Genomic DNA, 55,655 nt, shown 5'->3' with positions numbered 1-55,655 from the left:
TTTTCTAAAAATTTAATAAAGTAACAGTAGTTTTATCTTTTTAATTATATCCAGTTATTATTAATAATAAATAATAGTAAGTGTCATACTAAAAAAATTAAAAATTATATAAATAAATATTATAATAATATTTTTAATCTATTTGCCATATTTAAAAAATGTCAAATGAAAAAATTCAGGTAATATAATTTGATTTGTTTGAAAGACAAAAAAGATGGAAAATGAGGAGGGGGGGGGGGGGAGATAAGATAATTAAAAATGATTATTTTTAAATAAATGTTATAATGTATATTTTTTATGACATTATTTATCATCAATTAGAATTTATCAAAATTCACGAGGTGTAACATTCAATTAAAAGGAAACGTGAGCACCTTTTTATGAATGACTTAGATCTACTTAATTTTACTCCCTATAATTTTATGTTAACATACATTTAATTCTCTATATTTTTTTTAAATATAACAACTTTGATATGCCATTAGTTGATTGCCAATTTTTTTAACAAATAATGGTGATGTGTCATCTAGGAATAATCTGATATTGACATGCTAACATGACAAATAACTAATAGTTCAACACATATGCTAACATGCCATTGAGAATGTAAATTTTGATTCTTCCTACTACATCAAGTCATTGTTAATACAACAACACCGACATATGAGTTCGTCTATCACGTGATTTATCACATCAGTTAGTTAGTATTAATGTACCATATTATCACTTATATGAATCATGCACATAAATAAATTTCATTAAGAAAAATTAATGACAAATTAACGGTGAATCAAAATTATTAAATTTTAAAAATATGATAATTAAATGTGCAATAAAAAAAATTTAAGAAACAAAATTGTATAGTTATAAAATTATAGAGATAAAAATAAATTTAATTCTTTATCAATTCTAATAAGTTTTAGTCCTTAATAAATACTAATATGTTAGAAGAAAATGGTATTGGTGCCATTCTTCTCCAAAAACGAAAGCAGAGAAGTTAAGAGTGTAGGAAATATTCGAAGAGAAATGTGAAAGCGAAGAATCATATTCGTTTCTTACTCGGAGAGTCAATGAAGGGCTTCCATCATCGGTGCTGTGCAAAGCATGGCCCACGTTGATAATGATATGATCTTATTAATTATTAGTGCAATAGCCAAATTAAACCACTCGGAGGAAAATACACCTTCACATGCATTACAATTTTCATGGTGAATCCAAGAGTGTAAGTCAGCCAGATATTATTATCATAGAATGAATTGAAATAAAATATAACTAGGGTTTACTTAATATAGTGAGATTAATGTAAATGCACAAAAACTTAAGTTCGATCTTTATTGTATACAAACAAAAAGAAGAATGAAATAAACTGTGAGATGGAATTAAATATTCAGCTGAAAGAAGTAAAGTATTCAGAAAACTAAAAATGAAAAGAAGCGTAAGTCATAATAAGTAAAATGAAAAGAAACGTAAGTCGTAAAATGAAAAGAATAAGTAATTAAAAGAGATAAAATTTGACAATAGAGTGAGAAACTAAAGACACTAAGCTCAAGTATATTAAAAATGGGGAAGAAAAATACAAAATTTCTAAATATATATTTGTAATTAATGAGAAGATACATTTATACATTCTCCCTTTAACATAAGTCCCACACAACTTCACACACTCAGAATAATCTCTTCCTTCCAAGACTTGACGGAATATAACATATCACCAATAATTTTCTTGTTCCATACCTATCGTATGTACGGTATCTCAGATAATGTTTGGTGACGGGTTTATAAATTTTAGCTTCATTAGGGGGCAGAAAATGACTATATATATATATATATATATATATATATATATATATATATATATATATATATATATATATATATATATATATATATATATATATATATATATATATATATATATATATATAAAAGAAAGAAAATATGATTGATAAAAATAAAAGAAAAATGTTCAGTTTAAATGTCTGAATTGAATTTGGTCTTTTTGCAGTAATCACTATAACTCGCATTTAATTTGGGTTAAATGTAACATTTGACCACCTTTATTCTATCACCTATTTATCTATCTATCATGTCACTTATCATTAGATTGTTCTGAATCAAACTCAAGGTGACTTAAACTTTATAAGAAAGGAAAACCAACTAAGTAATTAAACTAGTTCCCCGGTAGCTTAATTATATTATATGGAATGTGAAATACTTTTATAGATTTAGTGTATGTGTGTGTTTATTGTTTAATCTTTTTCCTATTTAAGACACATCAAAGTTTGCCAGTACTTTAATTCTTCTCGAACAGATATATAAACCAAACAAAACTTTTAAAAGATCATACTATTAATGAGCAACCTTCATATATAACGAGGACTGAGATTTCACAGCAGAAAATTCCCAGAGATTTTAGAAACTTCTAGTTTTAATTAGCTGTTATATATGCATGACTTGCGATGGGTTTGCTCTCATAAACATGCCATGCATATTTCTTTTGGTATTGAAAGTTCTAAGTGAGTTGGATCTCATAGCACGCTCATGAGAGCATTATTCAAGATTAAAAAACACTAAAAGTATTTACAAATTACTCACACTAAGATCCTCATAGCCGAATTATATTATTCTCATGTAATATGCATTTATCTTTATCAACTGAAGAATCAATAATATATTATTTATTGACTTCATGCTCATGCATATTAGAATTAGATGGCAAATTATATACATAGTGCGGTGGGTGCAAGTGGGAATTATATAGGAATCTCAGTAGCAGCATGTGATCTTGAAGGCTCAGCAAACGGACAAACTCATTCAAACTCACATGTAATGTATGCATAAGAATCCGCGTGCGCATTCCACCGAGGACCAAATGCACGTGCACGTGTTTTTTTTCCACATATCAACATGAAACCTAGCTAGGCACGTTAATTTTTCTTTTTCCAAACTTAGATTGTCCATCATCACTCTTCATTTTTATATAAATACCCATAAACAATAAACTTTTTAAAAAATAGTGTTAATTAACTAACTAACTAGTGTATCTTATGATACCATAAGCTCGTACCAAGTAGAGTCATTGTGCCCAACTTATAATATGTTTTTGAATTTGAACTTATGATTAAGCTGTCACCGAAACTGTTAACTATTCTAAAACAAATTAATAACTAATATTGATTGATAGAAAAAATGATGATTGAGATCTCACATTTAATAAAGATACAACCAATAAGATTCTTAAGGTTTTAACAGTCATATCACCTAACAAATGGATTTTTAGAGTTGAATTAAATCTTAAGTTCTATTCTAAGTCTATTATTGAATTATTATATGTTTATGTTATAGTCATCTAAGCAGTTATAAGATTGATTTTTGGTTAAAGAAAAAAGGAAGAAAAATGAGATTGCTGGTTGAAAATTAAAATCTCTTTCACTAACATTCTAAATAAACCGACAGTATTTATAGATATAAAAAAAAAAGTTATAGACGTCTATTTTTAGACATGAGGTTATTGAGTCACTTGTATTGATATACTTTTCAGATGTTAATTCTGAATGGAAGAGAGATTTGTTAAGATTTTATATTATTTAAAAATATAATCAATAAAGTATCGACATATAGTCGTTGCCCCAGAGAAATAATATAGTTGATTCATGGATCGATTTAATATATATTAACTAGTTTGTCTGTTAAGGGTAGATATATAATATGAGTTTAGAAGAGACTTCATTCCATATTAACAAAGTAAGTGACTTTCTCGAGGATGTTGGAGGCCACTCCTCTGTCAGAATTCAGAAACAGATGTCTAGGTAACTTAAGCGGCTGGCGGCAGATACTAGAGATTCTTATTCTTATTTATTTTATCATATTAATGATATAAAATATTTTTCTTTTAAAATAATTATTAATTTTTATCAAAAACCATAAATATATGAATATTCTTTTTTAATATAATTTATTTTATATTTAAGTTCAGAATTTAACACCTAAACCATTTTATTAAAAGGCATAAATTACTACTTGTGCTCAGCAAATTAAACCTTAATTTCTATTCCTACCAGTAAAACTTTACTTTATGCTCGACTTGTACAAATTTAATTTTAAATACTCAGTATTATAATATGTTATTGTATTATTTTTTTAACGGCCAATCAAATTTATTAAAAAAATCCTTAAAAATTTAAAGCACAAGGTGTATGTTTATAGAATCCAAAAGTATAGATAGAATATAATACAATCAAAATATGGTTAAACAAAAATAAAAAGCATATGAGATGATCATGCATCTTGCTATCTAACACTTCGTTTGCACACAAAGAAGCCACATTACCCCACCAACCTACTTGTCCAAAACACATGAAACAAAAATATAAAACAAGCTCCCACAGTAAAAATTATATGAAGGAAATTCCCCTGCACTTCAACACCCGACATTGTTATTGTATTATTTGATTAACATAAAATCATATAAATATCTAAATTACTATATAATATAACAACACATTAAAATGATAGTGTAAAATTCTTTCAAATATTAGTATATTAAAATTATATCACATGGTAATATATTAAATTACTAAATAATATAGCAACGTATTAAAGAGTGACATTATATTAAGACATTTACTATAATGTGTTTGACCTATGGAATGCTGATTAGATTGGAATGAATTCTGCCCATTCTTGTTCTTTGAGCCAATGCTACGATCTCTTACAAAAATTAAAGAGTGACATTATGAATTAATCTGTTTTTCAGTTCCATAACTCCCTTTTAATTTAGCCTTTCATGTGGTATTTAAACAAATATCTTAAAATAAAATTTGGTAAGTGGCATAAAGAAGGAATGTTATGCTAGGCAATTTGCATTTCATCATATCCTTTTCTTAGGTTTACTTCCATTACACAATGTTTTCTAAATTAGGAAAATAATTAAGAAAGCTCGGCATATTCTTGTCTGGGATTTCTAGATTAGAAGATGCATTAAGTTTTCTTTGGTAGCTTTCAGCCTCTGTGCTTACCACTCTTAATGTGTGATTTAATTAGTCTAAGCATCTAAGGTATATGATATGGTTTTTCACTTTTTCTGTGTTGTAGCGGCAGCATTGATGATGATTCTCTTTCCATTGATAATGCTTTAAGTGTCAGCTTCCCTTATTATATTAATCAATTTCCCTATTTATTGAAAATGATTATTTTGAGTTGGTTAAATGTCTACTTCTAGTTTATGAGAACTTTTCAATCGTTAAATCATATTATAAAAGTTAACTTGCTAATGTAAAGGTCAAACATCTGGAAAAGTTAACTTGTTAAGTTAATCTTAACTTAATTATGTGAGAAGTTTGATTTAATTTACTTCCTTGATTTATTTTATTTTCTTCTCTTATCAGGACGTGTTATTTTTTTATATCCAAAATGATTTTTACTTATGATTATTTGTTTCGTTTCATGTAATTGTTGTTTAAGGGGTGACATTAATATATGATTTCATGCATGGAAGAATTTAACTTGAAAATCTTGATCTAGTTTCATATTTCATGTATTATTGTGATTTGTCTGGATACTATTTGAAGTGGAATAGCTACCTTTAAATGTTTCATATGTACAACTGTACAACATTTCTTCTGTAGTATTTATCCACATTGCTGCTTATGTTGGAGATCACTAATCAATAAAAAGGCCGGATATGGAAAAAAAGAGTTTAGGATAGAAATAATTCCAAAACAGGGATAAATAAATTTACACAGGTACACTAATTTTCGATGATGATAACCTGATCAAGCAAATGAAATAAGTTCAAAGGCTGATAGGGGAAAAGTGTTTAAGGCAACAAAAAATATTTTTTGAATCAAACACATGGTATGTAATATGAGTATCTACTTTAGTCAAATCACATATCTTCTCTGAATAAACAAATTATTTATAGTTTATTTCGACTTAACTTATGAAAAAGCATTTGTGCAAATGTTTTTGAGTTTATGAAAATACTTCATACTATGTCCATAAGTAATAAGTTGGTTTTCGTTTATTTGAGCAAGTACACAACATATGAAAACAATTTAACTCATTTCCCTCTCCAATTGTAGAAACAATTTATGCACAAGTACTTACATGATAAACACTTCTTTAATAAGCTCTTAATTAAGCTGTTTATTTAAATGAGCTCTTAATTTTCTTTCTTCACAGGTTAAAACTAATTTATGTTTTCAACTTTTGTACAAGTTATCTCATCTATTTTTTCTTTTACCAAAAGCTAAAATATGTACAGGTTAATTTTAACTAATAAAAAATTTAATTCATTTTATCTTTTTTTTTTTTCGTCTTATAACTACTTATAGATAAGTTTATCTAAGCAGGCTATATCATCACCATAGCAAATGCATTACCTAGTTTAATGTTTATTTGCAATTGAAAATTTGGAGCTCTTTGCATCGCCATACCTGCGCAGGTAGCTTTGTTTCTTTCATGGTGACTGGAAACATTGCAGCACTAAGGTTTGGGATAGTGTTTGGTGGTGTCCTTTTGGCTCTAAGAGTTTCAAGTCTCAAGTCATATAAAAGAGGACAACCTTCTCCTGTAATGCTGAAAGGCCAAACCCGGCCGTAAGCGATTATTGGTTTAACTTTTAAATTTATTCAATCTATTTTGTGAATGTGACAGTTTCTATGTTTTTGCGGGAGATAAGACAAGACTTTTAGCTGAAGATTTTGGACAATTTTATTTATTTTAGTTTAATGGACATGCATTGTCACCGTAAAAGTTGTTATTATGTCAAACAATCAAAAAAATTATCTTCGGTTTGATTTTTAATATAATTATTTTAAAAGACGACAAACTTATGGTATAATTGATGATAAGATGAAAGTGTAAATAACTTTTACACTATTATATTGTTCAATCTTTTTATTTTCGGGTTTGTAAATTTATATTCAACTTCATTATCAAGTTTCACCTTTTTAATGGTTTCTGCTACCACTTGTAACTTATGTCACTGCCTTGATCAGGTTCTTGAATTTTTTTTGTTGTTTACATGAATTGTTTTGCATAACGTAACATTTTTTGGGAAAGGCTTGATTATGAGGTGAAACCTGCTGTGATGTTCTACAGGTGCAGAGCAGCAGAATGCAGAACATACATTTCTGTGTGAAGCTTAAAAATTGAGATGGTTCTCTCAAAAACCTCAAATTGAAACTCAGTCAAATCTTATGTTTGTGTTTGACCTATGAAATTTTTATTATGTTGGAATAGCATTCAGTCCATTCTTGTTCCCAGTGCCAATGCTATGATCTTTTACAAAATTTCAAGAGTGAAATTATGAGTCTTGTTTCCAGTTTCATAGCTCACTATTAATTTAGCCTTTCATGTTCTCTTTAAAATAAATATATTCTAAAATAAGAATTTGATATGTTGTGTGAAGAAGGAAATGCTATGCATGGCAATTTGCATTTCATATCCTTAGCTTTACTTCCATTACACAATGATTTTTTTTATTAGGAATAGAAGAAAGCTTCTCCTTTGTGGGTGGAAAATTGGCAAAGCAAATAGCAACTTTAGACTATGTAGATTAGAAGATGAAGTAAGTTTTCTTTGGTTGCTTTGAGCCTCTCTCTGCTGAATGTGTGATTTTGATTGGTCTGTGATAGTTTTTTATGTGTTGCGGCAGCAGCATATGCAATTGTTGATGATTCTGTTTCCATTGATAATGACTAAAATTTGAATCACTTTTAAGTGTCAGCTTTCCTTTGTCAATTTCCCTATGCTCTTCTTGAAGCTAGATTACTTCTTTCATAGTGATTCAGATTTTGTGAATTAACTACCTCGTTTACATTTAGGTGGTGCAGTAGTGGAATTTTTTGTCTACAGATTGGTGCAGAAACATAAACAGCAAATACCTCAAACATGGAAAATGGTGCAGAAAATCAGTTAAGTCATAAACAAAGAAAATACCACAATTTTTTTTTTTTATGTTCATATGGCATATATAGATTTTTTAGCTACATGAGCTGCATGTAGGTTGCAACTTGCAACTGGCTGAAGGAGGAACGAAGGATCCTATAACATGCATGTTTATGCAGAATACCTTTGCTCCCACGGAAATTGGCGCGCATGAGGTGAATTAGTACCTTGCCACTCTGAATGAGATGGGATGTTATTAGAAGGTTTTTCACAACCAGCTTATGAGTGTTAACATAATTAGCAGTGGCAGGGACACATGGCAGAAGAGCTTTTCAAAGTCACTAATCTGTTAAGGAGATCGTCAAATTTGATGGCAATAAGAAATGGACTCAATTATTAACTTGCAAATAAATTATATGAGCAGAAGAGCATTTCAAAGTCAACAATTTTTTTAAGAGCCAAAACAGATTTTAATACCACAAACTTGTTAAGACCACAAGGTGTGTCCGTAACAAGCCAAAGATTACAACAAGAGATGCTGTCCTAAATGCAGTCAAACACTACAAGTGAGTACATTTTTTTAGTGGAGATTCAAATCTTTAATTCATCACGTTATGAGAGACAAGTCTCTTCTGCTTGATTTAACTCTTGCTCATAAGCAACGGTAGTGATTTTGCTGTCATGGGAGAGATGGCTTTTCTTTGTTCCGACCATCAAGAATTGTGTGCATATCTTTGCAGCTTCTCGGCAACTTGACCCATGCTTGGTCTCGCGTTTTTGTCTTCCTCTACGCATTCCAAAGCCACCGTTGCCAATATCTCCATTTCATTTCTCTCATAGTTTGACCCCAAAGCAGGGTCAACGATTTGATCCACCCAGCATGATCCCACTTCTGATCCTTTCTTCCTTTTCTCCCTCACCCATGTTACCAACCTCTCGTGATGATACGACTCTGCTTCTAATTCTGTGATTTGGGTACCTGCTGTTGCGCTCCTTCCAGTTATCATCTCCAAGACAACAATTCCATAGCTGTAAACATCCACCTTGGAAGTGATTGGCAAGTTGAAAACCCATTCTGGTGCCATGTAGCCTCTTGTTCCTCTTATCCTTGAGAAACTTGAATTGTCGAGGTTGCTGTTCCGGTTAAGTAGCTTACACAAGCCAAAATCTGCTACCTTGGGTTTATAATCAGAGTCGAGAAGTATATTTTGTGGCTTAATATCACAATGCAGAATCCACTCCAAGCATTCTTCATGCAAGTAGGCCAGACCCTTTGCTGTTCCAAGAGCAATGTTATATCTTTTACTCCAATCAAGTGCATTTAAACTTGATGAGAGGTTTTGAGCTAAAGAACCATTGTCCATGTACTCATAAACCAACAATCTATACTTTCCCTCTGCACAATACCCCAACATGTCGATTAGGTTCATGTGGTTAAGCCTTCCAATGATGCTTACTTCAGCCAGGAACTCACTTTCTCCTTGGTTTGCTACTTGATGCAGTCTCTTTATTGCCACAACTCGACTATCAGACAAGACACCCTTATACACAGTACCTCCACCACCCCTTCCAATGGCTTCACTGAAACCTTTGGTTGCCTTTTTCAGTTCAGAGTAACTGAATTTCCTAAATACTGTTGCAGCTGCAAGAACATAGCCGGGTTCGTCAACACCCGAGTGTAATTTCCTATTTTTGTTCCTAAACGAGAAACACCACACCAGAAAGATGCACGCAACCTCAATTCCTCCCAAGGCAGTCACAAAACAAAGCAAGAGCTTCACTGAGTCATTTTCCTCTTCTTCCACATATGGTCTATCCAGTAGTTTCGGTCCTCCATTACTTCCCCCACAAACAAAGCCGTTGTTATAATTGATGGGGTTCTCACTGTCACTGAGCGACAGAGGACTATTTCTTGGCAGTCTTAAGAAGATTGATCCTGTGAAACCTGGTGTATGATGCCCATTTAGCAACTGCGTCTTCGGGAAACAGATAAACACACCATCTGGCTGCCAAAATTTGTGCTGAAACCCTTTGCATTGGGACAATCCCAAGCACAGATTCTCACATTCTTTATAAGTTCGATTCCTAAAGATGCTGTAGTCGTATCCATAAAAATCGACTCCGGGTAAGTGCAGGAAGCGAGACTCCTTCTCAGTGTTGTTGTTGTATCTTAGTTGGAAATTTGGTACGCAACCTTGAGACCAGTCTTCGCTATCAACCCAGCTATACCCTTTAATACAAGAACACTTTCTTCCACTTTTAGGATCATAGCTGCAAATACTATTGGGTCCACAAATCCCATGAATAAAACATGGTTGTGACTTGAATTGCCCTGACATTGACCATTTTTCTTCTAGGTCTTTCTTGCTATAGACACGAACATTACCATCGTGATCGAGGGTCAATCTCCGTTGGAGCACCGTCCCGTAATCACTTGTTCTGAAAGTGAAATTATCGGAAGAAACCATGTAGCCTAAATGATCGAGTACAGCCACCCTGGTATCGTTGTAAGATAATCTACCATTACCACTTCCGAAATCGTTGCTCTGAAGCCAAGGATCGGGCCAGTAGAGGCTTGAAACTCGAGGGCCTTGGTACATGAGGCGTAGAACATTCTCAGAGTCAAAGAAGAGCTTGTAGAAACCGGAGGAATAGTTGGTCTGGCTTCTGGACGAAACAAGGTTGGTGTTCTTGCTGAGTGTTTGACCAGGAAGAAGCGTGTCCGTTGGGAAATCGAAGCTTTGCCACAGAACAACAGCATTGGAGTTGTCTAGGAGAACGAGGTTGCCGGTGTCGTAGAAATGTAACTGGACTTGTTTCGATGAGGTGATGGTGTTGGTGGACCACACTATTGACTGGCCAGCATCGGTTAATACGAGGTTACCGGTTTTGAGAAGGGATAGCATGGAGCGCTTTCCGTTTACCGGTCGGTCCCGGTTGGCCATCCACACAAGGGTGTGAGGTGTTGTTGTGTACCATATGGCGAAGCCGTATGCGTTATCCCCTACGGGGTAAAACCCTGCGCTGAATGTAGCTTTGGGTGATGACACTATTACTTCTTCTTTGAAGTTCTCCACAGAGAGGGAGAATGAATATGAATTCTCAAAATTATTGAAAATTAGAGGAAGGAGAAGATGTAGTATTAAGAATATCGAAGAAGCCATTCCTAATGCTATTATGCCCTATGACTAGCTGCTTGTGTAACTTGTTGCTCAATGCCATGGTCATAGTTAAGATGAATAAAAAATAAAAATTTAAAAGAAAGAGTGATTCATAAGGCATAGTATAGTTTTGAGCTTGCAATTATAGACCTTGAATCATTCTTTCTTTTAAATTTTATTTTTTATTCATCTTAAATATGACCATGACGCCACTGGAGATATTTTGCTGTACAATATTGATTTGTTGCCATTATGGTCATCCTTCTCAGCACCTAATAAGTCATTGTTCCCATTAAGAGGCTCCAATGTTGGTCAGCCTAGCCAGTAGATTCATAAGGCGTAGTATATTTTTGAGCATGTATATTATAACATACATGCATGTTTATGCAGTACCACCTTTTCAGTCAGAATGAGATGATGTATTGATTATGAGAGGGATTTTAACAACCAGCTTATATGAGTGTTGGTTGGGAGATAAATTAATTAGCAGTGGCTGGGAAACATGAGCATTTCAAAGTCAACTATTTGGTTAAAGAAAAGAGATTTGATCGTCAATTTTGATGGCAATAAAAAATGGGCTCGATTATTTATTATATTAACTTATCTGTTGCTGTACCAAAAAAATAACTTAACTTGTAAATGATTGGTGGACATTTTAGACATTTGGTTTGGTTGACAAAGTATACATATGGAGAGGAACATGTTGAGTTTTCCAACAACAATAATTGTTGCTGATTTGGGATCGGTTTTTAACACGTTGCTTCATCAGATCATGCAGTAGTCTTCTACTCTGTTCACGAAGATGACTAGTTAAGCTATGGGCATCTATCCTCTGTCGCTACAAAACTAACTTTTAAGGACGTTGCTAATTATATCTTTTAAGGGATGAAACACTGAATCTTCTTTTGCAAAGGTAATTTAGACCATAAGGACACAAGTACGTACTTTTAACTCAAACTAAACGACTACTCCTTCTAGACTCTATCTGTAAACGTCTCAGTAGTGCTGTGCTAATTGCTAAATTATATATTACAAAATTTGCTAAGCTGTAAAGTGTAAGGTCATCGCCACACTCACATTTATTTCAATAAAAATTTGATGTTTCAGATATACAATGTATACACAAATCATGATTTAATGGAAAAAAAGTGTGGGAAATTTAATGAGTTCTTCTATACGACTAAGTGTCAACTCCTTTGTATCATGTATAAATTAATCAATCCCATGGAAACGAAACATTCACTGCAAAAAAAAAAAATGTGTTTTTAGTGGCGATTAATTTGTGGTGATAATCATAAACCGCCAAAAAATGTTGTTTTTAGGGCTCATTCTTTATTTTTGTTTTTTCAATCAACGTTGTAAACTCCATCACGTAGCATTTGAGACTTCGCACTTGCCTAAACTTCAAAGCTTTTGGAGCATTTCTCTTGCTCTGTACGTAGGACATCTTTTGAAAACAAAAATTGTCTCAACTTTCAAAAGCAAATTAAATTAGAAACCTTCAACATGTCATTGAAATCAATATTCTTCTTCTCTCTGCGTTGTGTTGATTCCAGCTACCATTGGTCTCGTTTTCTCAATCTAAATCTATAGAATCCCTCATCTCCTTGGTACGCATCAAAGCCCCAAGAAAATTTCTTGCAATCGAAGCTTTGATCGAACCCTAGCTATGACCATCAAAACCATTTCTAGCTACCACTGTAAGCTTCTAAGAAATCTACTCCGAGTAAAGCTTTCTTCTTGTCAACCGCAACAAGACTTTACCAGGTAAACCCAATTCGAACCGTCGAGCTTTAGCTTTTGTGCCTAAGAAGCTACCCCGTCACTTGCGGTTCTTCTTCTTCAATTTGATTCTAGTTACACTGCATTATGTTTATTTATTTTTTAATTTTTCTCTGTTTTATCTTTTTCTTTCCTATTAGTTTTAACTCACTTCTTGAAACCATTGTATTTTCCTTTTTATTAAGAATGATAGTTATGGCCAGTAAAAGCTAAATCAATTATGTGGAAATGCATTTTCTGATTGAGAATACAATATCGGAGTTTAAAATCACCAAGATATGCTAACATAATAGAAGATGACGACATGGATGGATTAGATCTGACTTTGAGGTTGATGTAGATAGCAGTGGGGAGATAGTGTTATGCCAAACCAATAGCCTTTTGGTGTTTTTTCCTTCTTTTTTTTTGAGTTTTCTCCTTCTATTATTAATTTTATCAAGATTTTAAAAATTGTTATACTGAGAGTCTAGATTCTTGATTTAAGCTCAACCTAACTTGTGCATTTCTAAAGTGTCTGCTTGAGTCTCCTCCATTGTAAACTGATGTTTCCTTTGCAGGCAAGGCTTGACTTCTCTGGGAGGATGGTAGTTGACACTACAATATTGAGGAAGTTTTGCAATTATGCTTCAAGGCATAGTAAATAAGATCCACTTGGTGTTCTTCAGATGTAATATGACTTTGTTGGTACATTAATAATTTTTATTTTGTATTTTTATTTATATGTGAGTATATTTGTAATTTTTGGATATATATTTGATTTCTATGACTAACTGGCCTTTTACTCCATACCACAACATTAAATATATGAGGCAATGACGTTTGGTTTATATATACGTTATATGATACAATATTTGATTTTATATGAAAAGGATAACATTTTTCATTTGCTTCAATTTTATTAATTTTTTCAATTTGTATATAATATTAAATGGATTCAAACTAAACTACTATCCAAAATTTGGGTATAGGTTATAGTGATACATAACTCGTATTGTGATATGTTAGTAAATTTATTCCCACACTTGCTAAATAGGAATGAGAATAATTATAGACCTAATAGGAATGATTAAAACTGAAAAAAAAATCAATACGATTTTTTTATTAAAAAATACCGTTTTTGGTGAAAATAAAAATGCAAAATTCACTTTGTAGCGATTCCTAAACCGCCAAAAAATGTTAAAATTCAAAATATAAATGCAAAAATGAACTTTGAGGTCGTTTTTAACTGTTAGCCACGTTATAATCTGAGCAAGATCGGAACTAAAAATGTAACAGAAGACCTTAGAAAGACCCACCTGGGAATGAAGTTGATAAAAATGTTGCAGAAATGAGGAGGACAAAGAGGCTAAACTTCTTAGGAAGAATAAGATCCATGATACGCACAACTAATTACTTTCATAAAATTATCTATTCGAAGAATTAACAAACAAGTATTTCCTATATTTATATTGCAAAGAACAATAAATTCCTCTAGTGATATGCTTTATCTTCGTTAGCTCTAATTAAATTCCAAATCCAATATATGGAGATAAAGGAGATCACTTCCCTTTAATTTGTTGGAGTTTTAAGGTTTAGCCTATCCAACCCTGCCAGATGAGGATATTAGATGCCCATAGCTTGATTATAAATGCAAAGATCAATCATACAAACATGTAATGAATCAAAACTATGATGCCCATAGCTATGATGTTCTACAGGTGCAGAGCAGCAGAATGCTGAACATAAATTTCTGTGTGAAGCTTAAAAATTGAGATGGTTCTCTCAAAAACCTCAAATTGAAACTCAGTCAAATCTTATGTTTGTGTTTGACCTATGGAATTCTTATTATGTTGGAATAGCATTCAGTCCATTCTTGTTCCCAGTGCCAATGCTATGATCTTTTACAAAATTTCAAGAGTGAAATTATGAGTCTTGTTTCCAGTTTCACAGCTCACTATTAATTTAGCCTTTCATTTTCTCTTTAAAATAAATATATTCTAAAATAAGAATTTGATATGTTGTGTGAAGAAGGAAATGCTATGCATGGCAATTTGCATTTCATATCCTTAGCTGTTAATAATCTGCTTTTGGACTGCATTACCTGGCTCTTTTATCTTTATCTTCTATTTTTAGTCAATAAGTGGTTCCTACACTTTAGGAGCAAGTTAGGTTGTTATCCACAGATTGCTACAATCTTGGTAATTTGATAGTTTTCTGTTTTATTTGAATTATTATAAATGTACTGCTGCTAATGAATAAAATTGATCATTTCATTCCTTCTTCAAATATTCAACGCATTCCTCTTTGCTTTGTTCCTCTGTTTTATTTTTCTTTTCTGCCATAAAACCATCAAAACTTCCATTACACAATGATTTTTTTTATTAGGAATAGAAGAAAGCTTCTCCTTTGTGGGTGGAAAATTGGCAAAGCAAATGGCAACTTTATCGGCAAAAGGAAAAGGAACCATCGTAATCTCAACAAGTTCAGGTATAAAGACAATCTTAGATGTTCTTTATGTACCCGATATTGACCAAAATTTGCTTAGCGTAGGTTAGTTGATAGAAAAAGGATTTAAAGTATCATTTGAAAATCAACATTGTCTTATCTTTGACATTGCTGGTCGAGAGATGCTGAGAGTTCAAATGAGAGGTAAAAGCTTCTCATTTGATCCAATTGAGGAGGAGCAGGTAGCCTATTTCACTCAAGCCAGCCCCACAAAACTTTGGCATAAAAGACTTGGCCATTGTCATATTCAAATAATGCTAAACATGAAGAAGAAACACATGACAAGAGGTCCACCGGTATTTTCCGATCACTTGCCAAATTGCAATGCTTGCCAATTTGGTAAACAAAATAGAATGCCATTTCCCAAATCAACTTGGAGAGCCTCTCAAGAGCTGCAACTAATTCACATTGATGTGGCAGGACCTCAAAGAACACCATCACTACAAGGTAGTTCATACTTTATTTTTTTCATAGATGATTTTACAAGAATGTGCTGGATTTTTTTCTTAAAATTCAAGCATGAAGTGGCTGGAGTATTTATAAAGTTCAAGAAGGCAGTGGAAACTCAAAGTGGCAGCAAGATTCAAGTTCTAAGATCCGATAATGGGAAGGAATATACCTCCGCACAATTTAATTTATTTTGTGAAGAAGCTGGCATTGAACATCAACTCATAGCTCCATACACTCCAGAGCAAAATGGAGTTAGTGAAAGGAGAAATAGATCAGTAATGGAAATGGCTAGATGTATGTTGCATGAGAAGGAATTGCCTAAACAATTTTGGGTAGAAGTAGCTAATACAACTGTATTTCTTCAAAACCGACTTCCAACCAAGGCCTTAGAAGATAAAACTCCTTTTGAGGCTTGGTATGGGTATAAGCCTTCACTGATCTTTCTTAAAGTGTTTGGTTGTGTTTGTTTTGTACATGTTCCACAGGTTAAGCGGGACAAACTTGACAAGAAGGCGATTCCGAGTATTTTTGTGGGCCATAGTTCAGTTTCAAAGGCCTACAAAGTGTATCATCCTCAAACTAGAAAGATGGTTGTCACAAGAAATGTGCATTTCAATGAAGATCATAATTGGGATTAGAAGAATCCACAAAGAACAAATGGATCCTTCAACAATATTGAAGACAATCATCTTGAAGAGCAAACAACAAAGTTGTTGCATAATGAGTTAGAAGATGAACCCTCAATTAGAGGCACAAGGCTGTTGTCTGACATCTATCAAAGATGTAATGTAGCAATATGTGAACCTGCTAGCTATGAAGAAACATTAAAAGACCCAAAATGGAAAATTGCAATGAAGGAGGAGATGTCAATGATTCAGAAAAACAGAACATAGGAGCTAGCTGACAAGCCTATAGATAGAAAAATCATTGGAGTTAAATGGGTTTTCAGAACAAAGCTTAATGCAAATTGCTCAGTCAACAAATACAAGGCCAGACTCGTAGTAAAAGGGCATGCATAAATTTTTGGTGTTGATTATTTTGACACTTTTGCTCCTGTGTCCAGATTAGATACAATTAGATTGGTGTTAATGGTTGCTGCTCAAAAAGGCTGGAAAGTATTTCAGTTAGATGTCAAATCAGCTTTTTTAAATGGAGTTTTACAAGAAGAGATATATGTGGAGCAGCCAAAAGGATTTGTGAAGCGAGGTGAAGAAGATAAAGTCTATCTACTAAAAAAGGCCCTTTATGGCTTAAAGCAAGCACCAAGGGCTTAGTACAACAGGATAAATGATCATCTTTTGAGCATCGGCTTTGTAAAAAGCTTATCTGAATCCACTCTTTATGTGAAACGTAAGGAAAACAATTTTCTCATAATTTCCCTTTATGTTGATGATCTTTTAGTGACCGGAGATAATACAAGGCTAGTTGAGGAATTCAAACAAGAAATGATGCAGGCTTTTGAAATGACAGATCTTGGTCTTATGACATACTTTCTTGGAATTGAGATTAAATAAAGTGAGAATGATGTGTTCATCTGCCAAAAAAAATATGCAAAGGAAATATTGAAGAAATTTTAGATGGAGGATTGTAAAACAGTACACCAATGAATCAAAAAGAGAAGTTGAGCAAGGAAGATGGTGCTGATAAAGTTGATGAAGGATATTATAGGAGCTTGATTGGATGTCTAATGTATCTCACTACAACAAGGTCAGACATTCTATTTGTTGTAAGTCTCTTCTCTCGATTTATGCATTGTGCTAGTGAAATGCATTTAAGATCGAGTAGCAAAAAGAATATTGAGGTATATTAAAGGCACTGTTGATTATGGTGTCAAACTTGAGAAGTGTCAAGAATTCAAGTTATACGGATTCTCTGACAGTGATTGGGTTGGATCCATTGATGACATGAAAAGTACTTCAGGATATTGTTTCAGCCTAGGTTCAGGAGTTTTCTTATGGTGCACAAAGAAGCAGGAGATTGTAGCACAATCCACTGCAAAAGCTGAATTCATAGCAGCAACAGCAGGTGTAAATCAAGTTCTGTGGCTAAAAAAGGTTTTATGTGATTTACATATGCAGCAGAATCATACGGCAGAAATTTTCATTAAAAACCAAGCAACAATTGCAATTTCAAAGGATCCAGTGTGTTATGGGAAGACTAAATATTTTAACATCAAGCTCTACTTCTTAAGAGAGATGCAGTAAAATGGAGAAGTGATTTTGGTTTATGGCAAGTCAGAAGATCAATTGGCAAATTTGTTTACAAAGCCAATTCCTGTTAGCAAGTTTGAGCTCTTAAGACAAAAGATTGGAGTTTGCAGATCCTAAAGCAAGGAGGAGTGTTAATTATCTGCTTTTGGACTGCATTACGTGGCTCTTTTATCTTTAGTTTCTGTTTTAGTCAATAAGTGGTTCCTACACTTTAGGAGCAAGTTAGGTTGTTATCCACGGACTGCTAAAATCTTGGTAACGTGATAGTTTTCTGTTTTATTTGAATTATATTATATATGTACTGCTGCTAATGAATAAAATTGATCATTCCATTCCTTCTTCAACTATTCAACGCATTCCTCTCTGCTTTGCTCCTCTGTTTTACTTTTCTTTTCTGCCATAAAACCATCAAAACTTCCATTACACTGATTTTTTTTATTAGGAATAGAAGAAAGCTTCTCCTTTGTGGGTGGAAAATTCACAAAGCAAATGGCAACTTTAGCCTATGTATATTAGAGCCTCTCTCTGCTGAATGTGTGATTTTGATTGGTCTATGAGATAGTTTTTATGTGTTGCAGCAGCAGCATATGCAATTGTTGATGATTCTGTTTCCATTGATAATGACTAAAATTTGAATCACTTTTAAGTGTCAGCTTTCCTTTCAAAATTTCCCTATGCTCTTCTTGAAGCTTGATTACTTCTTTTGTAGTGATTCAGATTTTGTGAATTAACTACATCGTTTACATTTAGGTGGTGCAGTAGTGGCATTTTTTGTCTACAGATTGGTGCTGAAACATAAACAACAAATACCTCAAACATGGAAAATGGTGCAGAAAATCAGTTAAGTCATAAAGAAAGAAAATACCACAGTTTTTCTTTTTTTTTGTATGTTCATATGGCATATATAGATTTTTTAGCTACATGAGTTGCATGTAGGTTTCAACTTGCAACTGACTGAAGGAGGAACGAAGGATCCTATAACAAGCATGTTTATGCAGAATGCCTTTGCTCCCACGGAAATTGGCGAGCATGAGGTGAATTAGTACCTTGCAACTCTGAATGAGATGAGATATTATTATAAGGTTTTTCACAACCAGCTTATGAGTGTTAGACATAATTAGCAGTGGCAGGGAAACATGGCAGAAGAGCATTTCAAAGTCACTAATCTGTTAAGGAGATCGTCAAATTTGATGGCAATAAGAAATGGACTCAATTATTAACTTGCAAATAAATTATACGAGCAGAAGAGCATTTCAAAGTCAACAAATGTGTGTATTTTTTTTTTAAGAGCCAAAACAGATTTTAATACCACAAACTTGTTAAGACCACAAGGTGTGTCTGTAACAAGCCAAAAATTACAACGAGATGCTGTCCTAAAATAACAGCAAACTAAAATCCCAAATTACATGGAATTTTTCATGTATTGCAACAAAAACCCCGTCCTAAAATCAACCAGCAGCTTTTCTTGAAGCAAATAACTGTAAATACTAGCAGCAAACAAAAAAAAAACCCACTTACATGAAAGCATTGAGAAAAATTTGCAACCAATAATAGTCAGCCTTGAAACAATTTACCATATCCTCAATTTTGACAGTGTTTGTTCAAATGTATATGCCTCTCATCCAACTCCTGCATCTTGTTATCCTCTGCAATACCACTGATATATCCCCACAGCAACAGTGATTATGCGCTACTGCTGCAATCTCATGCTGATATTAAGCTTGTCCTTGAATCATTAAACCAGCAATATAAGGAATACTTCATCACACCATTGGAAAATAGCATTTGCCAGAACTTGATTTTAACCATTTCCACCATATCTTCAAGAGATTGATCCTTGGCTGAAAGCACAAATAAATTTCTGTTCTTCCAGATTACCCAAATCACAGAAAACCTGACCACGTACCACACACCTGCTTTTTCCGTAAACAAAACAGTAAACCTCTAAATTGTGTGAATAGCCTAATCAACTCTGATTTCCTGAAGCAACAATTGGTGGAGGTAGATACTCAGGATTATATAGTGATATTTATAGCCATAAGTCACTAGTTCCAAATTTGAGCTTAATTTCATGGACTAACCAAAACTATAAAGCTTCACTGATAAATAAAAAAAGCAAAGTCACTCACAGATTTGCTTTAATGCTATAGCATACTTCACACAAACGAGTTTGACTGCATACTGCTTGAGTTCACGTAAAATTCGGTAGTATGAATAATTTTTGGTGTATTGGCAGAATCCGGATTTCCTGCAGTTAGGAAACTCCTGTGTTGAATATAGATCGGACCACTCATATTTTATCTCGATAAATCTAATTTAAAATTATAAAATATCATTACTCATTCAAAGGCTCTAATTAACAAATGCGTGAATGCAGAAAATCCATTTCCATATTGGCTATAGATCTGGACTCTGGTCAGTATGATCCTCCAATAGTCATACAAGAAATTTACTGATTTGGAGTTGGCATTATAAAGCAAAGTTTCTGCTGATTTGAGCTTGAAGTCAATTTTGTAGCAGAGCTAAACAAAGTAGAGGCGCCTCTATACCCCACCAATCCAGATCCGCATTCCATGAGCCAGAAGATGCTTCACACTTCAAGAAAATGTGGTTTGTTGTTGCCTACTGTTTGGGACATCTATTTAACAAAACCTGATCATCCTGTATAACATGTCTGGGCAACAAATTCTGCAGAGAAGGGATTCTGTATAAAATGTGTGTGTATATATTACTTATAAATTGTAATTTTATTTATTTATTTATTATTATTATAATTATTATTTTATACCTACTACTCACCTAACTGTAAAGTACATCTGTTATAAAAGAGTCTTTATTTTAAAGAATAAAGATATCTTTAGTTATACTTCCTTTTATAACATGTGGCTTTAATTTTTTTTGAAGTTTTTTATGTTATACACACGCACATCTAGTTCCTATTACTTGCATTCTATGGAAAATAAAAAACATTCAAACTAGTTTTACGTACTAATTTAACAAGAGAACTAGGTAACAAATAAATGAAAATAAAAGTAAAATCACTTCCTAACTGAACTTAAAATATTAATTGTATTATTAATATGAACTCGAAAGGAGGATGATAAACAACGGTAGTGATTTTGCTGTCATGGGAGAGATGGCTTTTCTTTGTTCCAACCATCAAGAAGTGTGTGCATATCTTTGCAGCTTCTCGGCAACTTGACTCATGCTTGGTCTCGCGTTTTTGTCTTCCTCTACGCATTCCAAAGCCACCGTTGCCAATATCTCCATTTCATTTCTCTCATAGTTTGACCCCAAAGCAGGGTCAACGATTTGATCCACCCAGCATGATCCCACTTCTGATCCTTTCTTCCTTTTCTCCCTCACCCATGTTACCAACCTCTCGTGATGATACGACTCTGCTTCTAATTCTGTGATTTGGGTACCTGCTGTTGCGCTCCTTCCAGTTATCATCTCCAAGACAACAATTCCATAGCTGTAAACATCCACCTTGGAAGTGATTGGCAAGTTGAAAACCCATTCTGGTGCCATGTAGCCTCTTGTTCCTCTTATCCTCGAGAAACTTGAATTGTCGAGGTTGCTGTTCCGGTTAAGTAGCTTAGACAAGCCAAAATCTGCTACCTTGGGTTTATAATCAGAGTCGAGAAGTATATTTTGTGGCTTAATATCACAATGCAGAATCCACTCCAAGCATTCTTCATGCAAGTAGGCCAGACCCTTTGCTGTTCCAACAGCAATGTTATATGTTTTACTCCAATCAAGTGCATTTGAACTTGATGAGAGGTTTTGAGCTAAAGAACCATTTTCCATGTACTCATAAACCAACAATCTATACTTTCCCTCTGCACAATACCCCAACATGTCGATTAGGTTCATGTGGTTAAGCCTTCCAATGATGCTTACTTCAGCCAGGAACTCACTTTCTCCTTGGTTTGCTACTTGATGCAGTCTCTTTATTGCCACAACTCGACTATCAGACAAGACACCCTTATACACAGTACCTCCACCACCCCTTCCAATGGCTTCACTGAAACCTTTGGTTGCCTTTTTCAGTTCAGAGTAACTGAATTTCCTAAATACCGTTGCAGCTGCAAGAACATAGCCGGGTTTGTCAACACCCGAGTGTAATTTCCTATTTTTGTTCCTAAACAAGAAACACCACACCAGAAAGATGCACGCAACCTCAATTCCTCCCAAGGCAGTCACAAAACAAAGCAAGAGCTTCACTGATTCATTTTCCTCTTCTTCCACATATGGTCTATCCAGTAGTTTCAGTCCTCCATTACTTCCCCCACAAACAAAGCCGTTGTTATAATTGATGGGGTTCTCACTGTCACTGAGCGACAGAGGACTATTTCTTGGCAGTCTTAAGAAAATTGATCCTGTGAAACCTGGTGTATGATACCCATTTAGCAACTGCGTCTTCGGGAAACAGATAAACACACCATCTGGCTGCCAAAATCTGTGCTGAAACCCTTTGCATTGGGACAATCCCAAGCACAGATTCTCACATTCTTCATAAGTTCGATTCCCAAAGATTTGGAAATTTAGAATGCAACCTTGAGACCAGTCTTGGCTATCAACCCAGCTATACCCTTTAATACAATAACACTTTCTACCACTTTTAGGATCATAGCTACAAATACTATTGGGTCCACAAATCCCATGAATAAAACATGGTTGAGAATTGAATTGCCCTGACATTGACCATTTTTCTTCTACGTCTTTCTTGCTATACACACGAACATTACCATCGTGATCGAGGGTCAATCTCCGTTGGAGCACAGTCCCGTAATCACTTGTTCTGAAAGTGAAATTATCGGAAGAAACCATGTAGCCTAAATGATCAAGTACAGCAACCCTGGTATCGTTGTAAGATAATCTACCATTACCACTTCCGAAATCATTGCTCTGAAGCCAAGGATCGGGCCAGTAAAGGCTTGAAACTCGAGGGCCTTGGTACATGAGGCGTAGAACATTCTCGGAGTCGAAGAAGAGCTTGTAGAAACCAGAGGAATAGTTGGTCTGGCTTCTGGACGAAACAAGGTTGGTGTTCTTGCTGAGTGTTTGACCAGGAAGAAGCGTGTCCGTTGGGAAATCGAAGCTTTGCCACAGAACAACAGCAATGGAGTTGTCTAGGAGAACGAGGTTGCCGGTGTCGTAGAAATGTAACTGGACTTGTTTCGATGAGGTGATGGTGTTGGTGGACCACACTATTGACTGGCCAGCGTCGGTTAATACGAGGTTACCGGTTTTGAGAAGGGAAAGCATGGAGCGCTTTCCGTTTACTGGTCGGTCCCGGTTGGCCATCCACACAAGGGTGTGAGGTGGTGTTGTGTACCATATGGCGAAGCAGTATGCATTATCCCCTATGGGATAAAACCCTGCAGTGAATGTAGCTTTGGGTGATGACACTATTACTTTTTCTTTGAAGTTCTCCACAGAGAGGGAGAATGAATATGAATTCTCAAAATTATGGAAAATTAGAGGAAAGAGAAGATGTAGTAGTAAGAATATCGAAGAAGCCATTCCTAATGCTATTATGCCCTATGGCTAGCTGCTTGTGTAACTTGTTGCTCAACGCCATGGTCCTATTTAAGATGAATAAAAAATAAAATTTTAAAGAAAGGGTGATTCATAAGGCATAGTATAGTTTTGAGCATGCAATTATAGAGCTTGAATCACTCTTTCTTTCAAATTTTATTTTTTATTCATCTTAAATATGACCATGACGCCACTGGAGATATTTTGCTGTACAATATTGATTTGTTGCTATTATGGTCATCCTTCTCAGCACCTAATAAGTCATTCTTCCCATTAAGAGGTTCAAATGTTGGTTAGCCTAGCCAGTAGATTCATAAGGCGTAGTATATTTTTGGGCATGTATAACATATCATGCATGCATGTGTATACAGGACCACCTTTTCACTCAATGAGATGATGTATAGATTATGAGAGGGTTTTTAACAACCAGCTTATATGAGTGTTGGTTGGGAGATAAATTAATTAGCAGTGGCTGGGAAAATTGGGCATTTCAAAGTCAACTATTTGATTAAAGAAAAGAGATATGATCGTCAATTTTGATGGCAATAAAGAATGGGCTCGATTAATTATTATATTGACTTATCTGGTGGACATTTTGGACTTTTGGTTTGGTTGACAGAGTATATATATGGAGAGGAACATGTCGAGTTTTCGAACAACAATAATTGTTGCTGATTTGGTATCGTATTTTAACACGTATGTATATTATTTATTTTTTTTACATTGGTTATATATATAATCCTTATAAAAAATGTTACATAACCAAGGTAAAAAATCATTATTATGGGTTTAGGGTTTAGTGATTTTTCCAACCTATATATTCGGAAAAAAAAATAACACATTTTAATTTTTTGCAAACTAAAAATAAACTAAAATTTTTATAAAAACTAATTTTAAACATTTGCATATTTTTATAAAAACTAATTTTATAAGAATCTCCTTCCTCATCACAAACAAATTGGACTTTACTTTAAAATTCCACATAGATTCTGAAATTACAATAAACACGAGCTTTTGGGGGCAGTAACCAATGATTGAGGAAAAGAAAAAGAAATGATGTTATTGTAGTCCTTTGAATTTGATAGCAACTGGAAGTGACAAATCAACCCAAAGAAATGCTAATATTACACCTGAAAAATAGGTACATAGAATAGTCACGGAGTAGAATTTGCAAACAATCCATTCCATGGTCACAGGTAAAATTAAGAACACACATCTTGAAGTGTGCAATCTGAAAACACAGCCAACAGTCAATCACTGAAGTTAGGAATAATTAGCAAAAATCACTTTCACTGCATATTATGAATCTGAGATAAAAATAACCACTTTATGCTAGTGGAAAATAATTGCATGCTCTTGTGTCGGTTGCATATTCAATCTCTTCAGTTTTCTCCAGCAGAATGCTCAATAGCACTGCACCGTATCAGCTTTTTACTTTAACCCAATGGGGCTTCAGTTATTTTACGAAAAGAAAAATAAAAGGACGGAGCATAATTAACAAAAGAGAAGGAAATTGAAGAGCATGAGTCAAGAAAAAAATAATGTGTACTCCAAAAAATGAGAGAGTAAAAACTTGCCTAAACCTCCTCATATGTAAAATGTATTTTAAGATTATAAGATTGATTTAATGGTCAAACAAAAAAAAATTCATGACTTTGAATTCTCTCATTAACAAAAATTATCAAAATAATAAGCAGTCTAATTTTTTAATATGCAACAATTATAGTTGTTCGAAAACTCAACATTTCGTTGCTATCTACCCTCTGTCGCTATAAAACTAACTTTTAAGGACGTTGCTAATTCTATCTTTTAAGGGAAGAAACACTGAATCTTCTTTTGCAAAGGTAATTTAGACCATAAGGACACAAGTACGTACTTTTAACTCAAACTAAACGACTACTCCTTCTAGACTCGATGCAGTAAACGTCTCAGTGCTGTGCTAATTGCTAAATTATATATTACAAAATTTGCTAAGCTGTAAAGTGTTTGGTCATGGCCATACTCACATTTATTTCAATAAAAATTGATGTTTCATATATACAATGTAACCACAAATCATGATTTAATGAAAAAAAAAGTGTGGGAAATTTAATGAGCTCTTCCATACGACTAAGTGTCAACTCCTTTGTATCTTGTATAAAATAATCAATCCCATGAAAACGAAACATCCACTGCAAAAAAAAAAAAAGAATGTGTTTTTAGTGGGTCTAATGTGTGGCTGTCATCGTAAACTGCCAGAAAATGTTGTTTTAGGGCTCATTCTTTATTTTTGTTTTTGCCAGACAAGTTCTGCAATTATGCTTCAAGGCACAATAAATAAGATCCACTTGGTGTTCTTCAGATGTAATATGACTTTGTTGGTACATTAGTAATTTTTATTTTGTATTTTTTGTTTATATGTGAGTATATTTGTAATTTTTGGATATATATTTGATTTCTATGACTAAATGACCTTTTACTCCATACCACATTAAATATATGAGGCAATGACGTTTGGTTTATATATACGTTATATGATACAATATTTGATTTTATATGAATAGGATAACATTTGTCATTTGCTTCAATTTTATAAATTTTTTCAATTTTTATATAATATTAATTGGATTAAAACTAAACTATTATCCAAAATTTAGGTATAGGTTAGTGATACATAACTCACTCATATTGTCATATGTTAGAAAATTTATTCCCACACTTGCTAAATAGGAATGAGAATAATTATAGACCTAATAGGAATAATTAAAACTGAAAAAATTTAATATGATTTTTTTTATTAAAAAATACCATTTTTGGTGAAAATAAAAATGCAATATTCTCTTTGTAGCGGTTCTAAAACCGCCAAAAAATGTTAAAATTCAAAATATAAATGCAAAAATGAACTTTGAGATTGTTTTTAACTGTTAGCCACATTATAAACTGAGCAAGATTGGAACTAAAAATGTAACAAAAGACCTTAGAAAGACCCACCTTGGAAATTCATTGGGTGAGTTTAGGGCTGGAAATTCACCACTTCGTTCGATCTGTTAGATCAATCTAATGTCTCATATTTGGATTTGTGGCAGTTCTTTTTACTTTTGTGTTGCTCATGTTGCTGCAAATCGTTCGGGTAGAGAAAAAAGAAGAGTTTCATGGTACAATGGTGATGACAATGGGATTCAAGGTAGTGCGATGGTTGCAGACGTGGAGGTTGTTGGAGATGACAGCGGAGGACGCGATTGCGACTTCTAGTCTTTTTGTTTTTCAATATATATCTGGGCACTTTTCCTCACAACTATACCACTGAGCAGAAGGACAATGAGCTATATTTGAATGATATTTGATTCACAAGCATACCACCGTGAGTATGGAGGTGTCAAGTTCCATGATGCCTCCGTTTGAGGTTACTACCTTAACCATCTTACCATCCAAAACACCAAACTTGGGGTGATTTGAGCACATAGTTTCCTATTTCGCTCCCCCAATATATGTGAAAACTTACATATGTGACCCACTTTACTCCAACATGCATATAAATAAAAAATAAATTCATAAAATACAGAATCAAATTAAATCAATTCTATTCAATAAAATCGAAAGTAAATACATGTGAAAAGGTTCACATTCACACTAATCACCAAATTAAAAACTTATTAATTAAGGGTATGAAAACATCTCCAGCTGAAAATAAGGCCGTCCAAAACCCCAAAAAATGAACTAACAAAAATGATAAAAACTTTATGTCCAAAACTTCATGCAATTAATACATAAACTCATGTCTCAATGTCATATTCTATTAGAGCATTGTATTTCAACGTCATCTAGTATGAGGATTTCCATAGTCATCCATCTAATCATCTGCTCCCACTTTAAAATTATAACAGAATCCAAACACAAACAATACATAAGAAGTGAGTGATCCAGACTTACAAATAAATGTTCATATGAAAAAAATCACCCTACCTAATCCAACAAGAAAGGGGGTCACATAAGGCTTTGCAAGTTCCGAAATAACTCAATGAATATAGGTTTGTAAGTTTCATAAAACCTTGCTATTCTTTGTTCAAACCATCAACAATTGTGTGCATACTATGATTTTGCAGCTTCTCGACAACTTGACTCATGTTGGGTCTGACGTTTTTCTCTTCCTCTACACATTCCAAAGCCACCCTTGCCAATATTTCCATTTCATTCTTGGCATAGTTGGATCCCAAAGCAGGGTCAATGATTTGATCCACCCAAGAAGATCCCGCTTCTGATCCTTTCATCTTTTTCTCCCTCACCCATGTCACTAACCTCTCGCGATGATCTGACTCTGCTTCTAATTCGGTGATTCGAACACCTGTTGTTGGGCTCCTTCCAGTTATCATCTCCAAGACAACAATTCCATAGCTATAAACATCCACCTTGGAAGTGATTGACAAGTTGTAAACCCATTCCGGTGCCATGTAGCCTCTTGTTCCTCTTATCCTTGAGAAGCTTGAATTGTTGACGTTGTTCCGGTTAAGAAGCTTAGACAAGCCAAAATCTGCTACCTTGGGTTGGTATTCAGAGTCAAGAAGTATATTTTGTGGCTTAATATCACAATGCAAAATCCACTCCAAGCATTCTTCATGTAAGTAGGCCAGACCCCTTGCTGTTCCCAGAGCAATGTTATACCTTTTACTCCATTCAAGTACATTTGAATTTGATGAAAGGTTCTGAGCTAAAGAACCATTCTCCATGTACTCATAAACCAACAATCTATGCTTTCCCTCTGCACAATACCCCAACATGCCAATTAAGTTCATGTGGTTAAGCCTTCCAATGATGCTTACTTCAGCCAAGAACTCACTCTCTCCTTGGTTTGCTACTTCATGCAATCGCTTTATGGCCACAACTTGATCATCAGATAACACACCCTTGTACACAATACCTCCAGCACCCCTTCCAATCTCTTCACTGAAGCCTTTGGTGGCTTGTTTCAGTTCAGAGTAACTGAATTTCTGAAACCCTGCTGCTGCTGCAAGAACATACCCTTGTCTGTCAGCACTTGAGGGTAAAGTCCTATTATTCCTAAACAGTAAACACCACACCAGAAAGATGCACATAACCTCAATTCCTCCCAAGGCACCTGCAAACCATAACATGAACTTCAAGGATCCATTTTCTTCCCCTTGAACGTACGATCTCTCCAGCATCTTTACGTTTCCAACATCTCCCCCACAAACCAAGCCACTTCTATTATTTTGGACGGGGTTCTCATACTCATCATGGGACGACAAAGGCAGTCGCAGGAAGAATGATCCCATGAAACCTGGTTGACTATTCCCATTTAGCAAATGTGTCTTTGGGTAGCATTGAAAGAAAGCATTTGCCTCCGAAAAGCTGTGCTGAAACCCCTTGCATTCGCACAATTGCGAACACAGATTCTCACATTGCTGATAAGTGTAATTTCCAAAGTAGCCATAGTCGTATCCATAGAAATCAATGTCAGGTATTCGCAGGAAGCGAGATTCGTACTTGGTGTTGCTGTTGCATAAATGTTGGAAATTTGGTGTGCAACCTTGAGACCAATCTTGACTATCAACCCAAGTATGACCTGGTTAGATAAATTTCTTAATAACACTCTCAAGAGAAAAAATAATGTTTATAGGAAAAGAAATCAAGAAAGTAAAAGCCATCAATTTGTTTCCAAATAAGTTAAAATTGAATTAGGCTATCTTTAGATTTCTGTTTTAGGTGTTCCAAATTCAGTTTAGAAACTAAACTTGTGACATATTTGGTTATCAAAAAATAAACATTAGTAGTACACTTATATTTTGCCTGAAACAAGACTCTATACAATATAAGACTAAAGTTTCTTATGCAAAATGAAAACCACAAAAAATATAGGGACTAATATATAGAGACAAAAAAGTAATTAAATCAAGAAACTTGTATAAAAAAATAAAATGTTTAACTTTGAGAAAGCTTTTATTGAACCTATTTTGTTTAATATATATACCTGGAAGACACGAACACTTTCTACCACTTGATGGCTCGTAACTGCAATAACTATTAGGTCCACAAATCCCATGAACGTAACAGGGATGTAAGTGAAATTCCCCTGACATTGTCCACTTGTCGTGTCCATCGTTGAAGCTAAACACCCTCACACTACCGTCGTGATCGAGGGTCAATCTCCGTTGGAGCAGCGTCCCGTAATCACTTGTTCTGAAAGTGAAGTTATCGGAAGAAACAAAGTAGCCGAAATCATCAAGTACAGCAACCCTGCTATCGTTGTAAGTGGATCGACCATTACCCGTGCCACCATTACCGAAATTATTGTTCTGAAGCCAAGGATCTGGCCAGTAAACGCTTGAAACTCGAGGACCTTGGTACATGAGACGAAGAACGTTCTCGAAGTCAAAGAAGAGCTTGTAGAAACCGGAGGAATAGTTGGTCTCGCTTCTCGAGGAAACAAGGTTGGTGTTCTTGGTGAGAATTTGACCAGGAAGAAGCGTGTTCGTTGGGAAATCGAAGCTTTGCCACAGAACAACAATGTTGGAGGAACGGTTTTGTTGGTTGTCGAGGAGGACGAGGTTGCCGGTGTCGTACAAATGTAACTGGACTTGTTTCGATGAGGTGATGGTGTTGGTGGACCACACTATTGACTGGCCAGCGTCGGTTAATGCAAGGTTGCCGGTTTTGAGAAGGGAAAGGGTGGAGAGCTTTCCGTTTACCGGTTGGTCCCGGTTGGCCATCCAAACAAGGGTGTGAGGTTGTTGGGTGTACCATATTGCGAAGCAGTATGCGTTTTCTCCAACAGGGTAAAACCCTGCGGTGAATGTAGCTTTTGGAGATGATACTATAACGTCTTCTTTGAGGTTCTCCACGGAGAGGGAGAACGAATATTGTGTTGAGTGCTGAAAATTGTGGAGAATTACAAGAGCCAGAAGGAGTGTTGACGAGGCCATTTTGGCATGCCACTATGCTATGCTAAGCATGAATAATAATTAACAAATTGGTGTGGATCAATATAACTCTAAGAGCACTTGTCTTTCTTTTATAGAACAAGAAAATTCAAAGGAATTAATATATGATTCACAATACAAATATAACAATTAAAAACTATACTTTTCGTTGGAATATATATAATTATTTTTATTTTTGAGTCTTTGACAAGTTCAATCTTTGTCATCTTAAAATATCACATTTTCTCATAATGTTAAAAACAGGAAAGTATAGGGAAAATGCAAACAAGACCAAAAAGGTTGACATTGAGCATCAACGTAGACATGTGTACCACCGCATTAATTTACTCACCTATTTGGTCTTGTTTGCACTTTCCATATGCTTTCCTATTTCCAATATTCTGAAAGTGTTATATATTAAGAGCTCCAAGATTAAAATTTTCAAAAAAACTCAAAAATAAAAAATAAAAACCATTGAATGAAAAATAAAGTTATTAAACTTTCTATTCTACGTCATATATACTTTTTTAATTTTATTCTCCTTAAAAAGAAATAAAATGTCTCTTTTAGTTATGTATACCAATGCTTTAAAAAATTAATATTCAAATTAGATATTTTGACCCCGAGTGCAAGGAGGAAACTGATTTTGGAAAGGGTGCTGGAGATATTGTGTATAAGGGTGTGTTGTCTGATAATCGAGTAGCGACTTTCTGGCTGAAGTAAGCATAATTGGAAGGCTTAACCTCATGAACTTAATTGGCATGTTGGGGTATTGTGCAGACGGAAAGCATAGGTTGTTGATGCTTTGAACTTTGAACAAAGAATAGCTGTCACTTCCCTTGTGGTTCTGGTATTTTTTTACCCAATTATTCCTTTTAATTTTTTTTATTCACCCCACTATTCCTCTTTATTAACATAAGTATATTGGGTGTTGCTAGGTGCACCCATTATTATTGTTGATGTACCCAGCACTTAACGTGAAAAGACAAAAATATCCATGTATATTTTTTAAAATATTTTTGTGCACCCAACTCATTCAGGTTGATCCACATATGCAATGAGTTAATCTACATAGGTTTTAATTGATCCGCAGTTGATATAGATGATCCACAAGCTTCTTATGGATCAAGTTGATCTGCAAGTGACTTATGGATCAACTTGATCCATAAGAAGCTTGCGGATCAACTTGATCCGTAAAGGGAGAAAGAAGACAACATTAATTTGACCATTTTTAAAGAATACTGGATGCACCAGCAATAATGCTGGGTGCACCTAGCAACACACAAGTGTATTCCACTTCTATTCTCAATGTGAATTTGGACCTCCCAATCTCGAATTTACATCTTTTTTTTTTTTACTTTTTGTGGATCCTATTTATAATATGGACTAAACGGGTTTTTTTTGTAAATTTTTTAATTAATTAGTAATACATTTAATTATTAAATTTCAATAATATAATTTTAATATATAATGTAACTAATTAATTAATTGTAAGAATAATTATTTATGGGTGACTTTTGCATTTTTTTAATATTCATGATGTTTTATGGTTCAAAAAATAGTTGAGTTTGATGGTTTTTATGTAAATAAATCTAATAGTATAAATTTCACATCTTGACTTAGTTTCAAAAGGTTTCAAAAAGGTGTTTGAAAATGTAAAAAAAAATATTTGTTTGCACTTAGATTATCTTTTTTAAAAATATTTTTCAATATGAATATGGGACTATTTCATATGAACAATGCATCATGCGCATTGTTTTGCTTATGAAAATGAGGTTATTTGATACAAACAATTTTTTACTCCCATTATTTTAATGTTGATAAATTCAACATTATCAATTTTATTATTCTACAATAAAAAGAAGATTACACACTAAAATGCAAAAACATTACCTTGACAACATTGTGCAATGTAATATTCAAATAACAATTGAAGTGAGGAGGAAATGACAAAACACAACTGCCTATAGAATATACAATTCAATTCGATAAAAAAAATTTATAAGTCAAAGAAAATAAGAAATTAACATCAAGAGTGAGAAACTTACCTCTCACAGAACTAGGACAGACCCAACAATTATATATTAGCCAAAATTTTTATCTTGAATAATTGTCCGCCGCAAATTGGTATCAATAGTTCTCTTAGGGTCCTGAAATTAAAACTTTCATGAATGAGTATCCCAAAATAGCAATGTAATCGTTAGAAACCGAATTAAACTTGATTACCTTGAGTGTAACTCTCATGTCGTCAAAATCAGTGAGGTACAAGTTTTGGCAATGACGATTGTTAAAGGCACATGATCAAAAGTATTACTTCCACAAGCATAATGAAAGAAAATGAGCAAGTGACTGAATGACTAGAGAAGATCCCAAAAGAAAGGGACTACTGTTTGGAACAACGAGTATCCATGGGGTCACATGACAATAAATAATGATGAGGCCTCAGTGCTAAAAAAAAACAAGGAGTCTCTCAATCTTTGCGTTGGTCAATAGGACTTATGTAAGATGCAATGAATACTTTGTTAAAAGAGGCAGGAAAGTCATAGCAATGATGACATCAAGTAAAGAATTGACAAACAATGTTGATAACATCATTGAGGTCAAAGAAAAAAAGGTTAAATTCATGTGTGTAATTGAGTTTGATAAACAAAGTATTATTTTCTTAGTAGAAGAATCGATAAATCCAAGACAACGATGTCTCCCAGAAAAATTAATTTTAAACATTTCTAAATGGTAATATGATTATGATAAATTACAAAAACTACACATTTCATGTTCACATGCAATTATAACATGTAAGTATGTTCAGGTTGATTACAAATAGTTAATCAATGAGAATACTTATGTTAAGAATCTAAAAAAATAAAAAATGATAATTGGGTAAAAAAAATCGTTTCTGTTCCTTTTATACGAAACATTTTTGTGTGACAGACTTGGCTTCTTTGTCAGCGGGTTTACATAAGAAGGAATGTTTTGATTCTTTTCCTTTTCCCGCTCAATAGTTTAGAAGCTTCTTCTTTATTTTCTTATTCTTCTTCACACTACAATCTTCCTCCTGAATCTTGGTCTTTCATCAAAAATGACGAACAAAGTGAGGGAAAGGGAAAAGAGCTTGCCGGAAAAGGTTTTGTATTCATGCCTCTCTGCCGTTTTTTTCATTTCCTATTTGTACTATAGAGTTTGCTGTAACAAGTGTGCACTGCCGAAGGTTTCATCCTTTTGCTTATGACTTTGGCTTTTTTTTTAGCCAAAAGGGATATTTTTTTCAAATGGGGTTTATTTTTTAATTATTTATCTAAATGGTGTACGACTTCTAAGTTCGAAGTTGTAATATCTGTTACGACTTTAATTTTTTTTAACTAAAGTCGTAAAATTATTTACGACTTCAACGTAATCTTTTTTATTTTTGAAAAGTTTTTTTTTAGAATTATGACTTCAAAATCATAATATTTTTTAATTTGAAAGTGCATGAAGGTGAAGTCGTGAGCTTGATTACGACTTCATATTGTACCTTTTTTAAATTTTATGATATTATATATTTTTATAATATTAAGAATTTTTTAGACATATTTTTATTTTATTTTGTTTTGTTTTCAATTTTTTTAAAATATCTAAAAAAATTATTTATTTAATTATTAAATAAATAATTTTAATTTTACTTATTATTAATTTAATTTAATATGTTGTATATTTTTTATGTCTTTATTTAATATGTTATTTATTGTTGAAATTTTTAATTATTTAAAATATATTATATCTTTTTAATATTATTTTATTTAAATATTTTTGTCTTAACACTTGTTACAACTTATCTCTTTTAGATAAATAATTAAAAAATAATCCCATTTAGAAAAAAAAATACCCCTTTTATGTAAAATATTCCTTTTTTTCAAATTTTATAACATTACATATTATATATTAGAATATTGTAGCTCATATTATTATTTTAGGGTTTAATGTGTTAATAAGTTATAACATCTTAAATAAAAGATTATCTAAATTTTAAATAGACAAAATATATAAATAAAATAATATTAAAAATGTAGACGCAAAGCTTTCAAGCTTATTTTGATGATGTCAAAGACTCAAATCAAGAATCAAGATTCAAGTAAGTTTCAAGAATCAAAGAGTCGTTCAATCAAGAATCAAGATTCAAGTGAAGATTCAAGAAAAAACTCAAGATATGCAAGAACCTCAAGAAAAGTATCAGAGTAAGTTAAAAAGAGTTTTTCAAAGTGAAAAGAATGAATAACACAATTTGTCTAAAAGAATTTTTTCAAAGAAAAATCTTTTACCAGAGTTTTTAGTCTCTGGTAATCGATTACCAAAAGACAGTAATCGATTATCAGTAGTCAACATTCTTTTCAAACTAATTTTCAAAGAAGTAATCGATTACCATGAACCAGTAATCGATTACCATTGATTTGTAACGTTTAAAAACATTTTCAAACTTGTGTAATCAATTACACAACATTGTAATCGATTACCAGTACTTTTAAACATTGAGTTTCAAATTTCAAGAGTTACAACTTGTGATAAAATATTTTCAAACTTGTGTAATCGATTACACAACATTTGTAATCGATTATCAGTATTTCTAAACGTTAGTTTTTAAATCTAAACATGAAGAGTCACAACTATTGATGTGTAATCAATTACACCATAATGGTAATCGATTACTAGTGATTGATTTTGAAAAATATATTGTCAAGAGTCACAATTTTTAAAGTGACTAGTTTTGAAGAAGAGTCACATCTTTTAAAGTAACTAGTTTTAAAAGAAAGTCACAACTCTTAAAGTGACTAGTTTTGAAGAAATTGTCAAGAGTCACAACTTTTAAAATGATTTCTTCAAGAGCCATAAATGACTATAAATATGTGACCATGACGTGAATTTTAAAAAAAAAGAACTGATCAACACTAATTCATTCAATCATTTTCAACATCTTTCTCTAAGTTTTTGTTCAAACATTTTCTTTGTCAAGGAAAGTTCTAAGGACAAAAACTTGTGCTCTTCTATTCTATTTTCTTTCTCTCCTTCATTCTTACAAAAAGTTTTTCAAGAGACCAACTCTTGGTGACTGTTTTCAAGAGAAGGTCTTCTTGCAATCACTAGACTCAAAAGATTAACTGTTTTTGGGTTCATTGCAAGAAATAGGATGTGCTTCTTAAACACTGGACTCAAAGGACTAACCACTTTTTGGTTCATTGCAAGAAGTGGATTTGCTTCTTGGTTGATCAATAGACTCAAAAGACTAACCGCTTTTGGGTTCATTGTAAGAAGTGGGTATAACTTCTTGGTTATTATCATTGGACTCAAAAGACTAATCGATTTTGGGTTCATTGCAAGAAGTGAGAATAACTTCTTAGTTGTAATCACTGAACACAAAGGCAAAGGAGGAGATTCTTTTGTGGTTCATTGCTTGTAGAGGATTTTACAAGGTTAGTGGAAATCTCAAGCGGGTTGTTTAGAGACTAGACGTAGTCACGGGTTGTGACTGAACCAATATAAATCCGATTTTGCATTCTCTCTTCCCTTATCTCTTTTACTTTCTGTTGTCTTTACATTCCCTTAAGTTACTTTCCTTCATCTATTATTTCAGTAATTTGTTAATAAAAAAATAATTGAATCTAGGGAATAATTAAGAAAGGGAAATTTTCAATTAGGAATAATCAACGAAATCTTAATTCAGTCCCCCCCTTTCTTAATATTTTTGAGGCCACTTGTCCAACAAAAAATAAATAATATATTTTAAATAATAAAATATTACAAAAATATATAACATATTAAAAAAACTTAAAAATATACAACATATTAAATAAAATTAATAATAAGTAAAATTAAATTTATTTATTTAATTATTAAATAAATAAATTTTTTTAGCAATTAAAAAAATTGAAAACAAAACAAAATACAATAAAAAAATGTCTAATTTTTTTTAATATTATAAAATAATATATAATATCATAAAATTTGAAAAAGGGCACAATGAAGTCGTAGCCAAGCTCACGACTTCCAAATTAAAAAATAAGTATTACGACTTTGAAGTTGTAATACCAAAAAAAAACTTTTGTAAAAAAAATTACATTAAAATCGTAAACAATTTTACAACTTTAATTTTTTTTTTTAAAAAAAGTAACAACTTCAAAGTCGTAAAATAAAAAAAATTACATTGAAGTTATAAATAATTTTACAATTTTGGTTGAAAAAATAAAATAAAAAAATCAAAGTCGTAACAGATGTTACAACTTCTACCTGAGTTATAACATGACTTATTCCCTTTAGCTAAATAATTTAAAAATAATCCCATTTAAAAAAAAACTAAAAAAATACCCCTTTTGGTAAAAAAAAAGTCTATGACTTTTCAACTGATTTCCCCTATGTAACTCCCAATTTAATTGATATTTTGTGTGTTTTTTTTATCATTTTACTTTATTTGAAATTACTATTTTCTTTCCATTGATAATTTGTAAACATTATAAAACTTTCTAATGTTACTGCTCTACTCTTTTGATGACGAGGACCAATTATATCATATAAAGTACTACTCATAAAAAATTTTGACTATTTAATTCTTACATAAAAAATATCACCCCGACCAAATTTAGTGTAGTTATTTATTTATTTATTTATTTTTCAGCTGGGTTGTTACGGTTTGACGGTGATAACTGTTTTGTAGACAGTAGGATGAAATTTCTATATGGAAAAACATAGATACGTTATGGCTGACCTCTGAATAAGGTTATTCGATTTTCATGAGTAAATTACATGCTCATAATTGCTGGCCAGTTGCTATCTATCTATCACTATATATAAAAGAATAGGTTACTGAAAAGTCTAAAATGACCATCATATATCATTGACATGTTGTATAAATATAAATAAAATAAAAAAATTTGAAAAAATACAAAAGAATAGACTGGTAAAAAAATTCAAAATTAACATCTAATATTATTGACATGTCGCTTAAATAGGAATAAAATTGAGAATTTTAAAAAAATTATTATTGAATGTAAAAACTGAAAAAAAAAAGAATTGTATATACGCAGTCAATGTGTGAGGGAAGAATAATAGAAATGAAGATGTATTTTTTTTAATAATGGAGATGATACAACTTATTTTATTCAAAAAAAGTAGTTTGAAAAAAAAATAATACAATTTTTTTTATATTTTTAAGAATATTTTACTTTTTAATCGACTCATGCGCGGATAACTGTTAGTAAAAGAAATAAAATAGTGGGTTGTGACTTTTTAAAAAAAAAAATACTTTTCATCTCCGTTACTTATGAAGTTATGTTGACCTATTCAGACCCTTTGAAAAGAAGGGCCTATGGTTGCAAATGCAGAGTACTAAGTTAGGTGCATTTGAAAAGACATCTTAATAAATAATAACTAGTATGATTTGAGACAATTCATGATTGGAAACTTTCTACAACCATTGACGAGAATTATTGTCATTTCCCTTATATTTGAATTTAAATCGAAAAATATCACATGTATAATTTTATATAAATTCAATGAATAAAAAGTTAAAATAAAAGTGATGATACTTCTATAAATGTACATTTATCTTAAATTTATGTTTATAACTTTCTATCTAATAATGTAAAATACTTACTGTATGATAAATTTATTAATTTTTATAAATTTATCTTAAGAGACATTAAATAACAATATGAATTATTTTTTTTACTGTATTTTAGTATTAGTATATTACTCTTAAACTCATAATAAAATATATCAAAAATTACATTGTTAATATTTATCATCAGAATCTTTTCTCCCACACTTTCCTTTTGTTTCCACCATTTTCAATATTTTAAAAGGCATTTTTTTTATAGAATTATTAAGTTTCAAGGAAGAATGTTCCTTTTTCTCAAAAAGGAAGAAAATTCAATACAAAAAAATGAAGCTCTTTGAATCTTCTGCTTTTCAATAATTCAAAACTAAACTAGATTCACCGCAAAAATGGATGATCGAAGACACCAGTCACTCTCATGACATCATTACCAATTCAGCATTGACTGCTGAGGCCCATGCAAGAAAAAACTTTTATTTATTTATTTATTTATCGTTTTAAATACTTTTGAAGACAATGAAGAGATGCAGAAATTGCGAATGGCCACTTCACCATTATCACAACTACTACTATCTCTGATTCTCCTCCAGAATTTTCACCATTCACATTCCTTCTCCCTCTCCGTTGAGAACCACAATGAAGACGTCATAGTTTCATCACCCAATGCCACATTCACCGCAGGTTTTTACCCCGTCGGTGAAAACGCTTTCTGCTTCGCAATATGGTACACCCGGCCACCTCGTACCGTCGTTTGGATGGCCAACCGGGACCAGCCGGTAAACGGAAAACGCTCCACGCTCTCCCTTCTCGGAACCGGTAACCTCGAACTAACCGATGCCGGTCAGTTCATCGTGTGGTCCACAAACACCGCCACCCCATCGAAACAAAACCCCCGGTTACATTTGTACGACACCGGCAACCTCGTACTAATAGCAATCCTCGACAACTCCGAAGATCATGTTTTGTGGCAAAGCTTCGATTTTCCGACGGACACGCTTCTTCCTAACCAACCTCTGAGCAAGAGCACCAACCTCGTTTCATCGAGAAGTGGGACCAACTATTCCTCCGGTCACTACAAGCTCTTCTTCGACTTCGAGAATGTTCTGCGTCTCATGTACCAGGGTCCTCGAGTTTCGAGTGTTTACTGGCCTTACGCTTGGCTTCAGAGCAATAACTTCGGTAATGGGAATGGTAGATCCACTTTCAATGATAGCAGGGTTGTTGTGCTGGACGATTTCGGCAAACTGGTTTCTTCTGATAACTTCACTTTCACTACAATTGATAGCGGAACGGTGGTGCTTCGACGAAGATTGACCCTCGATCACGACGGAAATGCGAGGGTGTATAGCATCAGAGACGGAGAAGATAATTGGAAGGTGACGGGAATATTCCGGCCACAGCCTTGTTTTATTCACGGGATTTGTGGACCCAATAGTTATTGCAGTAATAAACCAACTACTGGAAGAACGTGTTCCTGCCTTCCAGGTATTAGAACAAAAATTACAAGATTAAATTAATTAAATTTTGCTTCTGAGAGTTAAAATTAACTTATGCTTTCTCAATTAGATTATCACTAAAACTGATTGTGGCTTGTGCGTAAGTTCGTTTTAACTTACATGGAAACCATCATAGTGTAGCATACTAGCATAGTTGATAGTCAGATAACTTTGCCTATTACATGGTTAGGAGATTCAATTGCCAGTGCCAGAGTTGTGTGTTGTGTATATGAAAAAGGAAAAGACACCCAAAAGCTATTTGACACCTAGAGAGAGAGAAAAATATAAGAGTTGTTGATGGGTGAAATATAAACTCTATGAAAAAACATAAATCGGGAGAGATCTAGTCAAAGATATCCTGAATTATAAAAAAAGAAACACACACGCACACATGAAAGAATCGTAATTTATTTTAGCTTCTTTTTTGTATAAATGCTTATTATTTCTTCTTCTACAAGTACATAACGAGAAAATTATGGAAACAGGATATAGATGGGTTGATAGTCAAGACTGGTCTCAAGGTTGTGAATCAAGTTTCCAGCTTTGGTGCAACAACACTGAGAAAGAGTCTCACTTCCTACGCTTACCTGAATTTGATTTTTACGGATACGACTATGGCTATTATCCAAACCACACGTACGAACAATGTGTGAATCTGTGCTTGGAGTTGTGCGAATGCAAAGGGTTTCAACACAGCTTCTCAGAGAAAAGTGACTCTACTAGTCAGTGCTACCTGAAGACACAGTTGCTAAATGGCCATCATTCACCTGGTTTTAAGGGATCATTCAGCCTGCGACTTCCTTTGTCTCATGACTATGATGAGAAGGCCATCCTAAATAATGACAATGGCTTGGTTTGTGAGGGAAATAGTGGAGGAGCGAAAGAACTAGAGAGACCGTATGTGGAAGAAAAAGAAAATGGATCGGTGAAGTTCATGCTGTGGTTTGCAACTGCCTTGGGAGGAATTGAGATCGTGTGCTTCTTTTTGGTGTGGTGTTTCTTGTTTAGGAATAATGCTGACAAACAAGCCTATGTTCTTGCAGCTGAAACAGGGTTTAGGAAATTCAGTTATTCTGAACTGAAACAAGCCACCAAAGGTTTCTCTCAAGAGATTGGAAGGGGTGCTGGAGGTATTGTGTATAAGGGTGTCTTGTCTGACGATCAAGTTGTGGCGATAAAGCGACTACATGAAGTTGTGAACCAAGGAGAAAGTGAGTTCCTGGCTGAAGTAAGCATAATTGGAAGGCTTAATCACATGAACTTAATTGGCATGTTGGGGTATTGTGCAGAGGGAAAGTATAGATTGTTGGTTTATGAGTACATGGAGAATGGTTCTTTAGCTCAGAACCTTTCATCGAGTTCAAATGTACTTGACTGGAATAAGAGGTATAACATTGCTCTGGGAACAGCAAGGGGTCTGGCTTACTTGCATGAAGAATGCTTGGAATGGGTTTTGCATTGTGATATTAAGCCACAAAATATACTTCTGGACTCTGATTACCAACCCAAGGTAGCAGATTTTGGCTTGTCTAAGCTACTTAACCGGAACAACCTCGACAATTCAACCTTCTCAAGGATAAGAGGAACAAGAGGTTACATGGCACCGGAATGGGTTTTCAACTTGCCAATCACTTCCAAGGTGGATGTTTACAGCTATGGAATTGTTGTGTTGGAGATGATAACAGGAAGGAGCCCAACAACAGGTGTCCAAATCACAGAATTAGAAGCAAAGTCGCCTCATCATGGGAGGTTGGTGACATGGGTGAGGGAGAAAAGGAAGAAAGGATCAGAAATGGGATCATCTTGGGTGGATCAAATCGTTGACCCTGCTTTGGGATCAGACTATGACATGAATAAGATGGAGATGTTGGCAACGATGGCTTTGGAATGTGTAGAGGAAGAGAAAGACGTGAGACCTAGCATGAGTCATGTTGCTGAGAGGCTCCAAAGTCATGAACATGATTCTTGATGGTTTGAACAAAGAGTAGTCATATGTCCCGTGTTTGTGACTTCCCTTGTTTATCATCAATGGTTCATGTTCCTCTTATTTTTTGGTTGGTTTGGTCTATGACATGAATAAAATGGAGATATTGGCAACCGTGGCTTTGGAATGTGTAGAGGAAAAGAAAGACATGAGACCCAGCATGAATCATGTTGTTGAGAGGCTCCAAAGTCATGAACACAATTCTTGATGGTTTGAACAAAAAATAGCCATCTCTCCCATGGCTGTAACTTCCCATGTTTATCATCCACGGTTCCAGCTCCTCTAATTTTTTGTTTGGTTTCGTCTATCACACATTATTTGTTTGTGCCTTGTGGAAAATTTTCAATTGGTGTGCAGTTTAATGCTGCTGTTGTATCAGATTCTTGTGTTTGGCAACCTATGTTTGTTACAGTTGCAGGAATTATTCACTACTAGTACACCCCTTGTTTTACAATATTTGCATCAATTGTAGCCTATTTATAACGATACTGATACAAAGCATTTATCTCTATCGGTAGTTAGATTTACCTATGCTCTTGAAACTAACCTGATAGATTACAATTTCCATTAACAGGCAAGAGCTTTGTTCAAAGTTTAAGTTTAATAGGTCCATCAGCATTGACAACCTAAAGATATTATTATTCATAACATTTACAAACTGGTATAAAAAATAAAAAATAAAAAGCATGCAAAATTGTTAGTCTCTACCAAAAAAAATGTCTCTTTCTATGCCATATCTAGCATCCCAGTTGAATAGAAATATGGTGCCAACTTCAAGTAGCCTAAATTAATAAGAGGACATGACTTCCACTCTGAGTGATACTTCCTCACAAAAAGAAAACCATCCACTTTGAGGGAAGAAAAGGAGAACAAAATAAGGAAAAGAAATGGAAAGAAAAAGACATGAGGGGTAAGGATGATACTAACTAAGCCTGATGCTAGGTGCCTCCTTTTAAACAGCTTGTCTCCATGTCAATAACTAAACAACTGTAGAGGATGTCCCATATGATATATCTAACTCATCATTGAATAGAAATGGCATTCCCAGAACTTCTAGACACCTTCATGAGCTTGACTAGAAATCTCTGGTTGATTATCCAATGGCATGTATTGGGCCATAATTGCCCTTATCTCAGAGTCCATATATCTCTGCAGAAAATATTCTCTTTTAATTAAACGAGTTTAGGATGTCAATGATCAAATTGTACCTTTGTATAATAACTATAATATCAGGGGGCAAAAAGACAAAAAAAACTGATTGTCATTTAACCAAATTGCAAATCAGGAGAACATAACACATGTACTTCATCTGTTCTAAAAATATATGTTACTTAGAAGTCTTAGTTTTAACCAAATTTAAGTAGGTTATTGCTTTTAAAATATTATTAATTGTTTTGTAAATTATATTATTATTCTTCAGTGTGCTCACTAAATGGTATGAGAAAGTATTAATGAAATGAAAAGATGATTTAATAAAATGTAATTACATTTCCTAGAGCTAAAGTTATTGTATGACTTCATTAATTCTTATATAAAGCTTCAGACAGTTATCTTGAGACACTATTTCGTATGTGCTTCACTTAAACTTCTTTGTAGTGCTTGTTCAGACACTTAAACTTGATGCCACCTGACCCTTGGTGGCCTGCATCTTGTTCATTCATTGTACACCCTTCTTGGAAAAAATCCTTATATACCACTTAGTGAGTGCTGCATCAGCTTGCTACTTCACTTCAACTTTGGGAAAAAGGGATTTTTATATTTTTGAAGACTATAAATATTGAAATTATTCAAATTAACATAATAGTTTTTAGCTATCTGCCTTAATGAATTTTTTTGTCAAAGCCACATTGTTGAAGGACAATCAAATCAGCAAGAATTATACCTGGATTCTGTACTTGTAAAATGCATATACCCCGGTACCAGCAATACCCAAAACCAGAATAACCAGCCAAACAATGCCCCCACCAGCCATCGAAGCAGCATATTTACCTGCATATTTGTAAGATGTAACGTGTGAAATTTGGATAAATTGTTTTTTTAATACACTCAACAGTTATGCAAAGAATATCAACATAGACAGTTAGAAAGGACAGAATGCGGAGATCTAAGGTTGGTTGAGTGGTTAAGAAGCAGGGAAAAAGAAGGGAAAGGTGGCGGGTTCAATCCCTCCTGCTAACAAAAAATCTAACAAAAAAAAGGACAACATAAAATTTAGAAATCTTAAGAGACTACATATAGGATAAATAGAGATGAAATGCCAAAGTGAGCACAATCGAGTGACAAGTGCAAAGTCATGTTTTCCATGAAGAATAATCTATCAAACTTTAATGAGTACACAAAATCTGCTAATGCAGTAAGGCAGTCTTAAAAAGTGGCATACAAAAAGAATTAGAAAACTTCAAAAAACAATAACCCTCACCAATACACATGTCATTTTCTCGTGCGTAGAACAAACCATCACTACATGAGCATTCATAACTTCCCCAGGTATTTTTGCATTGGCACTCTGGGCACTGGCACGCCAATTTCTCTTTGCACTCATCCACGTCTACAACATAATCAAAATGAGAAATATTAAGCGAAAAAATCTTGTCAGATTTGCAGAATAGCTAACTGTAGGATCACATTCAAGCATTCTGAAAAAGTTCATCAAGATAAGTAAATTTCTCTGATGTATTTGTCTTTCAAAGGGTAGGTACTAGAAGTGTAATGCTATACTTATATCCTTTTACACTAACCTATTGATTCTCCTAATACCAAATAAAATATTAAGTGAAAAGAAAGAAACAACATTCAACTATTCAATACCTTCTTTATCTAATAAAATTGGAAGTTTTATAGGAAGATTTAGAATTAGTATAATGTCTATGCACTGACAATGTAAAACAGTCTTACACCGTCATCTAATCACAAATTATCGTTTGAATTACTTTAAGATAATTATTTTAAAAGTCAACAAACTTATCATACATGATAAAGTTTAACCTTTTTTCTCTTTAGAATTATTTATATTAGAACAGTTCAAACAAATTTTGGATGTCAAAGTACCTTCACAGGAGTTGGCACCATCACCCCTAAATCCAGGTGGACACTTGCAACCTTTCGTGTGGCCATCCTGCATAATCATGTAAGAAATAAGAAAATATATATCAGCATTAAAATAAAAAGAAAAAGAGCATACAAGAAAGATCATGTAAAAGAGGATGCAAAGGATTACTTACAATACAAGCAGAGTAGGACCTGCTACCTCGAGTTTCCTTCCAACAACCTCCATTGTTGATTGCACACCTCAAAGTGCCCGTAGCTGCTTAGAAATTCAAAATACGTAAAGTTGAATTTATATTTTGATATTTTATAGCATGAAGATTATTAGATGAAGCAGATTATCTAATTTATAGAAAGTAATTTACCTTCACAGTGGGTGTATCCATCACCAACAAACTGCACATTTTGTATAATAGGGCATTCACATACTCTTCCTCTGAAAGTGTCCTATGATTAGGAAAACAATTGAAACCATAAGAGCCTGACCCCACATGTATTATAGTAATGTAAACATTTCACAAAAATATGGCTGACAATTAACCAAATACCCTGCATGCAGTAATGTTAGAAGCTTTGTCCTGCCAACAACCACCATTGTTTTGCAAACACTCATTTGTTTCCATGTCTGCAAAGAATATAATCAATGGTACCTGATATCAATTCTTTTATCCAAAATAGCAAATGACAACACACATTACACATTGCCAAGTGGAGATATAAGATTGGTTGAGTAGTAAAGAAGGAGAGGAAGGTCGTGGGTTCGATCCCTCCTGGTGACAAAAACTAACAAACTGACAATTAAAATTTGCCGATCATAAAAAAATTACACATTTCCAGGTGAAAGATGAGTTGCTTGTAAAAGGCACATAAGTAACTAAGGAGGTAGACAAGATTTTCCTAGGATGTTTGAGAGGTAGGGAGAGAAAACAAGAAATGAAAAAAGAACCTGGAGTTAAACAAATTGATGGCTCAGTGGTCTCTTGGAAACCTGAACAGATTGCCTTGAGTACTGCTGCTCTTGACAGCTTACCTAAAAGCGGTTAAAAATAAAATAAAATTATACAGCAGAACAAAGTTTAAAAACCAACAAGATGTCCAGAAACTTTGTCTCAGACCTCTATATTGTCTGTTGTTTATAATAAGAGTAGGTAGTATAGTAACATCCCCACGATCGTCGTTGCCAATCTGAAACCAAAGTCAGAAACCAACAGAATGGCCTAATTAGAGAACAAGGATAATCCTAGAAGAATGCCATCAGATTTCAGAAGTTCTCCTCCTCTAAAGACCAACCTGTGCATCCTGTTCAGCATTAAGAACAGCGTTTCCGGCATTTGCACTAGGATCTCCAACACAGTCTTTAACTTTCTTCAAATCAACACCTGCAAAGTATGCGAGGAAAGAGTGAACAAGCAAGCAGCATAGACCAACTTAGAATAATGTAACAACACTTCCTCCAGCAAATTTGAGATAACAAATGAGCTTACTTAAATTTATGCCACAAGATAAAGAACATTATAACTATGACTTGATTTTTATGTTGATGTTGAGGATAATGGCAGTTATATTTGTATAATGAAGATACAAATTTGGTTTTGTTACACATATACACAAAAGCTCCAGCTTTTGAAAAAACCATGAAACTTCTTAAAGCAATGACAAGAGAACTAAAATCAATAGTTACATTATTATATTGTGCCAAAGAAAAAGCATTTTATGATTTTTCTTATTAGATAGATTGGTACAGTTTTGCCATACACTGAAGATCAAACAGAAAAGAGAAACACAAGCCCACTGCAATGTATGTTCAGAGAAACATGCAGTATCCAACATACCAAGAGATTTAATAACTTGATCTGAGCATTCTTCAGTGTACTTATTCTCTCTCATTGGGCAGCGGATGGAAAAGTCGGTCACGTAGTCCCACCATTGCCAAGGCTTTCTACTTTCATTTGCCACTTTAAAGAAGCATGCTTGACGTAAGTTTTGGATAACAACATCTCTACCATTGTACCCTCTTTTGAAATCTAGCTCGGGATCTGGTGCACAGTACCTCCCATTATTTATGCACTGGGATTTGCACTGTTGGCTTAATAAGAATGCTTCTGGGCAATACCAAGTTATATAGTGAGGGGTGAACTTTGCAAACCCTTTCTGCTCAAGTAATTGAGCTGCACCTTTAAAACTCTTGACAAAGTTAATTTCACTTTCACACTTTGGTCCACACTCATCATTGCTGCTTGTCCAAAACTCATACTCAACTCTCTCATCTGGGTGTGGAAGAGCCTCTCTCCAATCAAGATTTACATTAACCATAGCCCCACTAGAGAGAGCCTGCTTGATGTTATCCCCCAGTGATTTGCTGATAAGAGCAGAAGGAATGTTGATCTTCTCAATATAATCATCATCTTTGGCACCATTCCCTTCTTCAGGAGTGTCCATTGTGATCAATGGTTCTATCCTGTTATCTGCAACAAGAATAGCTGCTGCTCCACCTTTCTGTGCATTCCACGCCTTTAGAGTGAAGTAGCAATCTACCAAAATGGCAAAAAGAAATTTTACATACTTGAGCCATATTATTGGAATGCTTCTAGCAACCAATGATATAAAAAAAATTGGCACCAATCACCACATGATAATATGATGAATAAAAGGTATCAAAATTTTCCAATCACCACATGATAATATGATGAATAAAAGGCACCAATCACCACATGAATAAAAGGTACCTCTGAACAAAACTTAGATCTAGTTCCTTATATTCTTTTAGTGCAATTATCTAATTACAATTGGAATTTCTCATGGTTAAATTAGGTAATAAAGGTTTACCTTACATATCAATATAAGTTATTGATGTTAAACTCTAATTCTGATAAGAGAACATTATTAAAAATACTTTAAAACTACATCTAGGTTTTATCATGTACTTCTTTTTTCCTTTGTTGGCATCATGGTTTTAAATTACAGCCGCAACATCAAGGTATTTTGACACTCCACAATCACATTACTATCACAATTGTGACTGCATCAGCCGTATTTTTCTGCACTGTAAAGGTTTTCTGGCTCACCACAATGTGACTGGAACTGCGACCTCAACCGCAATTTAAAACCATGATTAGCATATTTGAAAACTGAAGAGTATTGAAATGATGAAATGGTAGCTAACCTCCCCGATCAACAAGAACAAAGGTGGGGAAGGTTCCAGGCTTGGAACTCAACGAGGCATCAAAGTTTCTACATCCATTCTGATTGGACTTGGGGTACACCACAGAGCCAATCATGGTTCCACCATACTTGGGGACCCCAAAATTTCCAATGGCACATTCATATATACCTCTCAATGATTTTGGAGAAGTGATTTTCAAATTGTTCTTCTCCACCACAAACCTCCCCACACAAGACCCACAAAGCAAAATCCACAAACACCAAAAACAACTTTGCTTTGTCCTCATAGTCATGTGCTGAACTCTTTCACTTCAATAGAGAAAGATCTCAATCAACAAAAAAAGAAAAAAAAAAAAGGAAATCCTGTTTTATTGATCCAGTTAACAACAACACTGATATTCAAATATATAGAATATTTGAGGCACTATGTGGATCAAATGAAAAGTTTAGCTAAGTGTAATATGCATGCATGCTATGCTGAAGAACGAAAACTCAGATTAGGAAAATGAAAATGGAGGCCAAAAACAATGGCTTTAGTGGTTGATACGTGGGAGAAGAGAAAATCAACCAAATCCAAAACCAAAAGCGAAAGAAATGGACAATGGGGTGGATGGGTTAGTTACGTTCAACGATAATTGCACTCATCCCAATATAATATATGATACACGTAACTTCAGAGGATTACAAATGGATTAATAATTTTTAATTGAATAACTTTTTATTAAAATTCAACGTTTGGATTAGAGGTTACGTTCACTTAAATCATATATTTATATTAGTTGAAAATTATTTAGTACCTCTTTCATCAAATTTGGAAGTAATTTAAATTTTTTAAAATATATTAAAATATGAATAATTTGATTACTTTTTTATTATTGATAAATTTTGATAAAATTTGTAATAGACAAAGTTTGCACTAGTATATATATAATATTTCTTATTAATTATACTTTTTAAGAATAGTTTATATCTCCTTTACGAAAATAGTTTATATTAAAGGAAGGAATAGCATCAAAAACTTCCAAACGTCTGTCTAAAGATAAACCAAAATTAGTTAGCAAGAGTATCTATCATTTGATTCCTCTCACGCAATGTATGAGACCACTGCAGCTCAACATGGTAACTAATATAGTATGTTTAGATTTATGTCACTAAATAATGACAGAACCGTTTTAAAAAATTTAAATTTTACAAGTAAAATTAACAAAAAAAATGGAATAACAAAAATCAAATTTAATCATATTTAGATGTATTTAAAAATATGCTTAAGCGTTATTATTCATATAGATTAATTTACTAACTTCAAGAGATTTAGAAATGTATTTTTTACCAAGAATCAAGAATTCTTATGCAATTTTACCATTGTAGCAATTCATTTGACTAATTTTATATAACAACAGTTGTTTATATATATATATATATATATATAAACTTCTTAAACTGTTCTTACGAATTGTGAGAAAATTATAGGACCCATTGTATATATTGTCCTAGTGAAGAAAAAAAAATCATTAAAATTCTTAAATTTCATGTGACATTATAGGGTCTACTAAAAGTGAGCTAAACAACTTGACTATGAGTGCACCATTGAACAAGTCAATACATGTGACAGTTTAGTACAATGTTGACGTAGAAGCTTCTTTTGATATCCTTAGCCTTAGTGTATATGTTTGGAAAAGGTTTTTATATATATTCTACAGAAAAGGCTTGCTTCTACAAGCTATTAAGGAAATCTTGATTTCATCTTTTGGGTATTGATGTATTAAAGAAATTGTAAACAACTAGGGATAGCTAATAAACTACCCCAATATGTGGTGAATAGGAGGAGGGGATCTTATACTTATATAATATTAAAAAATCAAAGATAATTTGGTTCCTGAATGCAGAAATTCTTATATTATTTGCTGTATTTTATAGCAATTGTAGTGCTCTTTATCTGTTTTGAGAGTCTTAAAAGTGGATGTTAAATTTGTGCTACATGTCTAGCTGGTTTTACATAATGCCTGCTAAAATATGTCATGGCTAAATGTATATTAGTTGCTGATAGATTTATTTAATAAATTTTACTATAATCAAAGGGTGGTAAGTTTGTTCTCAGCTTCCAATAGAGCCTCAATGATTTTGCATAATTCATTGAGGTTTAATGTTCAGTATAATGTTAAGTATTTCAATCTTCTTCAGTATTTTTCCTGTCATGAGACTCAGTCATATTATTCCACATGAAACTCCTTCAAGTACAAAACAGTGACGTTATAAACAGCATAAGGTATTAGTACAAACTCTTGTGATACATTAATATCAAGAGAACAAAATACTAGATACTACATAATGCAATTAACATTGCCTGAAGATGGGATAACTGACCAAATTGAGGTGCTATACTTCCCAAGTGAATCATAGTAATAAAATAGCTTCATAAAGTGGTTTCCTTGTATAAAATAACACATTATGAAATTTGAATAATTGAAATTGAAATTAGAAAGAAAAAAAAAAGGATAAAAGAGCCATACAGTTCACCGACACTGTCAAAGCACCATCAACCAGTGGCTATGTTCGAATTGAAGTTGAGAAAATATTTTTACGAATTTCAATTCATAAAATGAAGAAGGAATTCGTTGCTATAGGAATGACAGTCATCTTGAACTCTTTCAACTGAAATCCAAGCATACACATAGATCACCCTTAGTCTAATCGTTATATATCTATCAATGCATTTACTACAAATGAATCAATTACTACAAAACTGTTCATATAGTATTACACAATGGATAGAAATATAAATCTCTTAAAATTTAATAGGCTTTTTGTAATTTTCTGCATCATTTTCCAAGTTTGAATCAAATTAAGGATATGAAATTACTAGCTAGCACAACATTTCCTTCTTTACATGTCCAAAATCAAAAATCTTAATTTTGGATCTTTATTTAAAGAGCACATGAAACTGATGAAAAAAGGCTAAATAAAAAGAAGATAAAATCAAATGCCATTCCAATTCTAACCTGCATTACATAACACAAAAATGAGATCAATGTACTTCCCTGTCCCTCGAAACATCTGTTACTTACTAATCTTAATCCCAACTCCCAAGTCAAGTAATATGCTCAAGAAACATGCTTGCAAGTTGCATTCCACTCTAAACAAATACACCATATTGTATAATGGATTGCACATTGTCACAAAAGTTTAGCCTCTCTACTTTCTAAACCATAATGCAAAAGAAACATAATTTCAATTTCAATTTTCTCATAATAGAATTGTCTCTGGTATCTTAAAAATTGAGTTCGGATGACATATAGGTACAGAAAATAAATAAAATTCTGAACTTAATGCAAATGTGTCTATGATTTACATTTTGTAAAACCATGTCTACAAGATTGTTGCCATAATTTTAAGGTTGAATATGAACGAATGACTAAATTTTATGATAAGGTTCAATTATATAAAAGAGAAAGGGGGTTAAAGAAGCAAATGAATGGGTTGCAATTGACGGAAATACTGTAATACCACAGGGTGTCCATGAATAATTCCTGCAACTGTAACAACATACGACTGCCTGACACTAGAATCTGATATATACAACAGCAGCATTAAACTGCACAACAATTGAAGATTTACCACAAACAGAAACAATCTATGATAGACCAAACCAACCAAAAAATAAAAGGAACAGGAACCATTGATGATAAACAAGGGAAGTCACATACATGGGACAGATGACTACTCTTTGTTCAAACCATCAAGAATCATGTTCATGACTTTGGAGCCTCTCAGCAACATGACTCATGGTAGGTCTCACGTCTTTCTCTTCCTCTACACATTCCAAAGCCATCGTTGCCAACATCTCCATCTTATTCATGTCATAGTCTGATCCCAAAGCAGGGTCAACGATTTGATTCACCCAAGATGATCCCATTTCTGATCCTTTCTTCCTTTTCTCCCTCACCCATGTCACCAACCTCTCATGATGAGGCGACTTTGCTTCTATTTCTGTGATTTGGACACCTGTTGTTGGACTCCTTCCTGTTATCATCTCCAACACAACAATTCCATAGCTGTAAACGTCCACCTTGGAAGTGATTGGCAAGTTGAAAACCCATTCTGGTGCCATGTAACCTCTTGTTCCTCTTATCGTTGAGAAGGTTGAATTGTCGAGGTTGTTCCGGTTAAGTAGCTTAGACAAACCAAAATCGGCTACCTTGGGTTGGTAATCAGAGTCAAGAAGTATATTTTGTGGCTTAATATCACAATGCAAAATCCACTCCAAGCATTCTTCATGCAAGTAAGCCAGACCCCTTGCCGTTCCCAGAGCAATGTTATACCTTTTACTCCAGTCAAGTACATTTGAACTTGATGAAAGGTTTTGAGCTAAAGAACCATTTTCCATGTACTCATAAACCAACAACCTATACTTTCCCTCTGCACAATACCCCAACATGCCAATTAAGTTCATGTGGTTCAGCCTTCCAATGATGCTTACTTCAGCCAGAAACTCACTTTCTCCTTGATTTGCTACTTCATGTAGTCTTTTTATCGCCACAACTCGATTATCAGATAACAGACCCTTATACACAGTACCCCCACCACCCCTTCCTATCTCATCACTGAAACCCTTGGTGGCTTGTTTTAGTTCAGAGTAACTGAATTTCCTAAACCCAGTTTCCACGGCAAGAACATAGGCTTCTTTATCAGCATCATTCTTAAACAACAAACACCACACCAGAAAGAAGATCACGAACTCAATTCCTCCTAAGGCAATGGCAAACCACAACATGAACTTCACGAACGCATTTTCTTTTTCTTCCACATACGGTCTCTCAAGAACCTTCACTTCTCCCTCACAAACCAAGACATTGCTATTATTCAGAATGGCCCTGTCATCATAGTCTTGGAGTGACAAAGGCAGACGCAGGAAGAACGCTCCGGAGAAGCCCCCCGAACGATGGCCATTTAGCAACTGCGTCTTGAGGTAGCACTGACCAATATCACCACCTTCCTTAGAATAGCTGTGTTGGAACCCTTTGCATTCACACAAGCGCGAGCACAGATTCACACATCGTTGGTACGTGTGATTCTGATAGAGGGCATAGTCGTAACCGTAAAAATCCATTTCGGGTAACTGCAGGAAGTGAGACTCTTGCTCAGTGCTGTTGTTACTGCACCAAGGCTGGAAATTCGGTATGCACCCTTGAGACCAGTCTTCACTGTCAACCCATCTGTGACCTGGTTGCATAAAGGAAAATCATCAATGTACATAACAGAACATAGCATAAGATGTAGAGAAAAATAATTACTCCCTTTGTCCTAAAATAACTATCATCCTGGGTTGTTTTACACAAATCAAGAAAAATTAATAAATAGATGAACAAGGATTTTCACTGTCTCTAAAGCTAACTATAGTTATTCATCATAAGGGATTTTCCCTGTTGATGTGTTACAACTTTTCATTGTACCTAAAAACTCTGCATTTTAGTTTTGTAGGAACAGTTTTCTTTTATTTATGAAAAAGTTAGACAAAAGAGTTTCTATGAAAATTAAACTGCATGACCCGATTTAAACTTAAGAAGAAACTCTAAATTCATCTCAGTTTTTCCTAGTATTTTCTTGAAGTACCTGGAAGGCATATACACTTTCTTCCACTAGTTGGCTGATTAGTGCAATAACTATTGGGTCCACAAATTCCGTGAATAAAACAAGGTTGTGGCCGAAATTGCCCTGACACCTTCCAATTGTCTTCTCCGTCTTTGATGCTATACAGACGAACATTGCCGTCGTGATCGAGGGTCAGTCTCCGTCGAAGCACCGTCCCGTAATCGCTTGTGGTGAAAGTGAAGTTATCGGAGGAAACCACCCTGCCGAAATCATCGAGCAAAACAACCCTGGTATCGTTGAAAGTGGATCTACCATTCCCATTATTACCGAAGTTATTGTTCTGAAGCCAAGCAAATGGCCAGTAAACACTGGTAACTCGAGGGCCTTGGTACATGAGGCGTAGAACATTCTCAAAGTCGAAGAAGAGCCTGTAGTAACCAGAGGAATAGTTGGTCCCGCTTATCGAAGAAACGAGGTTGGTGGTCTTTCTCAGAGGTTGATTAGGAAGCAGCGTGTCCGTCGGAAAATCAAAGCTTTGCCACAAAACAAAACCGTTGGAGTTGTTGAGGAGAACGAGGTTGCCGGTGTCGTACAAACGTAACTGGACTTGTTTCGATGAGGTGAGGGTGTTTGTGGACCAGACTTGGAACTGGTCCGCGTCGGTTAGTACGAGGTTACCGACTCCGAGGAGGGAAAGCGTGGAGCGCTTTCCGTTCACCGGCTGGTCCCGGTTGGCCATCCAAACGACGGTACGAGGTGGTTGGGTGTACCATATTGCGAAGCAGTATGCGTTTTCTCCAACGGGGTGAAACCCTGCGGTGAATGTTCCTTCCGGTGATGACACTATAACGTCTTTCTCTACGGAGAGGGAGAATGAAGATGTGTGCTGAAAATTATGGAAAATGATGAGAGAAACCAAAAAAGGAAGTAATAATGAGGCCATGTTGGCATGCTATGATATGCTCTATGGTGATGTGAGTTGTATTTAAAATGAAGAAACATAAATAAAGTAATGAAAACCAAGGGAAGGGGCGTTGAAGACGAGGTCAATGGACATGCATGACTCTATCATATCCTCTTCATTAAAAAAATATTTAATGGAATAGAATGAAATTTTCAAAACTTAATTTTATTATATTGAATATTTCTTTGCTTATAAAAAATAGACCGAGGGATAAAATGATGAATGTTTATTCATGATGTGAACAAGAAAAGTATTCATCAAACAAATATATATATATATATATATATATATATAATACTAGAAAATTGTACAAGATAATTTTATATATGCAAGATGGGGAAATGGGAAAGCAAAAGAAATTGAATACAAGAAATATATAAGACAATTATATAAGAAAACTATTCAATATATCTATACAACAAAATTATATATATATATATATATATATATATATATATATAGCACATATTTTATGAGATGAAATATTTTACATAAGAATAAGAAAATTAAATTTGGACCATATAATCATATATAGACGATGAAGTTTAATATAAAAAATTCATATGCTGTATGATATCCTCTTAATTAAAAAATGTTTAATGGAATAGAAATTTCAAAACTTAATTTTCTTATATTGAATATTCATTTGCTTATTCAAAACTAGACCAAGCAATAAAATGGTGGATGCAAAAAAATTATTCATGATATCATACAAGAAAAGTATGCATGATATCATGCAGATCGAAGAATCAAGCAAATATATATGTATAATACTAGACAACTATACAAGATAATTTTATATATGCAAGATAGGGAAATGGGAAAGCAAGAGGTAACTATACAAGAAAATTATATATATATATATATATATATATATATATATATATATATATAGCACATATTCTATGAGATGAAATATTTTACATAAGAATAAAAAATTTAAATATGAATCATATAATAACATATGGACGATCAAGTTTAATATAAAAAAGTCACATGAATCTGGTATCCTCTTAATTAAAAAATGTTTAATGAAATAAAAATTTTGAAAATTTAATTTTCTTATATTGAATATTCTTTTGCTTATTCAAAATTAGACCGAGCGATAAAACAGTGAATGTGAGAAAATTATTCATGATATCATGCAAAAGAATCAAACAAATATATATATATATATATATATATATATATATATATATATATATATATATATATATATATATATATATATATATATATATATATATATATAGATATATATATATATATATATATATATATATATATATATATATATATATATATATATATATATATATATATATATATATATATATATATATATATCACATTACGCACAGATAGAGACAGACACGCGCACACATATATATACATATC

General features: G+C 33.5%; 6 protein-coding genes across 6 annotated transcripts; 1 reads left to right on the top strand and 5 right to left on the bottom strand.

Moving 5' to 3' along the window:
* Window positions 1-8,320: 8,320 nt before the first annotated feature.
* LOC100810552 (putative receptor protein kinase ZmPK1) lies at window positions 8,321-11,534 on the bottom strand. Its single transcript, XM_003521808.5, has one exon. It carries the CDS (start codon window positions 11,055-11,057, stop codon window positions 8,607-8,609), a length of 2,451 nt encoding a protein of 816 aa, XP_003521856.1. The 5' UTR covers window positions 11,058-11,534; the 3' UTR covers window positions 8,321-8,606.
* A 9,338-nt stretch (window positions 11,535-20,872) lies between these two features.
* Window positions 20,873-23,625, bottom strand: LOC100809487 (putative receptor protein kinase ZmPK1). Its single transcript, XM_003521807.5, has one exon. It carries the CDS (start codon window positions 23,507-23,509, stop codon window positions 21,140-21,142), a length of 2,370 nt encoding a protein of 789 aa, XP_003521855.1. The 5' UTR covers window positions 23,510-23,625; the 3' UTR covers window positions 20,873-21,139.
* A 3,621-nt stretch (window positions 23,626-27,246) lies between these two features.
* Window positions 27,247-30,521, bottom strand: LOC100808940 (putative receptor protein kinase ZmPK1). Its single transcript, XM_006576224.4, has 2 exons — window positions 29,490-30,521; window positions 27,247-29,084 (listed from the first exon to the last, which is right to left on the bottom strand). The coding sequence occupies exons 1-2, from the start codon at window positions 30,439-30,441 to the stop codon at window positions 27,556-27,558; spliced, it is 2,481 nt and encodes an 826-aa protein (XP_006576287.1). The 5' UTR covers window positions 30,442-30,521; the 3' UTR covers window positions 27,247-27,555.
* A 7,992-nt stretch (window positions 30,522-38,513) lies between these two features.
* Window positions 38,514-41,951, top strand: LOC100808408 (putative receptor protein kinase ZmPK1). The gene is made up of 2 exons (XM_003521805.5): window positions 38,514-39,502; window positions 39,999-41,951. The coding sequence occupies exons 1-2, from the start codon at window positions 38,542-38,544 to the stop codon at window positions 41,480-41,482; spliced, it is 2,445 nt and encodes an 814-aa protein (XP_003521853.2). The 5' UTR covers window positions 38,514-38,541; the 3' UTR covers window positions 41,483-41,951.
* Window positions 41,520-48,308, bottom strand: LOC100807869 (vacuolar-sorting receptor 1). The gene is made up of 12 exons (XM_003521804.4): window positions 47,706-48,308; window positions 46,375-47,073; window positions 45,833-45,921; window positions 45,658-45,727; window positions 45,489-45,572; window positions 45,091-45,167; window positions 44,908-44,989; window positions 44,719-44,801; window positions 44,546-44,612; window positions 43,917-44,045; window positions 43,380-43,486; window positions 41,520-42,646 (listed from the first exon to the last, which is right to left on the bottom strand). The coding sequence occupies exons 1-12, from the start codon at window positions 47,995-47,997 to the stop codon at window positions 42,551-42,553; spliced, it is 1,875 nt and encodes a 624-aa protein (XP_003521852.1). The 5' UTR covers window positions 47,998-48,308; the 3' UTR covers window positions 41,520-42,550.
* A 2,878-nt stretch (window positions 48,309-51,186) lies between these two features.
* LOC100807333 (putative receptor protein kinase ZmPK1) lies at window positions 51,187-54,250 on the bottom strand. The gene is made up of 2 exons (XM_003521803.5): window positions 53,315-54,250; window positions 51,187-52,924 (listed from the first exon to the last, which is right to left on the bottom strand). The coding sequence occupies exons 1-2, from the start codon at window positions 54,234-54,236 to the stop codon at window positions 51,441-51,443; spliced, it is 2,406 nt and encodes an 801-aa protein (XP_003521851.1). The 5' UTR covers window positions 54,237-54,250; the 3' UTR covers window positions 51,187-51,440.
* Between the last annotated feature and the right edge of the window lie 1,405 nt (window positions 54,251-55,655).

This window comes from Glycine max, chromosome 3 (assembly GCF_000004515.6).
Source record: "Glycine max cultivar Williams 82 chromosome 3, Glycine_max_v4.0, whole genome shotgun sequence".
In the NCBI taxonomy this organism is placed as follows: Eukaryota; Viridiplantae; Streptophyta; class Magnoliopsida; order Fabales; family Fabaceae; genus Glycine; species Glycine max.
The sequence above is the reverse complement of the archived record's forward strand: the minus strand, read 5'-3'. Positions and strand labels throughout refer to the sequence as shown.

Bases quoted from the DNA above. Each gene is read 5' to 3' on its own strand.
- LOC100810552 (XM_003521808.5), bottom strand. From the start codon at position 11,057: ATGGCTTCTTCGATATTCTTAATACTACATCTTCTCCTTCCTCTAATT.
- LOC100809487 (XM_003521807.5), bottom strand. From the start codon at position 23,509: ATGGCTTCTTCGATATTCTTACTACTACATCTTCTCTTTCCTCTAATT.
- LOC100808940 (XM_006576224.4), bottom strand. From the start codon at position 30,441: ATGGCCTCGTCAACACTCCTTCTGGCTCTTGTAATTCTCCACAATTTT. The intron at 29,085-29,489 runs GTATATATATTA...TTATCTAACCAG, and splicing joins AAAGTGTTCGTGTCTTCCAG to GTCATACTTGGGTTGATAGT.
- LOC100808408 (XM_003521805.5), top strand. From the start codon at position 38,542: ATGCAGAAATTGCGAATGGCCACTTCACCATTATCACAACTACTACTA. The intron at 39,503-39,998 runs GTATTAGAACAA...TTATGGAAACAG, and splicing joins AACGTGTTCCTGCCTTCCAG to GATATAGATGGGTTGATAGT.
- LOC100807869 (XM_003521804.4), bottom strand. From the start codon at position 47,997: ATGACTATGAGGACAAAGCAAAGTTGTTTTTGGTGTTTGTGGATTTTG. The intron at 47,074-47,705 runs GTTAGCTACCAT...CCATTTTGGTAG, and splicing joins TGTTCTTGTTGATCGGGGAG to ATTGCTACTTCACTCTAAAG. The intron at 45,922-46,374 runs GTATGTTGGATA...CATACTTTGCAG, and splicing joins TCAAGTTATTAAATCTCTTG to GTGTTGATTTGAAGAAAGTT.
- LOC100807333 (XM_003521803.5), bottom strand. From the start codon at position 54,236: ATGGCCTCATTATTACTTCCTTTTTTGGTTTCTCTCATCATTTTCCAT. The intron at 52,925-53,314 runs GTACTTCAAGAA...TTATGCAACCAG, and splicing joins AAAGTGTATATGCCTTCCAG to GTCACAGATGGGTTGACAGT.